Raw genomic sequence first — 72,089 nt, 5'->3', positions numbered from 1 at the left:
AGTCGGCATTGTGCCTTTTGTATTTAATTCCGACGCAATTTCTGTGCTTCAACGTCAATAAGAAGGTCAGAGGGATACAGTAAACCTGTAGTGAAGCATCGGAATCTATAACTAGTGTCACAGGAATGGTTCAAAACATAGTCAGAAAGAAGGGTCTGTCTTCTTGCCCTTAAGTCGGCATTGTGCCATTTGTATTTAATTCCGATGCAATTTCTGTGTTTCATCGTCAATAAGAAGGTCCAAGGGATACAGTAAACCTGAAGTGAAGCATCGGAATCTATAACTAGTGTCACAGGAATGGTTCAAAACATAGTCAGTAAGAAGAGTCAGTCTTTTTGTACTTAAGTCGGCATTGTGCCTTTTATATTTATTTCCGATGTAATTTCTGTGTTTCATCGTCAATAAAAAGGTCCAAATGATACAGTAAACCTGAAATGAAGCATCGGAATCTATAACTAGTCTCACAGGAATGGTTCAAACCATAGACAGTAAGAAGAGTCAGTATTCTTGAACTTAAGTCGGTATTGGCCTTTTGAATTTAATTCCGATGCAATTTCTGTGTTTCATCGTCAATAAGGTCAGAGGGATACAGTAAACCTGAAGTGAAGCATCGGAATCTATAATTTGTGTCACAGGAATGCTTCAAAACATAGACATTAGGAAGAGTCTGTCTTCTTGTACTTAAGTCGGCATTGTGCCTTTTGTATTTAATTCCGATGCAATTTCTGTGTTTCATCGTCAATAAGAAGGTCCAAGGGATACAGTAAACCTGATGTGAAGCATCGGAATCAGTAACTAGTGTCACAGGAATAGTTCAAAAAAAAATAAGTAAGAAGAGTCAGTCTTCTTGTACTTAAGTCGGCATTGTGCCTTTTCTATTTAACTCCGATGCAATTTCTGTGTTTCATCGTCAATAAGAAGGTTCAAGGGGTACAATAAACCTAGAGTGAACCATCGGAATCTATTTCTAGTGTAACAGGAATGGTTCATAACATACTCAGTAAGAAGAGTCAGTCTTCTTGTACTTAAGTCGGCATTGTGCCTTTTGTATTGAATTCTGATGCAATTTCTGTGTTTCATCGTCAATAAGAAGGTCCAAGGGATACAGTAAACCTGAAGTGAAGCATCGGAATCTATAACTAGTGTCAATGGAATGGTTCAAAACATAGACAGTAAGAAGAGTCAGTCTTCTTGTACTTATGTAGGCACTGTGCCATTTGTATTTAATTCCGGTGCAATTAATGTGTTTTATCGTCAATAAGAAGGTCAGAGGGACACAGTAAACCTGAAGTGAAGCATCGGAATGTATAACTAGTGTCACAGGAATGGTTCAAAACATAGTCAGTAAGAAGAGTCATTCTTCTTGTCCGTAAGGCGGCATTGTATCTTTTGTATTTAATTCCGATGCAATATCTGTGTTTCATCGTCAATAAGAAGGTCCAAGGGATACAGTAAACCTGGAGTGAAGCATCGGAATCTATAACTAGTGTCACAGGAATGGTTCAAAACAAAGACAGTAAGAAGAGACAGTCTTCTTGTACTTAAGTCGGCATTGTACCTTTTGTATTTAATTCCGATGCAATTTCTGTGTTTCATCGTCAATAAGAAGGTCCAAGGGATACAGTAAACCTGAAGTGAAGCCTCGGAATCTAAAACTACTGTCAATGGAATGGTTCAAGACATAGACAGTAAGAAGAGTCAGTCTTCTTGTCCTTAAGTCGGCATTGTGCCCTTTGTATTTAATTCCGATGCTATTTCTGTGTTTCATCGTCAATAAGAAGCTCAGAGGGATACAGTAAACCTAAAGTGAAGCTTCGGAATCTATAACTAGTGTCACAGGAATGGTCCGAAACATAGTCAGTAAGAAGAGTCAGTCTTCTTGACCTTAAGGCGGCATTGTACCTTTTGTATTTAATTCCGATGCAATTTCTGTGTTTCATCGTCAATAAGAAGGTCCAAGGGATACAGTAAACCTGGAGTGAAGCATCGGAATCTATAACTAGTGTCACAGGAATGGTTGAAAACATAGACAGCAAGAAGATACAGTCTTCTTGTACTTAAGTCAGCATTGTACCTTTTGTATTTAATTCCGATGCAATTTCTGTGTTTCATCGTCAATAAGAAGGTCCAAGGGTTACAGTAAACCTGAAGTGAAGCATCGGAATCTATAACTAGTGTCACAGGAATGGTTCAAAACATAGTCAGTAAGAAGAGTCGGTCTTCATGTACTTAAGTCGGCATTGTGCCTTTTCTATTTAATTCCGATGCAATTTCTGTGTTTCATCGTCAATAAGAAGGTCAGAGGGATACAGTAAACCTGAAGTCTAGCATCGGAATCTTTAACTAGTGTCACAGTAATGGTTCAAAGCATAGTCAGTAACAAGAGTCAGTCTTTTTGTACTTAAGTCGGCATTGTGCCTTTTCTATTTAATTCCGATGTAATATCTACGTTTCATCGTCAATAAGAAGGTCCAAATGATACAGTAAACCTGAAGTGAAGCCTCGGAATCTATAACTACTGTCAATGGAATGGTTCAAGACATAGACAGTAAGAAGAGTCAGTCTTCTTGTCCTTAAGTCGGCATTGTGCCTTTTGTATTTAATTCCGATGCTATTTCTGTGTTTCATCGTCAATAAGAAGCTCAGAGGGATACAGTAAACCTAAAGTGAAGCTTCGGAATCTATAACTAGTGTCACAGGAACGGTTCAAAACATAGTCAGTAAGAAGAGTCAGTCCTCTTGTCCTTAAGTCGGCATTGTGCCTTTTGTATTTAATTCCGATGCTATTTCTGTGTTTCATCGTCAATAAGAAGGTCTAAGGGATACAGTAAACCTGGAGTGAAGCATCGGAATCAATAACTAGTGTCACAGGAATGGTTCAAATCATAGACAGTAAGAAGATACAGTCTTCTTGTACTTAAGTCGGCATTGTGCCTTTTGTATTTAATTCCGATGCAATTTCTGTGCTTCATCGTCAATAAGAAGGTCAGTGGGATACAGTAAACCTGAAGTGAAGCATCGGAATCTATAACTAGTGTCACAGGAATGGTTCAAAGCATAGTCAGAAAGAGGGGTCAGTCTTCTTGTACTTAAGTCAGCATTGTACCTTTTGTATTCAATTCCGGTGCAATTTCTGTGTTTCATCGTCAATAAGAAGGTCAGAGGGATAAAGTAAACCTAAAGTGAAGCATCGGAATCTATAACTAGTGTCACAGGAATGGTTCAAACATAGTCAGTAAGAAGAGTCAGTCATCCTCTCCTTAAGTCGGGATTGTGCCTTTTGTATTTAATTCCAATGCAATTTCTGTGTTTCATCGTCAATAAGAAGGTCCAAGGGATACAGTAAACCTGGAGTGTTGCATCGGAATGTATAACTAGTGTCACAGGAATGGTTCAAAACATAGAAAGTAAGAAGAGTCAGTCTTCATGTACCTAAGTCGGCATTGTGCCTTTTGTATATAATTCCGATGCAATATCTGTGCTTCATCGTCAATAACATGGTCTAAGGGATACAGTAAACCTGAACTGAAGCATCGGAATCTATAACTAGTGTCACAGGAATGGTTCAAATCATAGTCAGTAAGAAGAGTCAGTCTTCAAGTACATAACTCGGCATTGTGTCTTTTGTATTTAATCCGATGCAATTTCTGTGTTTCACCGTCAATAAGAAGGTCCAAGGGATACAGTAAACCTGAAGTGAAGCATCGGAATCTATAACTAGTGTCAATGGAATGGTTCAAAACATAGACAGTAAGAAGAGTCAATCTTCTTGTACTTAAGTAGGCATTGTGCCTTTTGTATTTAATTCCGATGCAATTTCTTTCTTTCATCGTCAATAAGAAGGGCAGAGGGATACAGTAAACCTAAAGTGAAGCATCGGAATCTATAACTAGTGTCACAGGAATGGTTCTAAACACACTCAGTAAGACGAGTCAGTCTTCTTGTCCTTAAGTCGGCATTGTGCCTTTTGTATTTAATTCCGATTGCAATTTCTGTGTTTCATAGTGATTAAGAAGGTCAGAGGGATATAGTAACCCTGAAGTGAAGCATCGGAATCAAAAACTAGTGTCACAGAAATGGTTCAAAACATAGTCAGTAAGAAGATCCAGTCTTCTTGTACATAAGTCGGCATTGTGCCTTTTCTTTTTAATACCGATGTAATTTCTGTGTTTCATCGTCAATAAGAAGGTCCAAATGATACAGTAAACCTGAAGTGAAGCATCGGAATCTATAACTAGTGTCAATGGAATGGTTCAAAACATAGTCAGTAAGAAGAGTCAGTCTTCTTGTACTTAAGTCAGCATTGTGCCTTTTGTATTCAATTCCGGTGCAATTTCTGTTTTTCATCGTCAATAAGAAGGTCAGAGGGATACAGTAAACCTAAAGTGAAGCATTGGAATCTATAACTAGTGTCACAGGAATGGTTCAAACATAGTCAGTAAGAAGAGTCAGTCATCCTCTCCTTAAGTCGGGATTGTGCCTTTTGTATTTAATTCCGATGTAATTTCTGTGTTTAATCGTCAATAAGAAGGTCAGAGGGATATAGTAAACCTGAAGTGAAGCATCGGAATGTATAACTAGTGTCACAGGAATAGTTCAAAGCATAGTCAGAAAGAGGGGTCAGTCTTCTTGTCCGTAAGTCGGCTTTGTGCCTTTTGTATCTAATTCCGATGCAATTACTGTGTTTCATCGTCAATAAGAAGGTCCAAGGGATACAGTAAACCTGGTGTGTAGCATCGGAATCTGTAACTAGTGTCTCAGGAATCGTTCAAACATAGTCAGTAAGAAGAGACAGTCTTCATGTACTTACGTCGCCATTGTGCCTTTTGTACTTAAATCCGATGCAATTTCTGTGTTTCATCGTCAATAAGAAGGTCCAAGGGATACAGTAAACCTGAAGTGAAGCATCGGAATCTATAACTAGTGTCACAGGAATGGTTCAAAACATAGTCTGTAAGAAGAGTGAGCCTTCTTGTACTTAAGTCGGTATTGTGCCTTTTCTATTTAATTCCGATGCAATTTCAGTGTTTCATCGTCAATAAGAAGGTCCAAGGGATACAGTAAACCTGCAGTGAAGTATCGGAATCTATAAATAGTGTCAATGGAGTGGTTCAAAGCATACACGGTAAGAAGAGTCAGTCTTCTTGTACTTAAGTCGTCATTGTGCCTTTTGTATTTAATTCCGGTGCAATTTCTGTGTTTCACCGTCAATAAGAATGTCAGAGGGATACAATAAACCTGAAGTGAAGCATCGGAATCTATAACTAGTGTCACAGGAATGGTTCAAAACATAGTCAGTAAGAAGAGCCAGTCTTCTTGTCCTTAAGTCGGCCTTGTGCTTTTTGTATTTAATTTTGATGCAATTTCTGTGATTCATCGTCAATAAAAAGGTCCATGGGTTACAGTAAACCTGGAGTGAAGCATCGGATTCTATAACTAGTGTCACAGGAATGGTTCAAAGCATAGACAGTACTTAAGTCGGCATTGTGCCTTTTGTATTTAATTCCGATGCAATTTCTATGTTTCATCGTCAATAAGAAGGTCCAAGGGAAACAGTAAACCTGAAGTGAAGCATCGGAATCTATAACTAGTATCGCAGGAATGGTTCAAAACATAGTCAGTAGGAAGAGTCAGTCTTCATGTACTTAAGTTGGCATTGTGCCTTTGGTATTTAATTCCGATGGAATTTCTGTGTTTCATCGTCAATAAGAAGGTCCAAGGGATACAGTAAACCTGAAGTGAAGCATCGGAATCAATAACTAGTGTCACAGGAATGGTTGAAAAATAATCAGTAAGAAGAGTCAGTCTTCTTGTACTTAAGTCGGCACATTTGCCTAACCTATTTAATTCCGATGCAATTTCAGCGTTTCATCGTCAATAGGAAGGTCCAAGGGATACAGTAAACCTGGAGTGAAGCATCGGAATATATAACTAGTGTCAAAGGAATGGTTCAAAACATAGGCAGTAAGAAGAGTCAGTCTTCTTGTACTTAAGTCGGCATTGTGCCTTTTCGGTTTAATTCCGATGCAATTTTTGGCTCATCGTTAACAAGAAGGTCAGAGGGATACAGTAAACCTGAAATGAAGCATCGGAATCTATAACTAGTGTCACAGGAATGGTTCAAAACATAGACAGTAAGAAGATACAGTCTTCTTGTACTTAAGTCGGCACTGTGTCTTTTGTATTTAATTCCGATGCAATTTCTGTGTTTCATCGTCAATAAGAAGGTCCAAGGGATACAGTAAACCTGAAGTGAAGCATCGGAATCTATAACCAGTGTCACAGGAATGGTTTAAAGCATAGTCAGTAAGAGAGTCAGTCTTCTTGTACTTAAGTCGGCATTGTGCCTTTTGTATTTAATTCCGATGCAATTTCTGTGTTTCATCGTTAATAAGAAGGTCAGAGGGATACAGTCAACCTGAAGTGAAGAATCAAAATCTATAACTAGTGTCGCAGGAATGGTTCAAAGCATAGACAGTAAGAAGAGTTAGTCTTCTTGTACTTGAGTCGGCATTGTGCTTTTTGTATTAAATTCCGATGAAATTTCTGTGTTTCATCGTCAATAAGAAGGTCAAAGGGATACAGTAAACCAGAAGTCAAGCATCGGAATCTATAACTAGTGCCTTAGGAATGGTTAAAACATGGACAGTAAGAAGAGTCAGTATTCTTGTACTTAAGTCGGCATTGTAACTTTTCTATTTAATTCCGATGCAATTTCTGTGTTTCTTCGTCAATATGAAGGTCAGAGGGATACAGAAAACCTGAAGTGAAGCATCGGAGCCTATAACTATTGTCACAGGAATGGTTCAAAACATAGTCAGTAAGAAGAGTAAGTCTTTTTGTACTTAAGTCGGAATTGTGCCTTTTGTATTTAATTCTGATGTAATATCTGTGATTCATCGTCAATAAGAAGGTCCAAATGATACAGTAAACCTGAAGCGAAGCATCGGAATCTATAACTAGTGTCAATGGAATGGTTCAAAACATAGGCAGTAAGAAGAGTCAGTCTTCTTGTACTTAAGTCGGCATTGTGACTTTTGGGTTTTATTCCGATGCAATTTTTGGCTCATCGTTAATAAGAAGGTCAGAGGGATACAGTAAACATGAAATGAAGCATCGGAATCTATAACTAGTGTCACAGGAATGGTTCAAAACATAGACAGTAAGAAGATACAGTCTTCTTGTACTTAAGTCGGCACTGTGTCTTTTGTATTTAATTCCGATGCAATTTCTGTGTTTCTTCGTCAATAAGAAGGTCCAAGGGATACAGTAAACCTGAAGTGAAGCATCGGAATCTATAACCAGTGTCACAGGAATGGTTTAAAGCATAGTCAGTAAGAGAGTCAGTCTTCTTGTACTTAAGTCGGCATTGTGAATTTTGTATTTAATTCCGATGCAATTTGTGTGTTTCATCGTCAATAAGAAGGTCAGAGGGATACAGTCAACCTGAAGTGCAGCATCGGAATCTATAACTAGTGTCGCAGGAATGGTTCAAAGCATAGACAGTAAAAAGAGTTAGTCTTCTTGTACTTGAGTCGGCATTGTGCTTTTTGTATTAAATTCCGATGAAATTTCTGTGTTTCATCGTCAATAAGAAGGTCCAAGGGATACAGTAAACCTGGAGTGAAGCATCGTATTCTATAACTAGTGTCACAGGAATTGTTCAAAGCATAGACAGTACTTAAGTCGGCATTGTGCCTTTTGTATTTAATTCCGATGCAATTTCTGTGTTTCATCGTCAATAAGAAGGTCCAAGGGAAACAGTAAACCTGAAGTGAAGCTTCGGAATCTATAACTAGTGTCACAGGAATGGTTCAAACATGGTCAGAAAGAAGAGTCGGTCTTCATGTACCTATGTCGGCATTGTGCCTTTTGTATTTAATTCCGATGCAATTTCTGTGTTTCATCGTCAATATGAAGGTCCAAGGGATACAGTAAACCTGAAGTGAAGCATCAGAATCTATAACTAGTATCACAGGAATGGTTCAAAACATAGTCAGCAAGAAGAGTCAGTCTTCATGTACTTAAGTTGGCATTGTACCTTTTGTATTTAATTCCGATGGAGTTTCTGTGTTTCATCGTCAATAAGAAGGTCCAAAGGATACAGTAAACCTGAGGTGAAGCATCGGAATCAATAACTAGTGTCACAGGAATGGTTGAAAAATAGTCAGTCAGAAGAGTCAGTCTTCTTGTACATAAGTCGGCATATTTGCCTAATCTATTTAAATCCGATGCAATTTCAGTGTTTCATCGTCAATAGGAAGGTCCAAGGGATACAGTAAACCTGGAGGTAAGCATCGGAATCTATAACTAGTGTCAATGGAATGGTTCAAAACATAGGCAGTAAGAAGAGTCAGTCTTCTTGTACTTAAGTCGGCATTGTGCCTTTTGGGTTTATTTCCGGAGCAATTATTGGCTCATCGTTAATAAGAAGGTCAGAGGGATACAGTAAACCTGAAGTGAAGCATCGGAATCTATAACTTGTGTCACAGGAATGGTTCAAAACATAGAGAGTAAGAAGATACAGTCTTCTTGTACTTAAGTCGGCATTGTGTCTTTTGTATTTAACTCCGATGCAATTTCTGTGTTTCATCGACAATTAGAAGGTCCAAGGGATACAATAAACCTGAAGTGAAGCATCAGAATCTATAACCAGTGTCACATGAATGGTTCAAAGCATAGTCAGTAAGAGAGTCAGTCTTCTTGTACTTAAGTCGGCATTGTGCCTTTTGTATTTAATTCCGATGCAATTTCTGTGTTAAATCGTCAATAAGAAGGTCCGAGGGATACAGTCAACCTGAAGTGAAGCATCGGAATCTATAACTAGTGTCACAGGAATGGTTCAAAGCATAGACAGTAAGAAGAGTTAGTCTACTTGTACTTGAGTCGTCATTGTGCTTTTTGTATTAAATTCCGATGAAATTTCTGTGTTTCATCGTCAATAAGAAGGTCCAAGGGATACAGTAAACCTGAAGTCAAGCATCGGAATCTGTAACTAGTGTCAAAGGAATGGTTCAAAACATGGACAGTAAGAAGAGTCAGTATTCTTGTACTTAAGTCGGCATTGTAATTTTTCTATTTAATTCCGATGCAATTTCTGTGTTTGATCGTCAATAAGAAGGTCAGAGGGATACAGTAAACATGAAGTGAAGCATCGGAGTCTATAACTAGTGTCACAGGAATGGTTCAAAACATAGTCAGTAAGAAGAGTCAGTCTTTTTGTACTTAAGTGCCTTTTGTATTTAATTCCGATGTAATTTCTGTGTTTCATCGTCAATAAGATGGTCCAAATGATACAGTAAACCTGAAGTGAAGCATCGGAATCTATAACTAGTGTCACAGGAATGGTTCAAAACATAGTCAGTAAGAAGAGCCAGACTTCTTGTACTTAAGTCGGCATTGTGCCTTTTGTATTTAATTCCGATGCAATTTCTGTGTTTCATTGCCAATAAGAAGGTCCAAGGGATACAGTAAACCTGAAGTGAAGCATCGGAATTCATAACAAGTGTCACAGGAATGGTTCAATACATAGTCAGTAAGATGAGTCAGTCTCCAGCATTGTGCCTTTTGTGTTTAATTCCGATGCAATTTCTGTGTTTCATCGTCAAAATAAGGTCCAAGGGAAACAGTAAACCTGAAGTGAAGCATCGGAATCAGTAACTAGTGTCACAGGAATGGTTCAAACATAGTCAGTAAGAAGAGTCGGTCTTCATGTACCTAAGTCGGCATTGTGCCTTTTGTATTTACTTCCGATGCAATTTCTGTGTTTCATCGTCAATAAGGAGGTCCAAGGGATACAGTAAACCTGTCGTGAAGCATCGGAATCAATAACTAGTGTCACAGGAATGCTTCAAAGCATAGACAGTAACAAGATACAGTCTTCTTGTACTTAAGTCGGCATTGTGCATTTTTTATTTTTTTCCGATGCAATTTCTGTGTTTCATTGACAATAAGAAGGTCCAAGGGATACAGTAAACCTGAAGTGAAGCATCGGAATTCATAACATGTGTCACAGGAATGGTTCAAAACATAGTCAGTAAGAAGAGTCAGCCTTCTTGACCTTAAGTCGGCATTGTGCATTTTGTATCTAATTCCGATGCAATTTCTGTGTTTCATCGTCAATAAAAAGGTCCAAGGGAAACAGTAAACCTGAAGTGAAGCATCGGAATCTATAACTAGTGTCACAGGAATGGTTCAAACATAGTCAGTAAGAAGAGTCGGTCTTCATGTACCTAAGTCGGCATTGTGCCTTTTGTATTTAATTCCGATGCAATTTCTGTGTTTCATCGTCAATAAGGAGGTCCAAGGGACACACTAAACCTGAAGTGAAGCATCGGAATCAATAACTAGTGTCACAGGAATGGTTCAAAGCATAGACAGTAACAAGATACAGTCTTCTTGTACTTAAGTCGGCATTGTGCCTTTTTTATTTTTTTCCGATGCAATTTCTGTGTTTCATCTTCAATAAGAAGGTCCAAGGGATACAGTAAACCTGGAGTGAAGCATCGGTATCTATAACTAGTGTCACAGGAATGGTTCAAAACATAGACAGTAAGAAGATACCGTCCTTTTGTACTTAAGTCGGCATTGTGCCTTTTGTATTTAATTCCGATGCAATTTCTCAGTTTCATCGTCAATAAGATGATCAGAGGGATACAGTAACCCTCAAGTGAAGCATCGGAATCTATAACTAGTGTCACAGAAATGGTTCAAAACATAGTGAGTAAGAAGAGTCAGTCTTCTTGTACTTAAGTCGGCATTGTGCCTTTTGTATTTAATTCCGATGCAATTTCTGTGTTTCATCGTTTATAAGAAGGTCAGAGGGATACAGTCAACCTGAAGTGAAGCATCGGAATCTATAACTAGTGTCATAGGAATGGTTCAAAGCATAGACTGTAAGAAGAGTCAGACTTCTTGTACTTGAGTCGGCATTGTGCTTTTTGTATTAAATTCCGATGCAATTTCTGTGTTTCATCGTCAATAAGAAGGTCCAAGGGATACAGTAAACCTGAAGTCAAGCATCGGAATCTACAACTAGTGTCACAGGAATGGTTCAAAACATAGACAGTAAGAACAGTCAGTATTCTTGTACTTAAGACGGCATTGTGCGTTTTGTATCTAATTCCGGTGCAATTTCTGTGTTTCATCGTCAATAAGAAGGTCAGAGGGATACAGTAAACCTGAAGTGAAGCATCGGAATCTAAAACTAGTGTCACAGGAATGGTTCAAAAACATAGTCAGTAAGAAGACTCAGTCTTCTTGTCCTTAAGTCGGCATTGTGCTTTTGTATTTAATTCCGATGCAATTTCTGTGTTTCATCGTCAATACGAAGGTCCAAGGGATACAGCAAAACTGGAGTGAAGCATCGGAATCTTTAACTAGTGTCACAGGAATGGTTCAAAACATAGACGGTAAGAAGATACAGTCTTCTTGTACTTAAGTCGGCATTGTGGATTTTGTATTTTCTTCCGATGCAATTTCTGTGTTTCATCGTCAATAAGAAGTTCAGATGGATACAGTAAACCTGAAGTGAAGCATCGGATTCTATAACTAGTGTCACAGGTATGGTTCAAAACATAGTCAGTACAAAGAGTCAGTCTTCTTGTCCTTAAGTCGGCCTTGTGCCTTTTGTATTTAATTCCGATGCAATTTCTGTGTTTCATCGTCAATACGAAGGTCCAAGAGATACAGTTAAACTGGAGTGAAGCATCGGAATCTATAACTAGTGTCACAGGAATGGTTTAAAACATAGTCAGTAAGAAGAGTCAGCCTTCTTGACCTTAAGTCAGCCTTGTGCCTTTTGTATTTAATTCCGATGCAATATCTGTGTTTCATCGTCAATAAGAAGGTCCAAGGGATACATTAAACCTGGAGTGTAGCATCGGAATCTATAACTAGTGTCACAGGGATGGTTTAAAACATAGACAGTAGGAAGTGTCTGTCTATTTGTACTTAAGACGGCATTGTGACGTTTGTATTTAATTCCGATGCAATTTCTGTGTTTCATCGTCAATAAGATGGTCCAAGGGATACAATAAACCTGAATAGAAGCATCGGAATCTGTTACTACTGTCACTGGAATGGTTCAAAACATAGACCGTAAGAAGAGTCAGTCTTCTTTTACATAAGTCGGCATTGTGCCTTTTGTATTTAATTCCGGGGCAATTTCTTTGTTTCATCGTCAATAAGAAGGTCAGATGGATACAGTAAACCTGAAGTGAAGCATCGGAGTCTATAACTTGTGTCACAGGAATGGTTCAAAGCATAGTCAGTAAGAAGAGTCAGTCTTTTGTCCTTAAGTCGGCATTGTGCCTTTTGTATTTAATTCCTCTACAATTTCTGTGTTTCATCGTCAATAAGAAGGTCCAAGGGATACAGTAAACTTGGAGTGAAGCATCGGAATCTATAACTAGTGTCACAGGAATTGTTCAAATCATAGACGGTAAGAAGATATAGTCTTCTTGCACATAAGTTGGCAGTGTGCCTTTTGTATTCAATTCCGATGCAATTTCTGTGTTTCATCGTCAATAAGAAGGTACAAGGGATACAGTAAACCTGAAGTGAATTATCGGAATCTATAACTAGTGTCACAGGAATGGTTCAAAACATAGACTGTAAGAAGATTCAGTCTTCTTGTACCTATGGCTTCATTGTGCCTCTTGTATTTAATTCCGATGCAATTTCTGTTATTCATCGTCAATAAGAAGGTCAGAGGGATACAGTAACCCTGAAGTGAAGCATCGGAATCTATAACTAGTGTCACAGAAATGGTTCAAAACATAGTCAGTAAGAAGAGTCACTCTTCTTGTACTTATGGCGGCATTGTGCCTTTTGTATTTAATTCCGATGCCATTTCTGTTTTTCATCGTCACTAAGAAAGTCAGAGAGATACAGTAAACCTGAAGTCAAGCATCGGAATCTATAACTAGTGTCACAGGAATGGTTCAAAGAATAGACAGTAAGATGAGTCAGTCTTCTTGTACATGAGTCGGCATTGTGCTTTTTGTATTAAATTCCGATGCAATTTCTGTGTTTCATCGTCAATAAGAAGGTCAGAGGGATACAGTAAACCTGAAGTGAAGCATCGGAATGTATAACTAGTGTCACAGGAATGGTTCAATACATAGTCAGTAAGAAGAGTCAGTCTCTTTGTACTTAAGTCGGCATTGTGCCTTTTGTATTTAATTCTGATGTAATTTCTGTGTTTCATCGTCAATAAGAAGGTCCAAGGGATACAGTAAACCTGAAGTGAAGCATCGGAATCTATAACTAGTGTCACAGGAATGGTTCAAAACAAAGTCAGTAAGAAGAGTCAGTCTTCTTGTACTTAAGTCGCATTGTGCCTTTTCTATTTAATTCCATTGCAACTTCAGTGTTTCATCGTCAATAAGAAGGTCCAAGGGATACAGTAAACCTGGAGTGAAGCATCGGAATCTATAACTTGTGTGAATGGAATGGTTCAAAACATAGACAGTAAGAAGAGTCAGTCTTCTTGTACTTAAGTCGGCATTGTGGATTTTGTATTTTTTTCCGATGCAATTTCTGTGCTTCATCGTCAATAAGAAGGTCAGAGGGATACAGTAAACCTGGAGTGAAGCATCGGAATCTATAACTAGTGTCACAGGAATGGTTCAAATCATAGTCAGTAAGAAGAGTCAGCCTTCTTGAACTTAAGTCGGCCTTGTGCCTTTTGTATTTAATTCCGATGCAATTTCTGTGTTTCATCGTCAATAAGAAGGTCCAAGGGATACATTAAACCTGGAGTGTAGCATCGGAATCTATAACTAGTGTCACAGGATTGGTTTAAAACATAGACAGTAGGAAGTGTCTGTCATCTTGTACTTAAGACGGCATTGTGACATTTGTATTTAATTCCGATGCAATTTGTGTGTTTCATCGTCAATAAGATGGTCCAAGGGATACAGTAAACCTGAATAGAAGCATCGGAATCTGTAACTACTGTCACTGGAATGGTTCAAAACATAGACCGTAAGAAGAGTAAGTCTTCTTTTACTTAAGTCGACATTGTGCCTTTTGTATTTAATTCCGATGTAATTTCTGTGTTTCATCGTCAATAAGAAGGTCAGAGGGATACAGTAAACTTGAAGTGAAGCATCTGAATCTATAACTAGTGTCACAGGAATGGTTCAAAACATAGTCAGTAAGAAGAGTCAGTCTCTTTGTACTTAAGTCGGCATTGTGGCTTTTGTATTTAATTCCGATGTAATTTCTGTGTTTCATCGTCAATAAGAAGGTCCAAGGGATACAGTAAACCTGGAGTGAAGCATCGGTATCTATAACTAGTGTCACAGCAATGGTTCAACACATAGACAGTAAGAAGATACCGTCCTTTTGTACTGAAGTCGGCATTGTGCCTTTTGTATTTAATTCCGATGCAATTTCTCAGTTTCATCGTCAATAAGATGATCAGAGGGATACAGTAACCCTGAAGTGAAGCATCGGAATCTATAACTAGTGTCACAGAAATGGTTCAAAACATAGTCAGTAAGAAGAGTCAGTCTTCTTGTACTTAAGTCGGCATTGTGCCTTTTGTATTTAATTCCGATGCAATTTCTGTGTTTCATCGTTAATAAGAAGGTCAGAGGGATACAGTCAACCTGAAGTGAAGCATCGGAATCTATAACTAGTGTCACAGGAATGGTTCAAAGCATAGACAGTAAGCAGAGTCAGTATTCTTGTACTTAAGTCGGCATTGTGCCTTTTGTATCTAATTCCGGTGCAATTTCTGTGTTTCATCGTCAATAAGAAGGTCAGAGGGATACAGTAAACTTGAAGTGAAGCATCGGAATCTATAACTAGTGTCACAGCAATGGTTCAAAAACATAGTCAGTAAGAAGACTCAGTCTTCTTGTCCTTAAGTCGGCATTGTGCTTTTGTATTTAATTCCGAAGCAATTTCTGTGTTTCATCGTCAATACGAAGGTCCAAGGGATACAGTAAAACTGGAGTGAAGCATCGGAATCTTTAACTAGTGTCACAGGAATGGTTCAAAACATAGACAGTAAGAAGATACAGTCTTCTTGTACCTAAGTCGGCATTGTGGATTTTGTATTTTTTTCCGATGCAATTTCTGTGCTTCATCGTCAATAAGAAGGTCAGAGGGATACAGTAAACCTGAAGTGAAGCATCGGAATCTATAACTAGTGTCACAGGAATGGTTCAAAACATATTCAGTAAGAAGAGTCAGTCTTCTTGTCCTTAAGTCGGCATTGTTCCATTTGTATTTAATTCCGATGCAATTTCTGTGTTTCATCGTCAATAAGAAGGTCCAAGGGATACAGTAAACCTGGAGTGTAGCATCGGAATCTATAACTAGTGTCACAGGAATGGTTCAAAGCTTAGACAGTAGGAAGAGTCAGTCTTCTTGTACTTAAGTCGGCCTTGTGCCTTTTGTATTTAATTCCGATGCAATTTCTGTGATTAATCGTCAATAAGAAGGTCCAAGGGATACGGTAAACCTGGAGTGAAGAATCGGATTCTCTAACTAGTGTCACAGGAATGGTTCAAAGCATAGACAGTACTTAAGTCGGCATTGGGTCTTTTGTATTTAATTCCGATGCAATTTCTGTGTTTCATCGTCAATAAGAAGGTCCAAGGGAAACAGTAAACCTGAAGTGAAGCATCGGAATCTATAACTAGTGTCACAGGAATGGTTCAAATATAGTCAGAAAGAAGAGTCGGTCTTCATGTACCTATGTCGGCATTGTGCCTTTTGTATTTAATTCCGATGCGATTTCTGTGTTTCATCGTCAATAAGAAGGTCCAAGGGATACAGCAAACCTGGAGTGAAGCATCGGAATCAATAACTAGTGTCACAGGAATGGTTCAAAACATAGACAGTAAGAAGATACAGTCTTCTTGTACTTAAGTCGGCATTGGGCCTTTTGTATTTAATTCCGGTGCAATTTCTGTGTTTCATCGTCAATAATAAGGTCAGAGGGATACAGTAAACCTGAAGTGAAGCATCGGAATGTATAACTAGTGTCACAGGAATGGTTCAAAACATAGTCAGAAAGAAGGGTCTGTCTTCTTGCCCTTAAGTCGGCATTGTGCCTTTTGTATTTAATTCCGATGCAATTTCTGTGTTTCATCGTCAATAAGAAGGTCCAAGGGATACAGTAAACCTGAAGTGAAGCATCGGAATCTATAACTAGTGTCACAGGAATGGTTCAAAACATAGTCAGTAAGAAGAGTCAGTCTTTTTGTACTTAAGTCGGCATTGTGCCTTTTATATTTGTTTCCGATCTAATTTCTGTGTTTCATCGTCAATAAGAAGGTCCAAATGATACAGTAAACCTGAAATGAAGCATCGGAATCTATAACTAGTCTCACAGGAATGGTTCAAACCATAGACAGTAAGAAGAGTCAGTATTCTTGAACTTAAGTCGGTATTGTGCCTTTTGAATTTAATTCCGATGCAGTTTCTGTGTTTCATCGTCAATAAGGTCAGAGGGATACAGTAAACCTGAAGTGAAGCATTGGAATCTATAATTTGTGTCACAGGAATGCTTCAAACCATAGACAGTAGGAAGAGTCAGTCTTCTTGTACTTAAGTCGGCATTGTGCCTTTTGTATTTAATTCCGATGCAATTTCTGTGTTTCATCGTCAATAAGAAGGTCAGAGGGATACAGTAAACCTGAAGTGAAGCATCGGAATCCAAAATTAGTGTCACAGGAATGGTTCAAAACATAGACAGTAGGAAGAGTCAGTCTTCTTGTACTTATGTCGGCATTGAGCCTTTTGTATTTAATTCCGATGCAATTTCGGTGTTTCATCGTCAATAAGAAGGTCCAAGGGATACAGTAAACCTGAAGTGAAGCATCGGAATCAGAAACTAGTGTCACAGGAATAGTTCAAAACATAGTCAGTAAGAAGAGTCAGTCTTCTTGTACTCAAGTCGGCATCGTGCCTTTTCTATTTAACTCCGATGCAATTTCTGTGTTTCATCGTCAATAAGAAGGTTCAAGGGGTACAATAAACCTGGAGTGAACCATCGGAATCTATTTCTAGTGTAAAAGGAATGGTTCATAACATACTTAGTAAGAAGAGTCAGTCTTCTTGTACTTAAGTCGGCATTGTGCCTTTTGTATTGAATTCTGATGCAGTTTCTGTGTTTCATCGTCAATAAGAAGGTCCAAGGGATACAGTAAACCTGAAGTGAAGCATCGGAATCTATAACTAGTGTCAATGGAATGGTTCAAAACATAGACAGTAAGAAGAGTCAGTCTTCTTGTACTTATGTAGGCATTGTGCCTTTTTTATTTAATTCCGGTGCAATTAATGTGTTTTATCGTCAATAAGAAGGTCAGAGGGACACAGTAAACCTGAAGTGAAGCATCGGAATGTATAACTAGTGTCACAGGAATGGTTCAAAACATAGTCAGTAAGAAGAGTCAGTCTTCTTGTCCTTAAGGCGGCATCGTATCTTTTGTGTTTAATTCCGATGCAAAATCTGTGTTTCATCGTCAATAAGAAGGTCCAAGGGATACAGTAAACCTGGAGTGAAGCATCGGAATCTATAACTAGTGTCACAGGAATGGTTCAAAACAAAGACAGTAAGAAGATACAGTCTTCTTGTACTTAAGTCTGCATTGTACCTTTTGTATTTAATTCCGATGCAATTTCTGTGTTTCATCGTCAATAAGAAGGTCCAAGGGATACAGTAAACCTGAAGTGAAGCATCGGAATCTATAACTAGTGTCAATGGAATGGTTCAAAATATAGACAGTAAGAAGAGTCAGTCTTCTTGTACTTAAGTAGGCATTGTGCCTTTTGTATTTAATTCCGGTGCAATTTCTGTGTTTCATCGTCAATAATAAGGTCAGAGGGATACAGTAAACCTAAAGTGAAGCATCGGAATGTATAACTAGTGTCAGAGGAATGGTCCAAAACATAGTCAGTAAGAAGAGTCAGTCTTCTTGTCCTTAAGGCGGCATTGTACCTTTTGTATTTAATTCCGATGCAATTTCTGTGGTTCATCGTCAATAAGAAGGTCCAAGGGATACAGTAAACCTGGAGTGAAGCATCGGAATCTATAAGTAGTGTCACAGGAATGGTTGAAAACATAGACAGCAAGAAGATACAGTCTTCTTGTACTTAAGTCGGCATTGTACATTTTGTATTTAATTCCGATGCAATTTCTGTGTTTCATCGTCAATAAGAAGGTCCAAGGGTTACAGTAAACATGAAGTGAAGCATCGGAATCTATAACTAGTGTCACAGGAATGGTTCAAAACATAGTCAGTAAGAAGAGTCAGTCTTCTTGTCCTTAAGTCGGCATTGTTCCATTTGTATTTAATTCCGATGCAATTCCTGTGTTTCATCGTCAATAAGAAGGTCCAAGGGATACATTAAACCTGGAGTGTAGCATCGGAATCTATAACTAGTGTCACAGGAATGGTTCAAAATTTAGACAGTAAGAAGAGTCAGTCTTCTTGTACTTAAGTCGGCCTTGTGCCTTTTGTATTTAATTCCGATGCAATTTCTGTGATTCATCGTCAATAAGAAGGTCCAAGGGATACGGTAAACCTGGAGTGAAGCATCGGATTCTATAACTAGTGTCACAGGAATGGTTCAAAGCATAGACAGTACTTAAGTCGGCATTGGGCCTTTTGTATTTAATTCCGATGCAATTTCTGTGTTTCATCGTCAATAAGAAGGTCCAAGGGAAACAGTAAACCTGAAGTGAAGCATCGGAATCTATAACTAGTGTCACAGGAATGGTTCAAACATAGTCAGAAAGAAGAGTCGGTCTTCATGTACCTATGTCGGCATTGTGCCTTTTGTATTTAATTCCGATGCAATTTCTGTGTTTCATCGTCACTAAGAAGGTCCAAGGGATACAGTAAACCTGGAGTGAAGCATCGGAATCAATAGCTAGTGTCACAGGAATGGTTCAAAACATAGACAGTAAGAAGATACAGTCTTCTTGTACTTAAGTCGGCATTGTGCCTTTTGTATTTAATTCCGACGCAATTTCTATGCTTCAACGTCAATAAGAAGGTCAGAGGGATACAGTAAACCTGAAATGAAGCATCGGAAACTATAACTAGTGTCACAGGAATGGTTCAAAACATAGTCAGAAAGTAGGGTCTGTCTTCTTGCCCTTAAGTCGGCATTGTGCCTTTTGTATTTAATTCCGATGCAATTTCTGTGTTTCATCGTCACTAAGAAGGTCCAAGGGATACAGTAAACCTGGAGTGAAGCATCGGAATCAATAGCTAGTGTCACAGGAATGGTTCAAAACATAGACAGTAAGAAGATACAGTCTTCTTGTACTTAAGTCGGCATTGTGCCTTTTATATTTATTTCCGATGTAATTTCTGTGCTTCATCGTCAATAAGAAGGTCCAAATGATACAGTAAACCTGAAATGAAGCATCAGAAACTATAACTAGTCTCACAGGAATGGTTCAAACCATAGACAGTAAGAAGAGTCAGTATTCTTGAACTTAAGTCGGTATTGTGCCTTTTGAATTTAATTCCGATGCAATTTCTGTGTTTTATCGTCAATAAGAAAGTCCAAGGGATACAGTAAACCTGGAGGGACGCATCGGAATCAATAGCTAGTGACACAGGAATGGTTCAAAACATAGACAGTAAGAAGATACAGTCTTCTTGTACTTAAATCGGTATTGTGCCTTTTGTATTTAATTCCGATGCAATTTCTGTGTTTCATCGTCAATAAGAAGGTCCAAGGGATACAGTAAACCTGAAGTGAAGCATCGGAATCTATAATTTGTGTCACAGGAATGCTTCAAACCATAGACAGTAGGAAGAGTCAGTCTTCTTGTACTTAAGTCGGCATTGTGCCTTTTGTATTTAATTCCGATGCAATTTCTGTGTTTCATCGTCAATAAGAAGGTCAGAGGGATACAGTAAACCTGAAGTGAAGCATCGGAATCCAAAATTAGTGTCACAGGAATGGTTCAAAACATAGACAGTAGGAAGAGTCAGACTTCTTGTACTTATGTCGGCATTGAGCCTTTTGTATTTAATTCCGATGCAATTTCGGTGTTTCATCGTCAATAAGAAGGTCCAAGGGATACAGTAAACCTGAAGTGAAGCATCGGAATCAGTAACTAGTGTCACAGGAATAGTTCAAAACATAGTCAGTAAGAAGAGTCAGTCTTCTTGTACTTAAGTCGGCATTGTGCCATTTCTATTTAACTCCGATGCAATTTCTGTGTTTCATCGTCAATAAGAAGGTTCAAGGGGTACAATAAACCTGGAGTGAACCATCGGAATCTATTTCTAGTGTAACAGGAATGGTTCATAACATACTCAGTAAGAAGAGTCAGTCTTCTGGTACTCAAGTCGGCATTGTGCCTTTTGTATTGAATTCTGATGCAATTTCTGTGTTTCATCGTCAATAAGAAGGTCCAAGGGATACAGTAAACCTGAAGTGAAGCATCGGAATCTATAACTAGTGTCAATGGAATGGTTCAAAACATAGACAGTAAGAAGAGTCAGTCTTCTTGTACTTATGTAGGCATTGTGCCTTTTGTATTTAATTCCGGTGCAATTAATGTGTTTTATCGTCAATAAGAAGGTCAGAGGGACACAGTAAACCTGAAGTGAAGCATCGGAATGAATAACTAGTGTCTCAGGAATGGTTGAAACATAGTCAGTAAGAAGAGTCAGTCTTCTTGTCCTTAAGGCGGTATTGTATCTTTTGTATTTAATGCCGATGCAAAATCTGTGTTTCATCGTCAATAAGAAGGTCCAAGGGATACAGTAAACCTGGAGTGAAGCATCGGAATCTATAACTAGTGTCACAGGAATGGTTCAAAACAAAGACAGTAAGAAGATACAGTCTTCTTGTACTTAAGTCGGCATTGTACCTTTTGTATTTAATTCCGATGCAATTTCTGTGTTTCATCGTCAATAAGAAGGTCCAAGGGATACAGTAAACATGAAGTGAAGCATCGGAATCTATAACTAGTGTCAATGGAATGGTTCAAAACATAGACAGTAAGAAGAGTCAGTCTTCATGTACTTCAGTAGGCATTGTGCCTTTTGTATTTAATTCCGGTGCAATTTCTGTGTTTCATCGTCAATAATAAGGTCAGAGGGATACAGTAAACCTGAAGTGAAGCATCGGAATGTATAACACTCTAAGCGCCAAGCCCGTAAAATTTACGGGCCTGGGATCGCGCGAAAATCACCAAGCCCGTAAAATTTACGGGCCGCTACATTTAATTTCATTCAAAACACTGCAACGTTATTTCTACGGGTTTGGCCAGCGCTATACGTTTTTCAGATGTTTATTAACAAAATGCGTCCATAGATGTCACGGCAGCGCTGTAATTCATGTTAAAACTTATCTTTGCGTTCTCAGTCTGTATATCATTCAGTTGTTTGTCATCATGTTTCGGCGCGGTTTATCAGACGCAGAAATTGCGGATTTGATCAATCATAGCGACACTCTGGATAATGTAGAGAGTGATTCAGACGATTCTGAATGCAATGGTGTGTTTGAAGGTACGTATTTCCGAATTTTCCACGTAATTGTGCAGTACGCACATATCTGTTGAACATGTGTAAACGATGTATGTAGTTACACATAATGTGATATTCTTTTTAGAAGACGAGATTGATGACAGTTTGTCTTCAGATGAAGACGAGAATGATGTTGAAGGTGTTGCTTCAAATCCAGCAGCTGTGCCGTATCCGAAAGACAGTGAGTGGACTGCAGTTGACACCTACCGACCTCTGCCTGTCAACACGACACCCAGGCAGATACTAGTGGATATTGATGAGTCGAGTTCTGTACTGGATTGCAGTAAAGTGTTCCTTACTGACAGTGACGTAAATGAACTCAAGAGACAGACAAATTTGTATGCATCACAGACAATACAGAAGAAAAGAAGAGGAAATAATCTGAAGCCCCATTCAGTTTTGAGTTCGTGGAAGCCAGTGACTATAAGTGAGATGAGGCGTTTCTTGGGTATTATTTTCCACATGTGTGTTTCGAAAAAGCCAAAAATTGCGGACCATTGGAGCACTAATCCTGTTCTTAGTTGTAACTTTTGTCCCCATGTCATGAGCCGTTTGCGTTTCACTCAGATACTGTCATGCTTGCATCTTGTTGACAATTCAAATCAGAAAAAACCAGGCGAAGATGGATTTCATCCACTTTACAAAGTTTTGCCATATTATAATAATTTGAAGGAGCGATGTATCCAGGCATATCGTCCCTCAGAAAAAGTGACAATTGATGAAGGAATTTGCCCATTTCGAGGTCGTGTGAGTTTCCGTGTTTACATGCAAAATAAGCCTCATAAGTATGGACTGAAAGTATATGCTGTTGCTGAAGCCAGTAGTGGCTATGTTGTAAATTTTGAAGTTTATGCTGGTAAGCATATTGTTGACAATTCTTCGTCTGCGGTTATTTTGCGATTGTTGTCTGACAGCAGCTTGCTGAACAAAGGCCACACTGTGTATTTAGATCGATTTTATTCCAGTCCAGAGCTATTTCAGCAACTGGCAGAGAAAGGCACTGGAGCTGTTGGTACTGTGAACAAATCCAGGAAAGGATTGCCTAAAGATTTAGTATCTGTTAAGCTGAAAAAGGGCGAAATGTCTTTTCGGCGTAAAGATAATGTATTGGCAATGAAGTGGAAAGATAAGAGAGATGTGTATACATTGTCTACAAGGCATCAAGCAACATTTGGTACGCATACTAAGAGAAATGGGTCTGTAGTATTGAAACCACTTCAGGTACTTGATTACAACCTCAATAAAATTGGAGTGGATATTGGAGACCAACGCCTGCAGTACAATCCGTTCCAGCACAGAACTGTGAAATGGTGGCGAAAATTATATTTCCATTTGCTGCTTATGGGAGTATCAAATGCATTTTGGCTGTACAATGCAGTGCACAGGAAGAAAATTACAATAACAGACTTTATAACAGTGCTTGCAGTTCAGCTTGTTGAAGACGACACACTTGAATTCATTCCAAGAAATGAAGGAACTGTAGGTCGGCTAACAAAGAGACATTTTTTGCAGCACATACCTGCAACTACTAAGAAGTATGCTGCTCGTGTGTGTCACGTGTGCAGTTCCAGGAGCAAGAAACAGAGTGGCAAGGCTTCTCGCAAAGAGACACGATACGAATGTGAACAGTGTGGCGTTGCACTCTGCCTGGAACCTTGCTTTAAAATTTTCCACACTAAAAAACAATATGATTCTGTGTGAAATTTATATGTAATACTGTATACTATCAGAAACATGTAATGTAGTGCCACAATTTTGGTTAAAAATAAATCACAATTGTATTCCCTTATTCGTATGACTTTTTCTAAATTCTTAAAACATCTAAGTGATTTCTATAACTGTACCTTAAAGCTGTGCATTGTAAAGTAGTTTCTTTCACTCAGAATTAAAGTAGAAATGTGCAGCTTCAAGATGGTACCAAATTTGCCACAATCCAAACAGTAGATTTGATGCAGTAATTTTTTTAATATTGGTAAAATTGCCCGGTTTCTAGGGACGGGTGCATAAAATAGGCCTGGTACAGAGAGTGATAACTAGTGTCACAGGAATGGTCCAAAACATAGTCAGTAAGAAGAGTCAGTCTTCTTGTACTTAAGTCGGCATTGTACCTTTTGTATTTAATTCCGATGCAATTTCTGTGTTTCATCGTCAATAAGAAGGTCCAAGGGTTACAGTAAACCTGAAGTGAAGCATCGGAATCTATAACTAGTGTCACAGGAATGGTTCAAAACATAGTTAGTAAGAAGAGTCGGTCTTCATGTACTTAAGTCGGCATTGTGCCTTTTCTATTTAATTCCGATGCAATTTCTGTGTTTCTTCGTCTCTAAGAAGGTCAGAGGGATACAGTAAACCTGAAGTCTAGCATCGGAATCTTTAACTAGTGTCACAGTAATGGTTCAAAGCATAGTCAGTAACAAGAGTCAGTCTTTTTGTACTTAAGTCGGCATTGTGCCTTTTCAATTTAATTCCGATGTAATATCTGCGTTTCATCGTCAATAAGAAGGTCCAAATGATACAGTAAACCTGAAGTGAAGCCTCGGAATCTATAACTACTGTCAATGGAATGGTTCAAAACATAGACAGTAAGAGGAGTCAGTCTTCTTGTACTTAAGTCGGCATTGTGCCTTTCGTATTTAATTCCGGTGCAATTTCTGTGTTTCATCGTCAATAAGAAGCTCAGAGGGATACAGTAAACCTAAAGTGAAGCATCGGAATCTATAACTAGTGTCACAGGAACGGTTCAAAACATAGTCAGTAAGAAGAGTCAGTCTTCTTGTCCTTAAGTCGACATTGTGCCTTTTGTATTTAATTCCGATGCTATTTCTGTGTTTCATCGTCAATAAGAAGGTCCAAGGGATACAGTAAACCTGGAGTGAAGCATCGGAATCAATAACTAGTGGCACAGGAATGGTTCAAATCATAGACAGTAAGAAGATACAGTCTTCTTGTACTTAAGTCGGCATTGTGCCTTTTGTATTTAATTCCGATGCAATTTCTGTGCTTCTTCGTCAATAAGAAGGTCAGTGGGATACAGTAAACCTGAAGTGAAGCATCGGAATCTATAACTAGTGTCACAGGAATGGTTCAAAGCATAGTCAGAAAGAAGGGTCAGTCTTCTTGTACTTAAGTCTGCATTGTGCCTTTTGTATTCAATTCCGGTTCAATTTCTGTGTTTCATCGTCAATAAGAAGGTCAGAGGGATACAGTAAACCTGAAGTGAAGCATCGGAATCTATAACTAGTGTCACAGGAATGGTTCAAACATAGTCAGTAAGAAGAGTCAGTCATCCTTTCCTTAAGTCGGCATTGTGCCTTTTGTATTTAATTCCGACGCAATTTCTATGCTTCAACGTCAATAAGAAGGTCAGAGGGATACAGTTAACCTGAAGTGAAGCTTCGGAAACTATAACTAGTGTCACAGGAACGGTTCAAAACATAGTCAGAAAGAAGGGTCTGTCTTCTTGCCCTTGAGTCGGCATTGTGCCTTTTCTATTTAATTCCGATGCAATTTCTGTGTTTCATCGTCAATAAGAAGGACCAAGGGATACAGTAAACCTGAAGTGAAGCATCGGAATCTATAACTAGTGTCACAGGAATGGTTCAAAACATATTCAGTAAGAAGAGTCAGTCTTTTTGTACTTAAGTCGGCATTGTGCCTTTTATATTTATTTCCGATGTAATTTGTTTGCTTCATCGTCAATAAGAAGGTCCAAATGATACAGTAAACCTGAAATGAAGCATCAGAAACTATAACTAGTCTCACAGGAATGGTTCAAACCATAGACAGTAAGAAGAGTCAGTATTCTTGAACTTAAGTCGGTATTGTGCCTTTTGAATTTAATTCCGATGCAATTTCTGTGTTTTATCGTCAATAAGAAGGTCCAAGGGATACAGTAAACCTGGAGGGAAGCATCGGAATCAATAGCTAGTGTCACAGGAATGGTTCAAAACATAGACAGTAAGAAGATACAGTCTTCTTGTACTTAAGTCGGTATTGTGCATTTTGTATTTAATTCCGATGCAATTTCTGTGTTTCATCGTCAATAAGAAGGTCCAAGGGATACAGTAAACCTGAAGTGAAGCATCGGAATCTATAATTTGTGTCACAGGAATGCTTCAAACCATAGACAGTAGGAAGAGTCAGTCTTCTTGTACTTAAGTCGGCATTGTGCCTTTTGTATTTAATTCCGATGCAATTTCTGTGTTTCATCGTCAATAAGGAGGTCAGAGGGATACAGTAAACCTGAAGTGAAGCATCGGAATCCAAAATTAGTGTCACAGGAATGGTTCAAATTATAGACAGTAGGAAGAGTCAGTCTTCTTGTACTTATGTCGGCATTGAGCCTTTTGTATTTAATTCCGATGCAATTTCGGTGTTTCATCGTCAATAAGAAGGTCCAAGGGATACAGTAAATCTGAAGCGAAGCATCGGAATCAGTAACTAGTGTCACAGGAATGGTTCAAACATAGTCAGTAAGAAGAGTCAGTCATCCTTTCCTTAAGTCGGCATTGTGCCTTTTGTATTTAATTCCGACGCAATTTCTATGCTTCAACGTCAATAAGAAGGTCAGAGGGATACAGTAAACCTGAAGTGAAGCATCGGAAACTATAACTAGTGTCACAGGAATGGTTCAAAACATAGTCAGAAAGAAGGGTCTGTCTTCTTGCCCTTAAGTCGGCATTGTGCCTTTTCTATTTAATTCCGATGCAATTTCTGTGTTTCATCGTCAATAAGAAGGTCCAAGGGATACAGTAAACCTGAAGTGAAGCATCGGAATCTATAACTAGTGTCACAGGAATGGTTCAAAACATATTCAGTAAGAAGAGTTAGTCTTTTTGTACTTAAGTCGGCATTGTGCCTTTTCTATTTAACTCCGATGCAATTTCTATGTTTCATCGTCAATAAGAAGGTTCAAGGGGTACAATAAACCTGGAGTGAACCATCGGAATCTATTTCTAGTGTAACAGGAATGGTTCATAACATACTCAGTAAGAAGAGTCAGTCTTCTTGTACTTAAGTCGGCATTGTGCCTTTTGTATTGAATTCTGATGCAATTTCTGTGTTTCATCGTCAATAAGAAGGTCCAAGGGATACAGTAAACCTGAAGTGAAGCATCCGAATCTATAACTAGTGTCAATGGAATGGTTCAAAACATAGACAGTAAGAAGAGTCAGTCTTCTTGTACTAATGTAGGCATTGTGCCTTTTGTATTTAATTCCGGTGCAATTAATGTGTTTTATCGTCAATAAGAAGGTCAGAGGGACACAGTAAACCTGAAGTGAAGCATCGGAATGTATAACTAGTGTCTCAGGAATGGTACAAAACATAGTCAGTAAGAAGAGTCAGTCTTCTTGTCCTTAAGGCGGCATTGTAACTTTTGTATTTAATTCCGATGCAAAATCTGTGTTTCATCGTCAATAAGAAGGTCCAAGGGATACAGTAAACCTGGAGTGAAGCATCGGAATCTATAACTAGTGTCACAGGAATGGTTCAAAACAAAGACAGTAAGAAGATACAGTCTTCTTGTACTTAAGTCGGCATTGTACCTTTTGTATTTAATTCCGATGCAATTTCTGTGTTTCATCGTCAATAAGAAGGTCCAAGGGATACAGTAAACCTGAAGTGAAGCATCGGAATCTATAACTAGTGTCAATGGAATGGTTCAAAACATAGACAGTAAGAAGAGTCAGTCTTCTTGTACTTAAGTAGGCATTGTGCCTTTTGTATTTAATTCCGGTGCAAATTCTGTTTTTCATCGTCAATAATAAGGTCAGAGGGATACAGTAAACCTGAAGTGAAGCATCGGAATGTATAACTAGTGTCACAGGAATGGTCCAAAACATAGTCAGTAAGAAGAGTCAGTCTTCTTGTCCTTAAGGCGGCATTGTACCTTTTGTATTTAATTCCGATGCAATTTCTGTGTTTCATCGTCAATAAGAAGGTCCAAGGGATACAGTAAACCTGGAGTGAAGCATCGGAATCTATAACTAGTGTCACAGGAATGGTTGAAAATATACACAGCAAGAAGATACAGTCTTCTTGTACTTAAGTCGGTATTGTGCCTTTTCTATTTAATTCCGATGCAATTTCAGTGTTTCATCGTCAATAAGAAGGTCCAAGGGATACAGTAAACCTGCTGTGAAGTATCGCAATCTATAAATAGTGTCAATGGAGTGGTTCAAAGCATAGACGGTAAGAAGAGTCAGTCCTCTTGTACTTAAGTCGTCATTGTGCCTTTTGTATTTAATTCCGGTGCAATTTCTGTGTTTCACCGTCAATAAGAATGTCAGAGGGATACAATAAACCTGAAGTGATGCATCGGAATCTATAACTAGTGTCACAGGAATGGTTCAAAACATAGTCAGTAAGAAGAGTCAGTCTTCTTGTCCTTAAGTCGGCCTTGTGCTTTTTGTATTTAATTCCGATGCAATTTCTGTGATTCATCGTCAATAAAAAGGTCCAAGGGATACAGTAAACCTGAAGTGAATCATCGGAATTCATAACAAGTGTCACAGGAATGGTTCAAAACATAGTCAGTAAGATGAGCCAGCCTTCACCATTGTGCCTTTTGTATTTAATTCCAATGCAATTTCTGTGTTTCATAGTCAAAATAAGGTCCAAGGGAAACAGTAAACCTGAAGTGAATCATCGGAATCTGTAACTAGTGTCACATTAATGGTTCAAACATAGTCAGTAAGAAGAGTCGGTCTTCATGTACCTAAGTCGGCATTGTGCCTTTTGTATTTAATTCCGATGCAATTTCTGTGTTTCATCGTCAATAAGGAGGTGCAAGGGATACAGTAAACCTGTCGTGAAGCATCGGAATCAATAACTAGTGTCACAGGAATGGTTCAAAGCATAGACAGTAACAAGATACAGTCTTCTTGTACTTAAGTCGGCATTGTGCTTTTTTATTTTTTTCCGATGCAATTTCTGTGTTTCATTGACAATAAGAAGGTCCATGGGATACAGTAAACCTGAAGTGAAGCATCGGAATTCATAACATGTGTCACAGGAATGGTTCAAAACATAGTCAGTAAGAAGAGTCAGCTTCTTGAACTTAAGTCGGCATTGTGCCTTTTGTATCTAATTCCGATGCAATTTCTGTGTTTCGTCGTCAATAAAAAGGTCCAAGGGAAACAGTAAACCTGAAGTGAAGCATCGGAATCTATAACTAGTGTCACAGGAATGGTTCAAACATAGTCAGTAAGAAGAGTCGGTCTTCATGTACCTAAGTCGGCATTGTGCCTTTTGTATTTAATTCCGATGCAATTTCTGTGTTTCATCGTCAATAAGGAGGTCCAAGGGACACAGTAAACCTGAAGTGAAGCATCGGAATCAATAACTAGTGTCACAGGAATGGTTCAAAGCATAGGCAGTAACAAGATACAGTCTTCTTGTACTTAAGTCGGCATTGTGCATTTTTTATTTTTTTCCGATGCAATTTCTGTGTTTAATCGTCAATAAGAAGGTCAGAGGGATACAGTAAACCTGAAGTGAAGCATCGGAATCTATAACTAGTGTCACAGGAATGGTTCAAAACATAGTTAGTAAGAAGAGTCAGTCTTCTTGTCCTTAGGTCGGCATTGTGCCTTTCGTATTTAATTCCGATGCAATTTCTGTGTTTCATCTTCAATAAGGAGGTCCAAGGGATACAGTAAACCTGGAGTGAAGCAACGGTATCTATAACTAGTGTCACAGGAATGGTTCAAAACATAGACAGTAAGAAGATACCGTCCTTTTGTACTTAAGTCGGCATTGTGCCTTTTGTATTTAATTCCGATGCAATTTCTCAGTTTCATCGTCAATAAGATGATCAGAGGGATACAGTAACCCTCAAGTGAAGCATCGGAATCTATAACTAGTGTCACAGAAATGGTTCAAAACATAGTCAGTAAGAAGAGTCAGTCTTCTTGTACTTAAGTCGGCATTGTGCCTTTTGTATTTAATTCCGATGCAATTTCTGTGTTTCAACGTTAATAAGAAGGTCAGAGGGATACAGTCAACCTGAAGTGAAGCATCGGAATCTATAACTAGTGTCATAGGAATGGTTCAAAGCATAGACAGAAAGAAGAGTCAGACTTCTTGTACTTGAGTCGGCATTGTGCTTTTTGTATTAAATTCCGATGCAATTTCTGTGTTTCATCGTCAATAAGAAGGTCCAAGGATACAGTAAACCTGAAGTCAAGCATCGGAATCTACAACTAGTGTCACAGGAATGGTTCAAAACATAGACAGTAAGAAGAGTCAGTATTCTTGTACTTAAGTCGGCATTGTGCCTTTACTATCTAATTCCGGTGCCATTTCTGTGTTTCATCGTCAATAAGAAGGTCAGAGGGATACAGTAAACCTGAAGTGCAGCATCGGAATCTATAACTAGTGTCACAGGAATGGTTCAAAAACATAGTCAGTAAGAAGACTTAGTCTTCTTGTCCTTAAGTCGGCATTGTGCTTTTGTATTTAATTCCGATGCAATTTCTGTGTTTCATCGTCAATACGAAGGTGCAAGGGATACAGTAAAACTGGAGTGAAGCATCGGAATCTTTAACTAGTATCACAGGAATGGTTCAAAACACAGACAGTAAGAAGATACAGTCTTCTTGTACTTCAGTCGGCATTGTGGATTTTGTATTTTCTTCCGATGCAATTTCTGTGTTTCATCGTCAATAAGAAGTTCAGAGGGATACAGTAAACCTGAAGTGAAGCATCGGATTCTATAACTAGTGTCACAGGTATGGTTCAAAACATAGTCAGTACGAAGAGTCAGTCTTCTTGTCCTTAAGTCGGCCTTGTGCCTTTTGTATTTAATTCCGACGCAATTTCTGTGTTTCATCGTCAATACGAAGGTCCAAGGGATACAGTAAACCTGGAGTGAAGCATCGGAATCTATAACTAGTGTCACAGGAATGGTTCAAAACATAGTCAGTAAGAAGAGTCAGCCTTCTTGACCTTAAGTCGGCCTTGTGCCTTTTGTATTTAATTCCGATGCAATTTCTGTGTTTCATCGTCAATAAGAAGGTCCAAGGGATACATTAAACCTGGAGTGTAGCATCGGAATCTATAACTAGTGTCACAGGAATGGTTTAAAACATAGACAGTAGGAAGTGTCTGTCTTCTTGTACTTAAGACGGCATTGTGATATTTGTATTTAATTCCGATGCAATTTCTGTGTTTCATCGTCAATAAGATGGTCCAAGGGATACAGTAAACCTGAATAGAAGCATCGGAATCTGTAACTACTGTCACTGGAATGGTTCAAAACATAGACCGTAAGAAGAGTCAGTCTTCTTTTACTTAAGTCGACATTGTGCCTTTTGTATTTAATTCCGATGCAATTTCTGTGTTTCATCGTCAATAAGAAGGTCAGAGGGATACAGTAAACTTGAAGTGAAGCATCGGAATCTATAACTAGTGTCACAGGAATGGTTCAAATCATAGTCAGTAAGAAGAGTCGGTCTTCATGTACTTAAGTCGGCATTGTGCCTTTTGTATTTAATTCCGGGGCAATTTCTTTGTTTCATCGTCAATAAGAAGGTCAGATGGATACAGTAAACCTGAAGTGAAGCATCGGAGCCTATAACTAGTGTCACTGGAATGGTTCAAAGCATAGTCAGTAAGAAGATTCAGTCTTTTGTCCTTAAGTCGGCATTGTGCCTTTTGTATTTAATTCCTCTACAATTTCTGTGTTTCATCGTCAATAAGAAGGACCAAGGTATACAGTAAACCTGGAGTGAAGCGTCGGAATCTATAACTAGTGTCACAGGAATGGTACAAAACATAGACTGTAAGAAGAGTCAGTCTTCTTGTACCTATGTCTTCATTGTGCCTCTTGTATTTAATTCTGATGCAATTTCTGTTATTCATCGTCAATAAGAAGGTCAGAGGGATACAGTAACCCTGAAGTGAAGCATCGGAATCTATAACTAGTCTCACGGAAATGGTTCAAAACATAGTCAGTAAGAAGAGTCACTCTTCTTGTACTTATGGCGGCATTGTGCCTTTTGTAATTAATTCCGATGCAATTTCTGTGTTTCATCGTCAATAAGAAGGTCAGAGGGATACAGTAAACCTGAAGTGAAGCATCGGAATCTATAACTAGTGTCACAGGAATGGTTCAAAACATAGTCAGTAAGAAGAGTCAGTCTGTTTGTACTTAAGTCGGCATTGTGCCTTTTGTATTTAATTCCGATGTAATTTTTGTGTTTCATCGTCAATAAGAAGGTCCAAGGGATACAGTAAACCTGAAGTGAAGCAACGGAATCTATAACTAGTGTCACAGGAATGGTTCAAAACAAAGTCAGTAAGAAGAGTCAGTCTTCTTGTACTTAAGTCGCATTGTGCCTTTTCTATTTAACTCCATTGCAACTTCAGTGTTTCATCGTCAATAAGAAGGTCCAAGGGATACAGTAAACCTGGAGTGAAGCATCGGAATCTATAACTTGTGTGAATGGAAATGTTCAAAACATAGACAGTAAGAAGAGTCAGTCTTCTTGTACTTAAGTCGGCATTGTGGATTTTGTATTTTTTTCCGATGCAATTTCTGTGCTTCATCGTCAATAAGAAGGTCAGAGGGATACAGTAAACCTGGAGTGAAGCATCGGAATCTATAACTAGTGTCACAGGAATGGTTCAAAACATAGTCAGTAAGAAGAGTCAGCGTTCTTGACCTTAAGTCGGCCTTGTGCCTTTTGTATTTAATTCCGATGCAATTTCTGTGTTTCATCGTCAGTAAGAAGGTCCAAGGGATACATTAAACCTGGAGTGTAGCATCGGAATCTATAACTAGTGTCACAGGAATGGTTTAAAACATAGACAGTAGGAAGTGTCTGTCTTCTTGTACTTAAGACGGCATTGTGACATTTGTATTTAATTCCGATGCAATTTCTGTGTTTCATCGTCAATAAGATGGTCCAAGGGATACAGTAAACCTGAATAGAAGCATCGGAATCTGTAACTACTGTCACTGGAATAGTTCAAAACATAGACCGTAAGAAGTGTCAGTCTTCTTTTACTTAAGTCGACATTGTGCCTTTTGTATTTAATTCCGATGCAATTACTGTGTTTCATCGTCAATAGGAAGGTCCAAGGGATACAGTAAACCTGGAGGTAAGCATCGGAATCTATAACTAGTGTCAATGGAATGGTTCAAAACATAGGCAGTAAGAAGAGTCAGTCTTCTTGTACTTAAGTCGGCATTGTGCCTTTTGGGTTTAATTCCGGTGCAATTTTTGGCTCATCGTTAATAAGAATGTCAGAGGGATACAGTAAACCTGAAGTGAAGCATCGGAATCTATAACCAGTATCACAGGAATGGTTCAAAGCATATTCAGTAAGAGAGTCAGTCTTCTTGTACTTAAGTCGGCATTGTGCCTTTTGTATTTAATTCCGATGCAATTTCTGTGTTAAATCGTCAATAAGAAGGTCCGAGGGATACAGTCAACCTGAAGTGAAGCATCGGAATCTATAACTAGTGTCACAGGAATGGTTCAAAGCATAGACAGTAAGAAGAGTTAGTCTTCTTGTACTAGAGTCGTCATTGTGCTTTTTGTATTAAATTCCGATGAAATTTCTGTGTTTCATCGTCAATAAGAAGGTCCAAGGGATACAGTAAACCTGAAGTCAAGCATCGGAATCTATAACTAGTGTCAAAGGAATGGTTCAAAACATGGACAGTAAGAAGAGTCAGTATTCTTGTACTTAAGTCGGCATTGTAATTTTTCTATTTAATTCCGATGCAATTTCTGTGTTTGATCGTCAATATGAAGGTCAGAGGGATACAGTAAACCTGATGTGAAGCATCGGAGTCTATAACTAGTGTCACAGGAATAGTTCAAAACATAGTCAGTAAGAAGAGTCAGTCTTTTTGTACTTAAGTGCCTTTTGTATTTAATTCCGATGTAATTTCTGTGTTTCATCGTCAATAAGATTGTCCAAATGATACAGTAAACCTGAAGTGAAGCATCGGATCTATAACAAGTGTCACAGGAATGGAACAAAACATAGACATTAAGAAGAGTCTATCTTCTTGTACTTAAGTCGGTATTGTGACTTTTGTATTTATTTCCGATGCAATTTCTGTGTTTCATCGTCTGTAAGGTCAGAGGGATACAGTAAACCTGAAGTGAAGCATCAGATTCTCTAACTAGTGTCACAGGAATGGTTCAAAACATAGTCAGTAGGAAGAGTCGGTCGTCTTGTACTTAAGACGACATTGTGGCTTTTGTATTTCTTCCGATGCAATTTCTGTGTTTCATCGTCTATAAGAAGGTCAGAGGGATACAGTAAACCTGAAGTGAAGCATCGGAATCTATAACTAGTGTCACAGGAATGGTTCAAAACATAGTCAGTAAGAAGAGCCAGACTTCTTGTACTTAAGTCGGCATTGTGCCTTTTGTATTTAATTCCGATGCAATTTCTGTGTTTCATTGACAATAAGAAGGTCCAAGGGATACAGTAAACCTGAAGTGAAGCATCGGAATTCATAACAAGTGTCACAGGAATGGTTCAAAACATAGTCAGTAAGATGAGTCAGCCTTCAGCATTGTGCCTTTTGTATTTAATTCCGATGCAATTTCTGTGTTTCATCGTCAAAATAAGGTCCAAGGGAAACAGTAAACCTGAAGTGAAGCATCGGAATCTGTAACTAGTGTCACAGGAATGGTTCAAACATAGTCAGTAAGAAGAGTCGGTCTTCATGTACCTAAGTCGGCATTGTGCCTTTTGTATTTAATTCCGATGCAGTTTCTGTGTTTCATCGTCAATAAGGAGGTCCAAGGGATACAGTAAACCTATCGTGAAGCATCGGAATCAATAACTAGTGTTACAGGAATGGTTCAAAGCATAGACAGTAACAAGATACAGTCTTCTTGTACTTAAGTCGGCATTGTGCCTTTTTTATTTTTTTCCGATGCAATTTCTGTGTTTCATCGTCAATAAGAAGGTCCAAGGGATACATTAAACCTGGAGTGTAGCATCGGAATCTATAACTAGTGTCACAGGAATGGTTTAAAACATAGACAGTAGGAAGTGTCTGTCTTCTTGTACTTAAGACGGCATTGTGACATTTGTATTTAATTCCGATGCAATTTCTGTGTTTCATCGTCAATAAGATGGTCCAAGGGATACAGTAAACCTGAATAGAAGCATCGGAATCTGTAACTACTGTCACTGGAATGGTTCAAAACATAGACCGGAAGAAGAGTCAGTCTTCTTTTACTTAAGTCGACATTGTGCCTTTTGTATTTAATTCCGATGCAATTTCTGTGTTTCATCGTCAATAAGAAGGTCAGAGGGATACAGTAAACTTGAAGTGAAGCATCGGAATCTATAACTAGTGTCACAGGAATGGTTCAAAACATAGTCAGTAAGAAGAGTCGGTCTTCATGTACTTAAGTCGGCATTGTGCCTTTTGTATTTAATTCCGGGGCAATTTCTTTGTTTCATCGTCAATAAGAAGGTCAGATGGATACAGTAAACCTGAAGTGAAGCATCGGAGCCTATAACTAGTGTCACTGGAATGGTTCAAAGCATAGTCAGTAAGAAGATTCAGTCTTTTGTCCTTAAGTCGGCATTGTGCCTTTTGTATTTAATTCCTCTACAATTTCTGTGTTTCATCGTCAATAAGAAGGACCAAGGTATACAGTAAACCTGGAGTGAAGCATCGGAATCTATAACTAGTGTCACAGGAATGGTACAAAACATAGACTGTAAGAAGCGTCATTCTTCTTGTACCTATGTCTTCATTGTGCCTCTTGTATTTAATTCCGATGCAATTTCTGTTATTCATCGTCAATAAGAAGGTCAGAGGGATACAGTAACCCTGAAGTGAAGCATCGGAATCTATAACTAGTCTCACGGAAATGGTTCAAAACATAGTCAGTAAGAAGAGTCACTCTTCTTGTACTTATGGCGGCATTGTGCCTTTTGTATTTAATTCCGATGCAATTTCTGTGTTTCATCGTCAATAAGAAGGTCAGAGGGATACAGTAAACCTGAAGTGAAGCATCGGAATCTATAACTAGTGTCACAGGAATGGTTCAAGACATAGTCAGTAAGAAGAGTCAGTCTGTTTGTACTTAAGTCGGCATTGTGCCTTTTGTATTTAATTCCGATGTAATTTCTGTGTTTCATCGTCAATAAGAAGGTCCAAGGGATACAGTAAACCTGAAGTGAAGCATCGGAATCTATAACTAGTGTCACAGGAATGGTTCAAAACAAAGTCAGTAAGAAGAGTCAGTCTTCTTGTACTTAAGTCGCATTGTCCCTTTTCTATTTAACTCCATTGCAACTTCAGTGTTTCATCGTCAATAAGAAGGTCCAAGGGATACAGTAAACCTGGAGTGAAGCATCGGAATCTATAACTTGTGTGAATGGAATGGTTCAAAACATAGACAGTAAGAAGAGTCAGTCTTCTTGTACTTAAGTCGGCATTGTGGATTTTGTATTTTTTTCCGATGCAATTTCTGTGCTTCATCGTCAATAAGAAGGTCAGAGGGATACAGTAAACCTGGAGTGAAGCATCGGAATCTATAACTAGTGTCACAGGAATGGTTCAAAACATAGTCAGTAAGAAGAGTCAGCGTTCTTGACCTTAAGTCGGCCTTGTGCCTTTTGTATTTAATTCCGATGCAATTTCTGTGTTTCATCGTCAGTAAGAAGGTCCAAGGGATACATTAAACCTGGAGTGTAGCATCGGAATCTATAACTAGTGTCACAGGAATGGTTTAAAACATAGACAGTAGGGAGTGTCTGTCTTCTTGTACTTAAGACGGCATTGTGACATTTGTATTTAATTCCGATGCAATTTCTGTGTTTCATCGTCAATAAGATGGTCAAAGGGATACAGTAAACCTGAATAGAAGCATCGGAATCTGTAACTACTGTCACTGGAATGGTTCAAAACATAGACCGTAAGAAGAGTCAGTCTTCTTTTACTTAAGTCGACATTGTGCCTTTTGTATTTAATTCCGATGCAATTACTGTGTTTCATCGTCAATAGGAAGGTCCAAGGGATACAGTAAACCTGGAGGTAAGCATCGGAATCTATAACTAGTGTCAATGGAATGGTTCAAAACATAGGCAGTAAGAAGAGTCAGTCTTCTTGTACTTAAGTCGGCATTGTGCCTTTTGGGTTTAATTCCGGTGCAATTTTTGGCTCATCGTTAATAAGAATGTCAGAGGGATACAGTAAACCTGAAGTGAAGCATCGGAATCTATAACCAGTATCACAGGAATGGTTCAAAGCATATTCAGTAAGAGAGTCAGTCTTCTTGTACTTAAGTCGGCATTGTGCCTTTTGTATTTAATTCCGATGCAATTTCTGTGTTAAATCGTCAATAAGAAGGTCCGAGGGATACAGTCAACCTGAAGTGAAGCATCGGAATCTATAACTAGTGTCACAGGAATGGTTCAAAGCATAGACAGTAAGAAGAGTTAGTCTTCTTGTACTTGAGTCGTCATTGTGCTTTTTGTATTAAATTCCGATGAAATTTCTGTGTTTCATCGTCAATAAGAAGGTCCAAGGGATACAGTAAACCTGAAGTCAAGCATCGGAATCTATAACTAGTGTCAAAGGAATGGTTCAAAACATGGACAGTAAGAAGAGTCAGTATTCTTGTACTTAAGTCGGCATTGTAATTTTTCTATTTAATTCCGATGCAATTTCTGTGTTTGATCGTCAATATGAAGGTCAGAGGGATACAGTAAACCTGAAGTGAAGCATCGGAGTCTATAACTAGTGTCACAGGAATAGTTCAAAACATAGTCAGTAAGAAGAGTCAGTCTTTTTGTACTTAAGTGCCTTTTGTATTTAATTCCGAAGTAATTTCTGTGTTTCATCGTCAATAAGATTGTCCAAATGATACAGTAAACCTGAAGTGAAGCATCGGAATCTATAACAAGTGTCACAGGAATGGAACAAAACATAGACATTAAGAAGAGTCTATCTTCTTGTACTTAAGTCGGTATTGTGACTTTTGTATTTATTTCCGATGCAATTTCTGTGTTTCATCGTCTGTAAGGCCAGAGGGATACAGTAAACCTGAAGTGAATCATCGGATTCTATAACTAGTGTCACAGGTATGGTTCAAAACATAGTCAGTACGAAGAGTCAGTCTTCTTGTCGTTAAGTCGGCCTTGTGCCTTTTGTATTTAATTCCGACGCAATTTCTGTGTTTCATCGTCAATACGAAGGTCCAAGGGATACAGTAAACCTGGAGTGAAGCATCGGAATCTATAACTAGTGTCACAGGAATGGTTCAAAACATAGTCAGTAAGAAGAGTCAGCCTTCTTGACCTTAAGTCGGCCTTGTGCCTTTTGTATTTAATTCCGATGCAATTTCTGTGTTTCATCGTCAATAAGAAGGTCCAAGGGATACATTAAACCTGGAGTGTAGCATCGGAATCTATAACTAGTGTCACAGGAATGGTTTAAAACATAGACAGTAGGAAGTGTCTGTCTTCTTGTACTTAAGACGGCATTGTGACATTTGTATTTAATTCCGATGCAATTTCTGTGTTTCATCGTCAATAAGATGGTCCAAGGGATACAGTAAACCTGAATAGAAGCATCGGAATCCGTAACTACTGTCACTGGAATGGTTGAAAACATAGACCGTAAGAAGAGTCAGTCTTCTTTTACTTAAGTCGAGATTGTGCCTTTTGTATTTAATTCCGATGCAATTTCTGTGTTTCATCGTCAATAAGAAGGTCAGAGGGATACAGTGAACTTGAAGTGAAGCATCGGAATCTATAACTAGTGTCACAGGAATGGTTCAAAACATAGTCATTAAGAAGAGTCGGTCTTCATGTACTTAAGTCGGCATTGTGCCTTTTGTATTTAATTCCGGGGCAATTTCTTTGTTTCATCGTCAATAAGAAGGTCAGATGGATACAGTAAACCTGAAGTGAAGCATCGGAGCCTATAACTAGTGTCACTGGAATGGTTCAAAGCATAGTCAGTAAGAAGATTCAGTCTTTTGTCCTTAAGTCGGCATTGTGCCTTTTGTATTTAATTCCTCTTCAATTTCTGTGTTTCATCGTCAATAAGAAGGACCAAGGTATACAGTAAACCTGGAGTGAAGCATCGGAATCTATAACTAGTGTCACAGGAATGGTACAAAACATAGACTGTAAGAAGAGTCAGTCTTCTTGTACCTATGTCTTCATTGTGCCTCTTGTATTTAATTCCGATGCAATTTCTGTTATTCATCGTCAATAAGAAGGTCAGAGGGATACAGTAACCCTGAAGTGAAGCATCGGAATCTATAACTAGTCTCACGGAAATGGTTCAAAACATAGTCAGTAAGAAGAGTCACTCTTCTTGTACTTATGGCGGCATTGTGCCTTTTGTATTTAATTCCGATGCAATTTCTCAGTTTCATCGTCAATAAGATGATCAGAGGGATACAGTAACCCTCAAGTGAAGCATCGGAATCTATAACTAGTGTCACAGGAATGGTTCAAAACATAGTCAGTAAGAAGGGTCAGTCTTCTTGTACTTAAGTCGCCATTGTGCCTTTTGTATTTAATTCCGATGCAATTTCTGTGTTTCATCGTTAATAAGAAGGTCAGAGGGATACAGTCAACCTGAAGTGAAGCATCGGAATCTATAACTAGTGTCATAGGAATGGTTCAAAGCATAGACAGTAAGAAGAGTCAGACTTCTTGTACTTGAGTCGGCATTGTGCTTTTTGTATTAAATTCCGATGCAATTTCTGTGTTTCATCGTCCATAAGAAGGTCCAAGGATACAGTAAACCTGAAGTCAAGCATCGGAATCTACAACTAGTGTCACAGGAATGGTTCAAAACATAGACAGTAAGAAGAGTCAGTATTCTTGTACTTAAGTCGGCATTGTGCCTTTTGTATCTAATTCCGGTGCAATTTCTGTGTTTCATCGTCAATAAGAAGGTCAGAGGGATACAGTAAACCTGAAGTGAAGCATCGGAATCTATAACTAGTGTCACAGGAATGGTTCAAAAACATAGTCAGTAAGAAGACTCAGTCTTCTTGTCATTAAGTCGGCATTGTGCTTTTGTATTTCATTCCGATGCAATTTCTGTGTTTCATCGTCAATACGAAGGTCCAAGGGATACAGTAAAACTGGAGTGAAGCATCGGAATCTTTAACTAGTGTCACAGGAATGGTTCAAAACATAGACAGTAAGAAGATACAGTCTTCTTGTACTTAAGTCGGCATTGTGGATTTTGTATTTTCTTCCGATGCAATTTCTGTGTTTCATCGTCAATAAGAAGTTCAGAGGTATACAGTAAACCTGAAGTGAAGCATCGGATTCTATAACTAGTGTCACAGGTATGGTTCAAAACACAGTCAGTACGAAGAGTCAGTCTTCTTGTCCTTAAGTCGGCCTTGTGCCTTTTGTATTTAATTCCGATGCAATTTCTGTGTTTCATCGTCAATACGAAGGTCCAAGGGATACAGTAAACCTGGAGTGAAGCATCGGAATCTATAACTAGTGTCACAGGAATGGTTCAAAACATAGTCAGTAAGAAGAGTCAACCTTCTTGACCTTAAGTCGGCCTTGTGCCTTTTGTATTTAATTCCGATGCAATTTCTGTGTTTCATCGTCAATAAGAAGGTTCAAGGAATACATTAAACCTGGAGTGTAGCATCGGAATCTATAACTAGTGTCACAGGAATGGTTTAAAACATAGACAGTAGGAAGTGTCTGTCTTCTTGTACTTAAGACGGCATTGTGACATTTGTATTTAATTCCGATGCAATTTCTGTGTTTCATCATCAATAAGATGGTCCAAGGGATACAGTAAACCTGAATAGAAGCATCGGAATCTGTAACTACTGTCACTGGAATGGTTCAAAACATAGACCGTAAGAAGAGTCAGTCTTCTTTTACTTAAGTCGACATTGTGCCTTTTGTATTTAATTCCGATGCAATTTCTGTGTTTCATCGTCAATAAGAAGGTCAGAGGGATACAGTAAACTTGAAGTGAAGCATCGGAATCTATAACTAGTGTCACAGGAATGGTTCAAAACATAGTCAGTAAGAAGAGTCGGTCTTCATGTACTTAAGTCGGCATTGTGCCTTTTGTATTTAATTCCGGGGCAATTTCTTTGTTTCATCGTCAATAAGAAGGTCAGATGGATACAGTAAACCTGAAGTGAAGCATCGGAGTCTATAACTAGTGTCACAGGAATGGTTCAAAGCATAGTCAGTAAGAAGAGTCAGTCTTTTGTCCTTAAGTCGGCATTGTGCCTTTTGTATTTAATTCCTCTACAATTTCTGTGTTTCATCGTCAATAAGAAGGTCCAAGGGATACAGTAAACCTGGAGTGAAGCATCGGAATCTATAACTAGTGTCACAGGAATTGTTCAAATCATAGACGGTAAGAAGATACAGTCTCCTTGTACATAAGTTGGCAGTGTGCCTTTTGTATTCAATTCCGATGCAATTTCTGTGTTTCATCGTCAATAAGAAGGTACAAGGGATAAAGTAAACCTGAAGTGAATCATCGGAATCTATAACTAGTGTCACAGGAATGGTTCAAAACATAGACTGTAAGAAGAGTCAGTCTTCTTGTACCTATGTCTTCATTGTGCCTCTTGTATTTCATTCCGATGCAATTTCTGTTATTCATCGTCAATAAGAAGGTCAGAGGGATACAGTAACCCTGAAGTGAAGCATCGGAATCTATAACTAGTGTCACAGAAATGGTTGAAAACATAGTCAGTAAGAAGAGTCACTCTTCTTGTACTTATGGCGGCATTGTGCCTTTTGTATTTAATTCCGATGCCATTTCTGTTTTTCATCGTCAATAAGAAAGTCAGAGAGATACAGTAAACCTGAAGTCAAGCATCGGAATCTATAACTAGTGTCACAGGAATGGTTGAAAGCATAGACAGTAAGAAGAGTCAGTCTTCTTGTACATGAGTCGGCATTGTGCTTTTTGTATTAAATTCCGATGCAAATTCTGTGTTTCATCGTCAATAAGAAGGTCAGAGGGATACAGTAAACCTGAAGTGAAGCATCGGAATCTATAACTAGTGTCACAGGAATGGTTCAAAACATAGTCAGTAAGAAGAGTCAGTCTCTTTGCACTTAAGTCGGCATTGTGCCTTTTGTATTTAATTCCGATGTAATTTCTGTGTTTCATCGTCAATAAGAATGTCCAAGGGATACAGTAAACCTGAAGTGAAGCATCGGAATCTATAACTAGTGTCACAGGAATGGTTCAAAACAAAGTCAGTAAGAAGAGTCAGTCTTCTTGTACTTAAGTCGCATTGTGCCTTTTCTATTTAATTCCATTGCAACTTCAGTGTTTCATCGTCAATAAGAAGGTCCAAGGGATACAGTAAACCTGGAGTGAAGCATCGGAATCTATAACTTGTGTCAATGGAATGGTTCAAAACATAGACAGTAAGAAGACTCAGTCTTCTTGTACTTAAGTCGGCATTGTGCCTGTTGTATTTAATTCCGGTGCAATATCTGTGTTTCATCGTCAATAAGAAGGTCAGAGGGATACAGTAAACCTGAAGTGAAGCATCGGAATCTATAACTAGTGTCACAGGAATGGTTCAAAAACATAGTCAGTAAGAAGACTCAGTCTTCTTGTCCTTAAGTCGGCTTTGTGCTTTTGTATTTAATTCCGATGCAATTTCTGTGTTTCATCGTCAATACGAAGGTCCAAGGGATACAGTAAAACTGGAGTGAAGCATCGGAATCTTTAACTAGTGTCACAGGAATGGTTCAAAACATAGACAGTAGGAAGATACAGTCTTCTTGTACTTAAGTCGGCATTGTGGATTTTGTATTTTCTTCCGATGCAATTTCTGTGTTTCATCGTCAATAAGAAGTTCAGAGGGATACAGTAAACCCGAAGTGAAGCATCGGATTCTATAACTAGTGTGACAGGTATGGTTCAAAACATAGTCAGTACGAAGAGTCAGTCTTCTTGTCCTTAAGTCGGCCTTGTGCCTTTTGTATTTAATTCCGATGCAATTTCTGTGTTTCATCGTCAATACGAAGGTCCAAGGGATACAGTAAACCTGGAGTGAAGCATCGGAATCTATAACTAGTGTCACAGGAATGGTTCAAATCATAGTCAGTGAGAAGAGTCAGCCTTCTTGACCTTAAGTCGGCCTTGTGCCTTTTGTATTTAATTCCGATGCAATTTCTGTGTTTCATCGTCAATAAGAAGGTCCAAGGGATACATTAAACCTGGAGTGTAGCATCGGAATCTATAACTAGTGTCACAGGAATGGTTTAAAACATAGACAGTAGGAAGTGTCTGTATTCTTAAACTTAAGACGGCATTGTGCCATTTGTATTTAATTCCGATGCAATCTCTGTGTTTCATCGTCAATAAGATGGTCCAAGGGATACAGTAAACCTGAATAGAAGCATCGGAATCTGTAACTACTGTCACTGGAATGGTTCAAAACATAGACCGTAAGAAGAGTCAGTCTTCTTTTACTTAAGTCGACATTGTGCCTTTTGTATTTAATTCCGATGCAATTTCTGTGTTTCATCGTCAATAAGAAGGTCAGAGGGATACAGTAAACTTGAAGTGAAGCATAGGAATCTATAACTAGTGTCACAGGAATGGTTCAAAGCATAGTCAGTAAGAAGACTCAGTCTTTTGTCCTTAAGTCGGCATTGTGCCTTATGTATTTAATTCCTCTACAATTTCTGTGTTTCATCGTCAATAAGAAGGTCCAAGGGATATAGTAAACCTGGAGTGAAGCATCGGAATCTATAACTAGTGTCACAGGAATTGTTCAAATCATAGATGGTAAGAAGATATAGTCTTCTTGTACATAAGTTGGCAGTGTGCCTTTTGTATTCAATTCCGAAGCAATTTCTGTGTTTCATCGTCATTAAGAAGGTACAAGGGATACAGTAAAACTGAAGTGAATCATCGGAATATATAACTAGTGTCACAGGAATGGTTCAAAACATAGACTGTAAGAAGAGTCAGTCTTCTTGTACCTATGTCTTCATTGTGCCTCTTGTATTTAATTCCGATGCAATTTCTATTATTCATCGTCAATAAGAAGGTCAGAGGGATACAGTAACCCTGAAGTGAAGCATCGGAATCTATAACTAGTGTCACAGAAATGGTTCAAAACATAGTCAGTAAGAAGAGTCACTCTTCTTGTACTAATGGCGGCATTGTGCCTTTTGTATTTAATTCCGATGCCATTTCTGTTTTTCATCGTCAATAAGAAAGTCAGAGAGATACAGTAAACCTGAAGTCAAGCATCGGAATCTATAACTAGTGTCACAGGAATGGTTCAAAGCATAGACAGTAAGAAGAGTCAGTCTTCTTGTATATGAGTCGGCATTGTGCTTTTTGTATTAAATTCCGATGCAATTTCTGTGTTTCATCGTCAATAAGAAGGTCAGAGGGATACAGTAAACCTGAAGTAAAGCATCGGAATCTATAACTAGTGTCACAGGAATGGTTCAAAACATAGTCAGTAAGAAGAGTCAGTCTCTTTGTACTTAAGTCGGCATTGTGCCATTTGTATTTAATTCCGATGTAATTTCTGTGTTTCATCGTCAATAAGAAGGTCCAAGGGATACAGTAAACCTGAAATGAAGCATCGCAATCTACAACTAGTGTCACAGGAATGGTTCAAAACAAAGTCAGTAAGAAGAGTCAGTCTTCTTGTACTTAAGTCGCATTGTGCCTTTTCTATTTAATTCCATTGCAACTTCAGTGTTTCATCGTCAATAAGAAGGTCCAAGGGATACAGTAAACCTGGAGTGAAGCATCGGAATCTATAACTTGTGTGAATGGAATGGTTCAAAACATAGCCAGTAAGAAGAGTCAGTCTTCTTGTACTTAAGTCGGCATTGTGCCTTTTGTATTTAATTCCGGTGCAATTTCTGTGTTTCGTCGTCAATAAGAAGGTCAGAGGGATACAGTAAACCTGAAGTGAAACATCGGAATCTACTACTAGTTTCACAGGAATGGTTCAAAACATAGTCAGTAAGAAGAGTCAGTCTTTTTGTACTTAAGTCGACATTGTGCCTTTTGTATTTAATTCCGATGTAATTTCTGTGTTTCATCGTCTATAAGAAGGTCCAAATGATACAGTAAACCTGAAGTGAAGCATCGGAATCTATAACTAGTGTCGCAGGAATGGATCAAAACATAGACAGTAAGATTAGTCTATCTTCTTGTACTTAAGTCGGTATTGTGCCTTTTGTATTTAATTCCGAAGCAATTTCTGTGTTTCATCGTCAATAAGGTCAGAGGGATACAGTAAACCTGAAGTAAAGCATCAGATTCTATAACTAGTGTCACAGGAATGGTTCAAAACATAGGCAGTAGGAAGAGTCAGTCCTCTTGTACTTAAGTCGCCATTTTGCCTTTTTGTATTTAATTCCGATGCAATATCAGTGCTTCATCGTCAATAAGAATGTCCAAGGGATACAGTAAACCTCGAGTGAAGCATCGGAATCTATAACTAGTGTCAATGGAATGGTTCAAAACTGAAACAGTAAGAAGAGTCACTCTTCTTGTACTTAAGTCGGCATTGTGCCTTTTGTATCTAATTCCGCTGCAATTTCTGTGTTTCATCGTCAATAAGAAGGTCAGAGGGATACAGTAAACCTGAAGTGAAGAATCGGAATCTATAACTAGTGTCACAGGAATGGTTCAAAACATAGCCAGTAAGAAGAGTCAGTCTTCTTGTCCTTAAGTCGGCATTGTGCTTTTGTATTTAATTCCGATGCAATTTCTGTGTTTCATCGTCAATACGAAGGTCCAAGGGATACAGAAAAGCTGGAGTGAAGCATCGGAATCTTTAACTAGTGTCACAGGAATGTTTCAAAGCATAGACAGTAAAAAGATACAGTCTTCTTGTACTTAAGTCGGCATTGTGCCTTTTCTATTTTTTTCCGATGCAATTTCTGTGTTTCATCGTCAATAAGAAGGTCAGAGGAATACAGTAAACCTGAAGTGAAGCATCGGAATCTATAACTAGTGTCACAGGAATGGTTCAAAACATAGTCAGTAAGAGGAGTCAGTCTTCTTGTCCTTAAGTCGGCATTGTTCCTTTTGTATTTAATTCCGATGCAATTTCTGTGTTTGATCGTCAATAAAACACAGAAATTGCATCGGAATTAAATACAAAAGGAACAATGCCGACTTAAGGACAAGAAGACTGACTCCCTGTGTTTCATCGTCAATAACCCCCCCTTGAACCATGGACCTTGCCGTTGGTGGGGAGGCTTGCGTGCCTCAGCGATACAGTTAGCCGTACCGTAGGTGCAACCACAACGGAGGGGTATCTGTTGAGAGGCCAGACAAACGTGTGGTTCCTGAAGAGGGGCAGCAGCCTTTTCAGTAGTTGCAAGGGCAACAGTCTGGATGATTGACTGATCTGGCCTTGTAACAATAACCAAAACGGCCTTGCTGTGCTGGTACTGTGAACGGCTGTAAGCAAGGGGAAACTACAGCCTTAATTTTTCCCGAGGGCATGCAGCTTTACTGTATGATTACATGATGATGGCGTCCTCTTGGGTAAAATATTCCGGAGGTAAAATAGTCCCCCATTCGGATCTCCGGGCGGGGACTACTCAAGAGGATGTCGTTATCAGGAGAAAGAAAACTGGCGTTCTACGGATCGGAGCGTGGAATGTCAGATCCCTTAATCGGGCAGGTAGGTTAGAAAATTTAAAAAGGGAAATGGATAGGTTGAAGTTAGATATAGTGGGAATTAGTGAAGTTCGGTGGCAGGAGGAACAAGACTTCTGGTCAGGTGACTACAGGGTTATAAACACAAAATCAAATAGGGGTAATGCAGGAGTAGGTTTAATAATGAATAGGAAAATAGGAATGCGGGTAAGCTACTACAAACAGCATAGCGAACGCATTATTGTGGCCAAGATAGATACGAAGCCCACACCTACTACAGTAGTACAAGTTTATATGCCAACTAGCTCTGCAGATGACGAAGAAATTGAATAAATGTATGATGAAATAAAAGAAATTATTCAGATTATGAAGGGAGACGAAAATTTAATAGTCATGGGTGACTGGAATTCGAGTGTAGGAAGAGGGAGAGAAGGAAACATAGTAGGTGAATATGGATTGGGGGACAGAAATGAAAGAGGAAGCCGCCTGGTAGAATTTTGCACAGAGCACAACATAATCATAACTAACACTTGGTTTAAGAATCATGAAAGAAGGTTGTATACATGGAAGAACCCTGGAGATACTAAAAGGTATCATATAGATTATATAATGGTAAGACAGAGATTTAGGAACCAGGTTTTAAATTGTAAGACATTTCCAGGGGCAGATGTGGACTCTGACCACAATCTATTGGTTATGACCTGTAGATTAAAACTGAAGAAACCGCAAAAAGGTGGGAATTTAAGGAGATGGGACCTGGATAAACTAAAAGAACCAGAGGTTGTACAGAGATTCAGGGAGAGCATAAGGGAGCAATTGACAGGAATGGGGGAAATAAATACAGTAGAAGAAGAATGGGTAGCTTTGAGGGATGAAGTAGTGAAGGCAGCAGAGGATCAAGTAGGTAGAAAGACGAGGGCTAGTAGAAATCCTTGGATAACAGAAGAAATATTGAATTTAATTGATGAAAGGAGAAAATATAAAAATGCAGTAAGTGAAACAGGCAAAAAGGAATACAAACGTCTCAAAAATGAGATCGACAGGAAGTGCAAAATGGCTAAGCAGGGATGGCTAGAGGACAAATGTAAGGATGTAGAGGCCTATCTCACTAGGGGTAAGATAGGTACCGCCTACAGGAAAATTAAAGAGACCTTTGGAGATAAGAGAACGACTTGTATGAATATCAAGAGCTCAGATGGAAACCCAGTTCTAAGCAAAGAAGGGAAAGCAGAAAGGTGGAAGGAGTATATAGAGGGTTTATACAAGGGCGATGTACTTGAGGACAATATTATGGAAATGGAAGAGGATGTAGATGAAGATGAAATGGGAGATACGATACTGTGTGAAGAGTTTGACAGAGCACTGAAAGACCTGAGTCGAAACAAGGCCCCCAGAGTAGACAATATTCCATTGGAACTAATGACGTCCGTGGGAGAGCCAGTCCTGACAAAACTCTACCATCTGGTGAGCATGATGTATGAAACAGGCGAAATACCCTCAGACTTCAAGAAGAGTATAATAATTCCAATCCCAAAGAAAGCAGGTGTTGACAGATGTGAAAATTACCGAACTATCAGCTTAATAAGTCACAGCGGCAAAATATTAACACGAATTCTTTACAGACGAATGGAAAAACTAGTAGAAGCCAACCTCGGGGAAGATCAGTTTGGATTCCGTAGAAACACTGGAACACGTGAGGCAATACTGACCTTACGACTTATCTTAGAAGAAAGATTAAGGAAAGGCAAACCTACGTTTCTAGCATTTGTAGACTTAGAGAAAGCTTTTGACAATGTTGACTGGAATACTCTCTTTCAAATTCTAAAGGTGGCATGGGTAAAATACAGGGAGCGAAAGACTATTTACAATTTGTACAGAAACCAGATGGCAGTTATAAGAGTCGAGGGACATGAAAGGGAAGCAGTGGTTGGGAAGGGAGTAAGACAGGGTTGTAGCCTCTCCCCGATGTTGTTCAATCTGTATATTGAGCAAGCAGTAAAGGAAACAAAAGAAGAATTCGGAGTAGGTATTAAAATTCATGGAGAACAAATAAAAACTTTGAGGTTCGCCGATGACATTGTAATTCTGTCAGAGCCAGCAAAGGACATGGAAGAGCAGTTGAATGGAATGGACAGTGTCTTGAAAGGAGGATATAAGATGAACATCAACAAAAGCAAAACAAGGATAATGGAATGTAGTCTAATTAAGTCGGGTGATGCTGAGGGAATTAGATTAGGAAATGAGGCACTTAAAGTAGTAAAGGAGTTTTGCTATTTGGGGAGCAAAATAACTGATGATGGTCGAAGTAGAGAGGATATAAAATGTAGGCAGGCAATGGCAAGGAAAGCGTTTCTGAAGAAGAGAAATTTGTTAACATCCAGTATTGATGTAAGTGTCAGGAAGTCATTTCTGAAAGTATTCGTATGGAGTGTAGCCATGTATGGAAGTGAAACATGGACGATAAATAGTTTGGACAAGAAGAGAATAGAAGCTTTCGAAATGTGGTGCTACAGAAGAATGCTGAAGATTAGATGGGTAGATCACATAACTAATGAGGAAGTATTGAATAGGATTGGGGAGAAGAGAAGTTTGTGGCACAACTTGACCAGAAGAAGGGTTCGGTTGGTAGGACATGTTCTGAGGCATCAAGGGATCACCAATTTAGTATTGGAGAGCAGCGTGGAGGGTAAAAATCGTAGAGGGAGACCAAGAGATGAATCCACTAAGCAGATTCAGAAGGATGTAGGTTGCAGTAGGTACTGGGAGATGAAAAAGCTTGCACAGGATAGAGTAGCATGGAGAGCTGCATCAAACCAGTCTCAGGACTGAAGACCACAACAACAACAACATCGTCAATTAGAAGGTCCAAGGGATACAGTAAGCCAGGAGTATAGCATCGGAATCTATAACTAGTGTCACAGGAATGGTTCAAAACATAGTCAGTAAGAAGAGTCAGTCTTCATGTACTTAAGTCGGCATTGTGCATTTTGTATTTAATTCCAAAGCAATTTCTGTGTTTCATCGTCAATAAGAAGGTTAAAGGGATACTGTAAACCTGAAGTGAAGCATCGGAATCTATAACTAGTGTCACAGGAATGGTTCAAAACAGAGTCAGTACGAAGAGTCAGTCTTCTTGTCCTTAAGTCGGCCTTGTGCCTTTTGTATTTATTTCCGATGCAATTTCTGTGTTTCATCGTCAATACGAAGGTCCAAGGGATACAGTAAACCTGGAGTGAAGCATCGGAATCAATAACTAGTGTCACAGGAATGGTTCAAAACATACACAGTAGGGAGTGTCTGTCTTCTTATACTTAAGTCGGCATTGTGCCATTTGTATTTAATTCCGATGCAATTTCTGTGTTTCATCGTCAATAAGAAGGTCCAAGGGATACAGTAAACCTGAAGTGAAGCAACGGAATCTATAACTACTGTCACTGGAATGGTTCAAACCATAGACAGTAAGAAGAGTCAGTCTTCTTGTACTTAAGTCCACATTGGGCCTTTTGTATATAATTCCGATGCAATTTCTGTGTTTCATCGTCAATAAGAAGGTCAGAGGGATACAGTAAACCTGAAGTAAAGCATCGGAATCTATAACTAGTGTCACAGGAATGGTTCAAAACATAGTCAGTAAGAAGAGTCAGTCTTCTTGTCCTTAAGTCGGCATTGTGCCTTTTGTATTTAATTCCAATGCAATATCTGTGTTTCATCGTCAATAATAAGGTCCAAGGGATACAGTAAACCTGGAGTGAAGCATCGGAATCTATAACTAGTGTCACAGGAATTGTTCAAATCATAGACGGTAAGAAGATACAGTCTTCTTGTACTTAAGTTGTCAGTGTGCCTTTAGTATTTAATTCCGATTCAATTTCTGTGTTTCATCCTCAATAAGAAGGTCCAAGGGATACAGTAAACCTGAAGGGAAGCATCGGAATCTATAACTAGTGTCACAGGAATGGTTCAAAACATAGACAGTAAGAAGAGTCAGTCTTCTTGTACCTATGGCGGCATTGTGCCCCTTGTATTTAATTCCGATGCAATTTCTGTGTTTCATCGTCAATAAGAAGGTCAGAGGGATACAGTAACCCTGAAGTGAAGCATCGGAATCTATAACAAGTGTCACAGAAATGGTTCAAAACATAGTCAGTAAGAAGAGTCAGTCTTTTTGTACTTAAGTCGGCATTGTGTCTTTTGTATTTAATTCCGATGCCATTTCTGTGTTTCATCGTCAATAAGAAAGTCAGAGCGATACAGTAAACCTGAAGTCAAGCATCGGAATCTATAGCTAGTGTCACAGGAATGGTTCAAAGCATAGACAGTAAGAAGAGTCAGTCTTCTTGTACTTGAGTCGGCATTGTGCTTTTTGTATTAAATTCCGATGCAATTTCTGTGTTTCATCGTCAATAAGAAGGTCAGAGGGATACAGTAAACCTGAAGTGAAGCATCGGAATCTATAACTAGTGTCACAGGAATGGTTCAAAACATAGTCAGTAAGAAGAGTCAGTCTTTTTGTACTTAAGTCGGCATTGTGCCTTTTGTATTTAATTCCGATGTAATTTCGGTGTTTCATCGTCAATAAGAAGGTCCAAGGGATACAGTAAACCTGAAGTGAAGCATCGGAATCTATAACTAGAGTCACAGGAATGGTTCAAAACATAGTCAGTAAGAAGAGTCAGTCTTCATGTACTTAAGAAGCATTGTGCCTTTTCTATTTAATTCCAGTGCAACTTCAGTATTTTATCGTCAATAAGAAGGTCCAAAGGATACGGTAAACCTGAAGTGAAGCATCGGAATCTATAACTAGTGTCACAGGAATGGTTCAAAACATAGACAGTAGGAAGGGTCTGTCTTCTTGTACTTAAGTCGGCATTGTGCCATTTGTATTTATTTCCGATGCAATTTCTGTGTTTCATCGTCAATAAGGTCAGAGGGATACAGTAAACCTGAAGTGAAGCATCGGAATCTATAACTAGTGTCACAGGAATGGTTCAAAACATAGACAGTTGGAAGAGTCAGTCTTTTTGAACTTAAGTCGGCATTTTGCCATTTGTATTTACTTCCGGTGCAATTTCTGTGCTTCATCGTCAATAAGAAGGTCAGAGGGATACAGTAAACCTGAAGTGAAGCATCGGAATCTATAACTAGTGTCACAGGAATGGTTCAAATCATAGACAGTAGAAAGAGTCAGTCTTCTTGTACTTAAGTTGGCATTTTGCCTTTTGTATTTAATTCCGGTGCAATTTCAGTGTTTCATCGTCAATAAGAAGGTCCAAGTGAAGCATCGGAATCTATAACTAGTGTCAGTGGAATGGTTCAAAACATAGATAGTAAGAAGAGTCAGTCTTCTTGTACTTAAGTCGGCATTGTGCCTTTTGTATTTAATTCCGGTGCAATTTCTGTGTTTCATCGTCAATAAGAAGGTCAGAGGGATACAGTAAACCTGAAGTGAAGCATCGGAATCTATAACTAGTGTCACAGGAATGGTTCAAAACATAGACAGTAAGAAGAGTCAGTCTTCTTGTACCTAAGTCGGCATTGTGCCCCTTGTATTTAATTCCGATGCAATTTCTGTGTTTCATCGTCAATAAGAAGGTCAGAGGGATACAGTAACCCTGAAGTGAAGCATCGGAATCTATAACAAGTGTCACAGAAATGGTTCAAAACATAGTCAGTAAGAAGAGTCAGTCTTTTTGTACTTAAGTCGTCATTGTGTCTTTTGTATTTAATTCCGATGCCATTTCTGTGTTTCATCGTCAATAAGAAAGTCAGAGCGATACAGTAAACCTGAAGTCAAGCATCGGAATCTATAGCTAGTGTCACAGGAATGGTTCAAAGCATAGACAGTAAGAAGAGTCAGTCTTCTTGTACTTGAGTCGGCATTGTGCTTTTTGTATTAAATTCCGATGCAATTTCTGTGTTTCATCGTCAATAAGAAGGTCAGAGGGATACAGTAAACCTGAAGTGAAGCATCGGAATCTATAACTAGTGTCACAGGAATGGTTCAAAGCATAGTCAGTAAGAAGAGTCAGTCTTTTTGTACTTAGGTCGGCATTGTGGCTTTTGTATTTAATTCCGATGTAATTTCGGTGTTTCATCGTCAATAAGAAGGTCCAAGGGATACAGTAAACCTGAAGTCGAGCATCGGAATCTATAACTAGAGTCACAGGAATGGTTCCAAACATAGTCAGTAAGAAGAGTCATCTTCATGTACTTAAGTCGCATTGTGCCTTTTCTATTTAATTCCAGTGCAACTTCAGTATTTTATCGTCAATAAGAAGGTCCAAGGGATACAGTAAACCTGGAGTGAAGCATCGGAATCTATAACTAGTGTCACAGGAATGGTTCAAAACATAGACAGTAGGAAGGGTCTGTCGTCTTGTACTTAAGTCGGCATTGTGCCATTTGTAGTTATTTCCGATGCAATTTCTGTGTTTCATCGTCAATAAGGTCAGAGGGATACAGTAAACCTGAAGTGAAGCATCGGAATCTATAACTAGTGTCACAGGGATGGTTGAAAACATAGTCAGTAAGTAGAGTCAGTCTTCTTGTCCTTGAGTCGGCATTGTGTCTTTTGTATTTAATTCCTATGCAATTTCTGTGTTTCATCGTCAATAAGATGGTCCAAGGGATACAGTAAAACTATAGTCAAGCATCGGAATCTATAACTAGTGTCTCAGGTATGGTTCAAAACATAGACAGTAAGAGGAGTCAGTCTTCTTGTACTTAAGTCGGCATTGTGCCATTTCTATTTAATTCCGATGCAATTTCTGTGTTTCATTCTCAATGAGAATGTTAGAGGGATAAAGTAAACCTGAAGTGAAGCATCGGAATCTATAACTAGTGTCACAGGAATGGTTCATAACATAGTCAGTACGAAGAGTCAGTCTTCTTGTCCTTAAGTCGGCCTTGTGCCTTTTGTATTTAATTCCGATGCAATTTCTGTGTTTCATCATCAATACGAAGGTCAAAGGGATACAGTAAACCTGGAGTGACGCATCGGAATCTATAACTAGTGTCACAGGAATGGTTCAAAACATAGATAGTAGGAAGGGTCTGTCTTTTTGTACTTAAGTCAGCATTGTGCCATTTGTATTTAATTCCGATGCAATTTCTGTGTTTCATCGTCAATAAGAACAAGCGATACAGTAAACCTGAAGTGAAGCATCGGAATCTATAACTACTGTCACAGGAATGGTTCAAAACATAGACAGCAAGGAGAGTCAGTCTTCTTGTACTTAAGTTGGCATTGTGCCTTTTGTATTTAATACCAATGCAATTTCTGTGTTTCACCGTCAATAAGAATGTCAGAGGGATACAGTCAACCTGAAGTGAAGCATGGGAATCTATAACTAGTGTCACAGGAATGGTTCAAAGCATAGACAGTACGAAAAGTCAGTCTTCTTGTACTTGAGTCGTCATTGTGCTTTTTGTATTAAATTCCGATGCAATTTCTGTGTTTCATCGTCAATAAGAAGGTCCAAGGGATACAGTAAACCTGAAGACAAGCATCGGAATCTATAACTAGTGTCACAGGAATGGTTCAAAACATAGACAGTAAGTAGTCAGTGTTCTTGTACTTAAGTCGGAATTGTAATTTTTCTATTTAATTCCGATGCAATTTCTGTGTTTCATCGTCAATAAGAAGGTCAGAGGGATACAGTAAACCTGAAGTGAAACATCGGAATCTATAACTAGAGTCACAGGAATGGTTCAAAACATAGTCAGTAAGAAGAGTCAGACTTCTTGTACTTAAGTCGGCATTGTGCCTATTGTATTTAATTCCGATGCAATTTCTGTCTTTCATCGTCAATAAGAAGGTCAGAGGAATACAGTAAACCTGATGTGAAGCATCGGAATCTATAACCGGTGTCACAGGAATGGTTCAAAATATAGACTGTAAGATGAGTCAGTCTTCTTGTACTTAAGTCGGCATTGTGCCTTTTGTATTTAATTTGGATTCAATTTCTGTGTTTCATCGTCAATAGGAAGGTCAGAGGGTTACAGTAAATCTGAAGTGAAGTTTCGGAATCTATAACTAGTGTCACAGGAATGGTTCAAAACATAAACAGTAAGAAGAGTCAGTCTTCTTGTACTTAAGTCGGCATTGTGCCTTTTCTATTTAATTCCAATGCAATTTCTGTGTTTCCTCGTCAATAAGAAGGTCAGAGGGGTACAGAAAACCTGAAGTGAAGCAACGGAATCCATAACTAGTGTCACAGGAATGGTTCAAAACATAGACAGTAAGAAGATTCAGCCTTCTTGTACTTAAGTCGGCATTGTGCTTTTTGTATTTAATTCCGATGCAATTTCTGTGTTTCATTGTCAATAAGAAGATAAGAGGGATACAGTAAACCTGAAGTGAAGCATCGGAATCTATAACTAGTGTCACAGTAATGGTTCAAAACATAGACAGTAAGAAGGGTCAGGCTTCTTGTACTTAAGTCGGCATTGTGCCTTTTGTATTTAATTCCGATTCAATTTCTGTGTTCCATCGTCACTAAGAGGGTGAGAGGGATACAGTAATCCTTAAGTTAAGCATCGGAATCTATAACTAGTGTCACAGTACTGGTTCAAAGCATAGTCAGTAAGAAGAGTCAGTCTTCTTGTACTTAAGTCGGCATTGTGCCTTTTCTATTTAATTCTGATGCAATTTCTGTGTTTCATCGTCAATAAGAACGTCCAAGGGATACAGTAAACCTGTAGTGAAGTAACGGTATTTATAACTAGTGTCTCAGGAATGGTTCAAAACATAGTCAGTAAGAAGAGTCAGTCTTCTTGTACTTAAGTCGGCATTGTGCCTTTTCTATTTAATTCCGATGCAATTTCTGTGTTTCATCGTCTATATGAAGGTCCAAGGGATACAGTAAACCTGGAGTGAAGCATCGGAATCTATAACTAGTGTCACAGGAATGGTTCAAAACATAGACAGTAAGAAAAGCCAGTCGTCTTGCACTTAAGTCGGCATTGTGGGATACAGTAGACCTGAATTGAAGCTACGGAATCTATAACTAGTGTCACAGGAATGGTTCAAGGCATACACAGTAAGAAGAGTCAGTCTTCTTGTACTTAAGTCGGCATTGTGCCTTTTGTATTTAATTCCGATGCAATTTCTGTGTTCCATCGTCAATAAGAAGGTCAGAGGGATACAGTAAACCTGAAGTGAAGCATCGGAATCTATAACTAGTGTCACAGGAATGGTTCAAAACATAGTCAGTAAGAAGAGTCAGTCTTCTTGTACTTAAGTCGAGATTGTGCCTATTGTATTTAATTCCGATGCAATTTCTGTGTTTCATCGTCAATAAGAAGGTCAGAGGAATACAGTAAACCTGATGTGAAGCATCGGAATCTATAACTGGTGTCACAGGAATGGTTCAAAGCATAGTCAGTAGGAAGAGTCGGTCTTCTTGTACTTAAGTCGGCATTGTACCTTTTGTATTTATTTACGATGCAATTTCTGTGTTTCATCGTCAATAAGAAGGTCCAAGGGATAAAGGAAACCTGGAGTGAAGCATCGGAATTTATAACTAGTGTCACAGGAATGGTTTTAAACGTAGACAGTAAGATGAGTCAGTCTTCTTGTACTTAAGTCGGCATTGTGCCTTTTGTATTTAATTCCGATGCAATTTCTGTGTCTCATCGTCAATAAGAAGGTCCAAGGGATACAGTGGACCTGAAGTGAAGCATCGGAATCTATAACTAGTGTCACAGGAATGGTTCAAAACATAGACAGTAGAAAGAGTCGGTCTTCTTGTACTTATGTCGGCATTGTGCCTTTTGTATTTAATTCCAATTCAATTTCTGTGTTTCATCGACAATAAGAAGGTCAGAGGGATACAGTAAACCTGAAGTGAAGCATCGGAATCTATAACTAGTGTCACAGGAATGGTTCAAAACATAGTCAATAAGAAGAGACAACCTCTTGTCCTTAAGTCGGCATTGTGCCTTTTGTATTTAATTCCGATGCAATTTCTGTCTTTCATCGTCAATAAGAAGGTCCAAGGGATACAGTAAATGTGGAGTGAAGCATCGGATTCTATAACTAGTGTCACAGTAATGGTTCAAAATATAGACAGTAAGAAGAGTCAGTCTTCTTGTACTTAAGTCGGCATTGTGCCTTTTTGTATTTAATTCGGATGCAATTTCTGTGTTTCATCGTCAGTAAGAAGGTCCCAGGTACACAGTATACCTGAAGTGAAGCATCGGAAGCTATAACTAGTGTCACTGGAATCGTTCAAAATATAGACAGTAAGATGAGTCAGTCTTCTTGTACTTAGGTCGGCATTGTGCCTTTTGTATTTAATTCGGATTCAAATTCTGTGTTTCATCGTCAATAGGAAGGTCAGAGGGATACAGTAAACCTGAAGTGAAGCATCGGAATCTATAACTAGTGTCACAGTAATGGTTCAAAGCATAGTCAGTAAGAAGAGTCAGTCTTCTTGTAGTTAACTCGGCATTGTGCCTTTTGTATTTAATTCCGATGCAATTTCTGTGTTTTATCGTCAATATAGAGGTCCAAGGGATACAGTAAACCTGGAGTGAAGCATCGGAGTCTATAACTAGTGTCACAGGAATGGTTCATAACATGGAATGTAAGAAGAGTAAGTCTTCTTGTACTTAATTCGGCATTGTGCCATTTGTATTTAATTCCGGTGCAATTTCTGTGTTTCATCGTCAATAAGAAGGTACAAGGGATACAGTAGCTCTGAATTGAAACTACGGAATCTATAATTAGTGTCACAGGAATGGTTCAAGGCATAGACAGTAAGGAGAGTCAGTCTTCTTGTACTTAAGTCGGCATTCTGCCTATTGTATTTAATTCCGATGCAATTTCTGTGTTTCATCGTCAATAAGAAGGTCAGAGGAATACAGTAAACCTGATGTGAAGCTTCGGAATCTATAACTGGTGTCACAGGAATGGTTCAAAGCATAGTCAGTAAGAAGAGTCGGTCTTCTTGTACTTAAGTCGGCATTGTGCCTTTTGTATTTAATTCCGATGCAATTTCTGTGTTTCATCGTCAATAAGAAGGTTAAGGGATACAGTAAACCTCGAGTGAAGCATCGAAATCTATAACTAGTGTCACAGGAATGGTTTTAAACATAGACAGTAACATGAGTCAGTCTTCTTGTACTTAAGTCGGCATTGTGCCTTTTGTATTTAATTCCGATGCAATTTCTGTGTTTCATCGTCAATAAGAAGGTCCAAGGGATACAGAAGACCTGAAGTGAAGCATCGGAATCTATAACTAGTGTCACAGGAATGGTTCAAAACATAGACAGTAAGAAGAGTCAGTCTTCTTGTACTTAAGTCGGCATTGTGCTTTTGTATTTAATTCCGATGCAATTTCTGTGTTCATCGTCAATAAGAAGGTCAGAGGGATACAGTAATCCTGAAGTGAAGCATCGGAATCTATAACTAGTGGCACAGGAATGGTTCAAAACATAGTCAATAAGAAGAGACAACCTCTTGTCCTTAAGTCGGCATTGTGCCTTTTGTATTTAATTCGGATTCAATTTCTGTGTTTCATCGTCAATAGGAAGGTCAGAGGGATACAGTAAACCTCAAGTGAAGTATCGGAATCTATAACTAGTGTCACAGGAATGGTTCAAAACATAGACAGTAAGAAGAGTCAGTCTTCTTGTACTTAAGATGGCATTGTGCATTTTCTATTTAATTCCGATGCAATTTCTGTGTTTCATCGTCAATAAGAAGGTCCAAGGGATACAGTAAACCTGAAGTGAAGCATCGAAATCTATAACTAGTGTCACAGGAATGGCTCAAAGCATAGTCAGTAAGAAGAGTCAGTCTTCTTGTACTTAAGTCGGCATTGTTCCTTTTGTATTTAATTCGATGCAATTTCTGTGTTTCATCGTCAGTAAGAAGGTCCAAGGGATACAGTAGACCTGAATTGAAGCATCGGAGTCTATAACTAGTGTCACAGGAATGGTTCATAACATAGACAGTAAGAAGGGTCAGTCTTCTTGTACTTAAGTCGGCATTGTGCCTTTTGTATTTAATTCCGATGCAATTTCTGTGTTTCATTGTCAATAAGATGGTCAGAGGGATACAGTAAACATGAAGTGAAGCATCGGAATCTATAACTAGTGTCACAGGAATGGTTCAATGCATAAACAGTAGGAAGAGTCAGTCTTCTTGTACTTAAGTCGGCATTGTGCCTTTTCTATTTAATTCCGATGCAACATCTGTGTTTCATCGTCAATAAGAAGGTCCGCGGGATACAGTAAACCTGAATTGAAGCATCGGAATCTATAACTAGTGTCACAGGAATGGTTCAAAACATAGACAGTAAGAAAAGTCAGTCTTCTTGTACTTAATCTGGCATTGTGCCTTTTGTATTTAATTCCGATGCAATTTCTGTGTTTCATCGTCAATAAGAAGGTCCAAGACTTACAGTAAACTTGAAGTGAAGCATCGGTATTTATAAGTAGTGTCTCAGGAATGGTTCAAAACATAGTCAGTAAGAAGAGTCAGTCTTCTTGTACTTAAGTCGGCATTGTGCCTTTTGTATTTAGTTCCGATGCAATTTCTGTGTTTCATCGTCAATAAGAAGGTCCAAGGGATACAGTAAACCTGAAGTGAAGCATCGGGATCTATAACTAGTGTCACAGGAATGGTTCAAAACATAGACAGTAAGAAAGGCCTGTCGTCTGGTACATAAGTCGGTATTGTGCATTTTCTATTTAATTCCGATGCAATTTCTGTGTTTCATCGTCAATAAGAAGGTCACCGGGATACAGTAAACCTGTAGTGAAGCATCCGAATCTATAACTAGTGTCACAGGAATGGTTGTAAACATGTTCAGTAAAAAGAGTCAGTCTTCTTGTACTTAAGTCGGCATTGTGCCTTTTGTATTTACTTCCAATGCAATTTCTGTGTTTCATCGTCAATAAGAAGGTCAGACGGATACAGTAAACCTGAAGTGAAGCATCGGAATCTATAACTAGTGTCACAGGAATGGTTCAAAACATAGTCAGTAAGAAGAGTCAGTCTTCTTTTCCTCATGTCGGCATTGTGCCCTTTGTATTTAATTCCGATGCAATTTCTGTGTTTCATTGTCAATAAGAAGGTCCAAGGGATACATTAAACCTGAAGTGAAGCATCGGAATCTAAAACTAGTGTCACAGTTATGGTTCAATACATAGACTGTAAGATGAGTCGGTCTTCTTGTACTTAAGTCGGCATTGTGCCTCTTGTATTTAATTCCGATGCAATTTCTGTGTTTCATCATCATTAAGAACATCAGAGGGATACAGCAAACCTGAAGTGAAGCATCGGATTCTATAACTAGTGTCACAGGAATGGTTCAAAACATAGCCAGTAAGAAGAGTCAGTCTTTTTGTACTTAAGTCGGTATTGTGCCTTTTGCATTTAATTCCGATGCAATTTCTGTGTTTCATCGTCAATAAGAAGGTCCAAGGGATACAGTAAACCTGAAGTGAAGCATCGGAATCCATTACTATTGTCACAGGAATGGTTCAAATCATAGACAGTAAGAAGAGTCAGTCTTCTTGTACTTAAGTCGGCATTGTGCCTTTTGTATTTAATCCCGATGCAATTTCTATGTCTCATCGTCAATAAGAAGGTCCAAGGGATACAGTAAATGTGGAGTGAAGCATCGGATTCTATAACTAGTGTCACAGTAATGGTTCAAACATAGACAGTAAGAAGAGTCAGTCTTCTTGTACTTAAGTCGGCATTGTGCCTTTTTGTATTTAATTCCGATGCAATATCTTTGTTTCATCGTCAGTAAGAAGGTCCCAGGTACACAGTAAACCTGAAGTGAAGCATCGGAATCTATAACTAGTGTCACTGGAATCGTTCAAAATATTGACAGAAAAATGAGTCAGTCTTCTTGTACTTAAGTCGGCATTGTGCCTTTTTTGTTCGATTCTGATTCAATTTCTGTGTTTTATCGTCAATAGGAATGTCAGAGGGATACAGTAAACCTGAAGTGAAGCATCGGAATCTATAACTAGGGTCACAGGAATGGTTCAAAACATAGTCAGTACGAAGCATCAGGCTTCTTGTACTTAATTCGGCATTGTGCCTTTTGTATTTAATTCCAGTGCAATTTCTGTGTTTCATCGTCAATACGAAGGTCCAATGGATACAGTAGACCTGAATTTAAGCTACGGAATCTATAACTAGGGTCACAGGAATGGTTCAAAACGTAGACTGTAAGAAGAGTCAGTCTTTTTGTACTTTAGTCGGCATTGTGCCTTTTGTATTTAATTCCGATGCAATTTCTGTGTTTCATCGTCAATAAGACGGTCCAAGGGATACAGTAGACCTGAATTGAAGCATCGGAGTCTATAACTAGTGTCACAGGAATGGTTCAAATCATAGACAGTAAGCAGGGACAGTCTTCTTTTACTTAAGTCTGCATTGTGCCTTTTGTATTTAATTCCGATTCAATTTCTGTGTTTCATCGTCACTAAGAGGGTGAGAGGGATACAGTAATCCTGAAGTTGAGCATCGGAATCTATAACTAGTGTCACAGTAATGGTTCAAAGCATAGTCAGTAAGAAGAGTCAGTGTTCTTGTAGTTAAGTCGGCATTGTGCATTTTGTATTTAATTCCGATGCAATTTCTGTGTTTTATCTTCAATATAGAGGTCCAAGGGATACAGTAAACCTGGAGTGAAGCATCGGAGTCTATAACTAGTGTCACAGGAATGGTTCATATCATGGAATGTAAGAAGAGTCAGTCTTCTTGTACTTAATTCGGCATTGTGCCTTTTGTATTTAATTCCGGTGCAATTTCTGTGTTTCATCGTCAATAAGATGGTCCAAGGGATACAGTAGACCTGAATTGAAACTACGGAATCTATAACTAGTGTCACAGGAATGGTTCAAGGCATAGAGAGTAAGGAGAGTCAGTCTTCTTGTACTTAAGTCGGCATTGTGCCTATTGTATTTAATTCCGATGCAATTTCTGTGTTTCATCTTCAATAAGAAGGTCAGAGGAATACAGTAAACCTGATGTGAAGCATCGGAATCTATAACTGGTGTCACAGGAATGGTTCAAAGCATAGTCAGTAAGAAGAGTCGGTCTTCTTGTACTTAAGTCGGCATTGTGCCGTTTGTATTTAATTCGGATTCAATTTCTGTGTTTCATCGTCAATAGGAAGGTCAGTGGAATACAGTAAACCTCAAGTGAAGTATCGGAAACTATAACTAGTGTCACAGGAATGGTTCAAAACATAGACAGTTAGAAGAGTCAGTCTTCTTGTACTTAAGATGGCATTGTGCATTTTCTATTTAATTCCGATGCAATTTCTGTGTTTCATCGTCAATAAGAAGGTCCAAGGGATACAGTAAACCGGAAGTGAAGCATCGGAAACTATAACTAGTGTCACAGGAATGGTTCAAATCATAGTCAGTAAGAAGAGTCAGTCTTCTTGTACTTACGTCGGCATTGTTCCTTTTGTATTTAATTCCGATGCAATTTCTGTGTTTCATCGTCAGTAAGAAGGTCCAAGGGATACAGTAGACCTGAATTGAAGCATCGGAGTCTATAACTAGTGTCACAGGAATGGTTCATAACATAGACAGTAAGAAGGGTCAGTCTTCTTGTACTTAAGTCGGCAATGTGCCTTTTGTATATAATTCCGATTCAATTTCTGTGTTTCATCGTCACTAAGAGGGTCAGAGGGATACAGTAATCTTGAAGTTAAGCATCAGAATCTATAACTACTGTCACAGTAATGGTTCATAGCATAGTCAGTAAGAAGAGTCAGTCTTCTTGTAGTTAAGTCGGCATTGTGCCTTTTGTATTCAATTCCGATGCAATTTCTGTGTTTCATCGTCAATAAGGAGGTCCAAGGGATACAGTAAACCTGGAGTGAAGCATCGGAGTCTGTAACTAGTGTCACAGGAATGGTTCATAACATGGACAGTAAGAAGAGTCAGTCTTCCTGTACTTAATTAGGGGTTGTGCCTTTTGTATTTAATTCCGGTGCAATTTCTGTGTTTCATCGTCAATAAGAAGGTCCAAGGGATACAGTAGACCTGAATTGAAGCTACGGAATCTATAACTAGTGTCACAGGAATGGTTCAAGGCATAGACAGTAAGAAGAGTCAGTCTTCTTGTACTTAAGTCGGCATTCTGCCTTTTGTATTTAATTCCGATGCAATTTCTGTGTTTCATCGTCAATAAGAAGGTCAAAGGGATACAGTAAACATGAAGTGAAGCATCGGAATCTATAACTAGTGTCACAGGAATCGTTCAAAGCATAAACAGTAAGAAGAGTCAGTCTTCTTGTACTTAAGTCGGCATTGTGCCTTTTCTATTTAATTCCGATGCAATATCTGTGTTTCATCGTCAATAAGAAGGTCCGAGGGATACAGTAAACCTGAAGTGAAGCATCGGAATCTATAACTAGTGTCACAGGAATGGTTCAAAACATAGTCAGTAAGAAGAGTCAGTCTTCTTGTACTTAAGTCGGCATTGTTCCTTTTGTATTTTATTCCGATGCACTTCCTGTGTTTCATCGTCAGTAAGAAGGTCCAAGGTATACAGTAGACCTGAATTGAAGCATCGGAGTCTATAACTAGTGTCACAGGAATGGTTCAAATCATAGACAGTAAGCAGGGTCAGTCTTCTTATACTTAAGTCAGCATTGTGCATTTTGTATTTAATTCCGATTTAATTTCTGTGTTTCATCGTCACTAAGAGGGTGAGAGGCATACAGTAATCCTTAAGTTAAGCATCGGAATCTATAACTAGTGTCACAGTAATGGTTCAAAGCATAGTCAGTAAGAAGAGTCAGTCTTCTTGTAGTTAACTCGGCATTGTGCCTTTTGTATTTAATTCCGATGCAATTTCTGTGTTTTATCGTCAATATAGAGGTCCAAGGGATACAGTAAACCTGGAGTTAAGCATCGGAGTCTATAACTAGTGTCACAGGAATGGTTCATAACATGGAATGTAAGAAGAGTCAGTCTTCTTGTACTTAATTCGGCATTGTGCCATTTGTATTTAATTCCGGTGCAATTTCTGTGTTTCATCGTCAATAAGAAGGTACAAGGGATACAGTAGGCCTGAATTGAAACTACGGAATCTATAATTAGTGTCACAGGAATGGTTCAAGGCATAGACAGTAAGGAGAGTCAGTCTTCTTGTACTTAAGGCGGCATTGTGCCTATTGTATTTAATTCCGATGCAATTTCTGTGTTTCATCGTCAATAAGAAGGTCAGAGGAATACAGTAAACCTGATGTGAAGCTTCGTAATCTATATCTGGTGTCACAGGAATGGTTCAAAGCATAGTCCGTAAGAAGAGTCGGTCTTCTTGTACTTAAGTCGGCATTGTGCCTTTTGTATTTAATTCCGATGCAATTTCTGTGTTTCATCGTCAATAAGAAGGTTAAGGGATACAGTAAACCTGGAGTGAAGCATCGGAATCTATAACTAGTGTCACAGGAATGGTTTTAAACATAGACAGTAACATGAGTCAGTCTTCTTGTACTTAAGTCGGCATTGTGCCTTTTGTATTTAATTCCGATGCAATTTCTGTGTTTCATCGTCAATAAGAAGGTCCAAGGGATACAGTAGACCTGAAGTGAAGCATCGGAATCTATAACTAGTGTCACAGGAATGGTTCAAAACATAGACAGTAAGAAGAGTCAGTCTTCTTGTACTTAAGTCGGCATTGTGCTTTTTGTATTTAATTCCGAAGCAATTTCTGAGTTTCATCGTCAATAAGAAGGACAGAGGGTTACAGTAATCCTGAAGTGAAGCATCGGAATCTATAACTAGTGTCACAGGAATGGTTCAAAACATAGTCAATAAGAAGAGACAACCTCTTGTCGTTAAGACGGCATTGTGCCTTTTGTATTTAATTCGGATTCAATTTCTGTGTTTCATCGTCAATAGGAAGCTCAGAGGGATACAGTAAACCTCAAGTGAAGTATCGGAATCTATAACTAGTGTCACAGGAATGGTTCAAAACATAGGCAGTAAGAAGAGTCAGTCTTCTTGTACTTAAGATGGCATTGTGCATTTTCAATTTAATTCCGATGCAATTTCTGTGTTTCATCGTCAATAAGAAGGTCCAAGGGATACAGTAAAGCTGAAGTGAAGCATCGAAATCTATAACTAGTGTCACAGGAATGGTTCAAAACATAGTCAGTAAGAAGAGTCAGTCTTCTTGTACTTAAGTCGGCATTGTTTCTTTTGTATTTAATTCGATGCAATTTCTGTGTTTCATCGTCAGTAAGAAGGTCCAAGGGATACAGTAGACCTGAATTGAAGCATCGGAGTCTATAACTAGTGTCACAGGAATGGTTCATAACATAGACAGTAAGAAGGGTCAGTCTTCTTGTACTTAAGTCGGCATTGTGCCTTTTGTATTTAATTCCGATGCAATTTCTGTGTTTCATCGTGAATAAGATGGTCAGAGGGATACAGTAAACATGAAGTGAAGCATCGGAATCTATAACTAGTGTCACAGGAATGGTTCAAAGCATAAACAGTAAGAAGAGTCAGTCTTCTTGTACTTAAGTCGGCATTGTGCCTTTTCTATTTAATTCCGATGCAACATCTGTGTTTCATCGTCAATAAGAAGGTCCGAGGGATACAGTAAACCTGAATTGAAGCATCGGAATCTATAACTAGTGTCACAGGATTGGTTCAAACATAGTCTGTAAGAAGCGTCAGTCTTCTTGTACTTAAGTCGGCATTGTGCCTTTTCTAATTAATTCTGATGCAATATCTGTGTTTGTTCGTCAATAAGAAGGTCCAAGGGATACAGTAAACCTGGAGTGAAGCACCGGAATCTATAACTAGTGTCACAGGATTGGTTCAAAACGTAGACTGTAAGAAGAGTCAGTCTTCTTGTAATTTAGTCGGCATTGTGCCTTTTGTATTTAATTCCGATGCAATTTCTGTGTTTCATCGTCAATAAGACGGTCCAAGGGATACAGTAAACCTGGAGTGAAGCATCGGAATCTATAACTAGTGTCACAGGAATGGTTCAATACATAGACAGTAAGAATAGTCAGTCTTCTTGTACTTAATTCGGCATTGTGCCTTTTGTATTTAATTCCGATGCAATTTCTGTGTTTCATCGTCAATAAGAAGGTCCTAGACTTACAGTAAACCTGAAGTGAAGCATCGGTATTTATAAGTAGTGTCTCAGGAATGGTTCAAATCATAGTCAGTAAGAAGAGTCAGTCTTCTTGTACTTAAGTCGGCATTGTGCCTTTTGTATTTAGTTCCGATGCAATTTCTGTGTTTCATCGTCAATAAGAAGGTCCAAGGGATACAGTAAACCTGAAGTGAAGCATCGGAATCTATAACTAGTGTCACAGGAATGGTTCAAAACATAGACAGTAAGAAAAGCCAGTCGTCTGGTACATAAGTCGGTATTGTGCATTTTCTATTTAATTCCGATGCAATTTCTGTGTTTCATCGTCAATAAGAAGGTCACAGGGATACAGTAAACCTGAAGTGAAGCATCCGAATCTATAACTAGTGTCACAGGAATGGTTGTAAACATGTTCAGTAAAAAGAGTCAGTCTTCTTGTACTTAAGTCAGCATTGTGCCTTTTGTATTTAATTCCGATGCAATTTCTGTGTTTCATCGTCAATAGGAAGGTCAGACGGATACAGTAAACCTGAAGTGAAGCATCGTAATCAATTACTAGTGTCAGAGGAATGGTTCAAAACATAGTCAGTAAGAAGAGTCAGTCTTCTTTTCCTTATGTCGGCATTGTGCCCTTTGTATTTAATTCCGATGCAATTTCTGTGTTTGATCGTTAATAAGAAGGTCAGAAGGTTACAGTAAACCTGAAGTGAAGCATTGGAATCTATTACTAGTGTCACAGGATTGGTTCAAAACATAGACAGTAAGAAGAGACAGTCTTCTTGTACTTAAGTCGGCACTGTGCCTTTTGTATTTAATTCCTATGCAATTTCTGTGTTTCATCGTCAATAAGAAGATCAGAGGGATACAGTAAACCTGAAGTGAAGCATCGGAATCCATTACTACTGTCACAGGAATGGCTCAAAACATTGACAGTAGGAAGATTCAGTCTTTTTGTACTTAAGTCGGCATTGTGCTTTCTGTATTTTATTCCGATGCAATTTCTGTGTTTCATCGTCAATAAGAAGATCCAAGGGATACAGTAAACCTGAAGTGAAACATCGTAATCTATAACTAGTGTCACAGGAATGGTTCAAAACATAGACAGTAAGAAGGGTCAGTCTTCTTGTACTTAAGTCGGCATTGTGCCTTTTGAATTTAATTCCGATTCAATTTCTGTGTTTCATCGTCACTACGAGGGTCAGAGGGATACAGTAATCTTTAAGTTAAGCATCAGAATCTATAACTAGTGTCACAGGAATGGTTCAAAACGTAGACTGTAAGAAGAGTCAGTCTTCATGTAATTTAGTCGGCATTGTGCCTTTTGTATTCAATTCCGATGCAATTTCTGTGTTTCATCGTCAATAAGGAAGTCCAAGGGATACAGTAAACCTGGAGTGAAGCATCGGAGTCTGTAACTAGTGTCACAGGAATGGATCATAACATGGACACTAAGAAGAGTCAGTCTTCCTGTACTTAATTCGGGATTGTGCCTTTTGTATTTAATTCCGGTGCAATTTCTATGTTTCATCGTCAATATGAAGGTCCAAGGGATACAGTAGACCTGAATTGAAGCTACGGAATCTATAACTAGTGTCACAGGAATGGTTCAAGGCATAGACAGTAAGAAGAGTCAGTCTTCTTGTACTTAAGTCGGCATTCTGCCTTTTGTATTTAATTCCGATGCAATTTCTGTGTTTCATCGTCAAAAAGAAGGTCAGAGGGATACAGTAAACATGAAGTGAAGCATCGGAATCTATAACTAGTGTCACAGGAATCGTTCAAAGCATAAACAGTAAGAAGAGTTAGTCTTCTTGTACTTAAGTCGGCATTGTGCCTTTTCTATTTAATTCCGATGCAATATCTGTGTTTCATCGTCAATAAGAAGGTCCGAGGAATACAGTAAACCTGAATTGAAGCATCGGAATCAATAACTAGTGTCACAGGAATGGTTCAAACATAGTCAGTAAGAAAAGCCAGTCGTCTGGTACATAAGTCGGTATTGTGCCTTTTCTATTTAATTCCGATGCAATTTCTGTGTTTCATCGTCAATAAGAAGGTCACAGGGATACAGTAAACCTGAAGTGAAGCATCCGAATCTGTAACTAGTGTCACAGGAATGGTTCAAAACATAGACAGTAAGAAGAGTCAGTCTACTTGTACTTAAGTCGGTATTGTGATTTTGTATTTAATTCCGATGCAATTTCTGTGTTTCATCTTCAATAAGAAGGTCCAAGGGATACAGTAAACCTGAAGTGAAGCATCGGAATCTATAACTAGTGTCACAGGAATGGTTCAAAATATAGACAGTAAGAAAAGCCAGTCGTCTGGTACATAAGTCGGTATTGTGCCTTCTCTATTTAATTCCGATGCAATTTCTGTTTTTCATCGTCAATAAGAAGGTCACAGGGATACAGTAAACCTGAAGTGAACCATCCGAATCTATAACTAGTGTCACAGGAATGGTTCAAAACATAGACAGTAAGAAGAGTCAGTCTACTTGTACTTAAGTCGGTATTGTGATTTTGTATTTAATTCCGATGCAATTTCTGTGTTTCATCTTCAATAAGAAGGTCCAAGGGATACAGTAAACCTGAAGTGAAGCATGGGAATCTATAACTAGTGTCACAGGAATGGTTCAAAACATAGTCAGTAATAAGAGTCAGTCTTCTTGTACATAAGTCGGCATTGTTCCTTTTGTATTTAATTCCGATGCAATTTCTGTGTTTCATCGTCAATAAGAAGGTCCAAGACTTACAGTAAACCTGAAGTGAAGCATCGGTACTTATAAGTAGTGTCTCAGGAATGGTTCAAAACATAGTCAGTAAGAAGAGTCAGTCTTCTTGTACTTAAGTCGGCATTGTGCCTTTTGTATTTAGTTCCGATGCAATTTCTGTGTTTCATCGTCAATACGAAGGTCCAAGGGATACAGTAAACCTGAAGTGAAGCATCCGAATCTATAACTAGTGTCACAGGAATGGTTGTAAACATGTTCAGTAAAAAGAGTCAGTCTTCTTGTACTTAAGTCGGCATTGTGCCTTTTGTATTTAATTCCGATGCAATTTCGGTGTTTCATCGTCAATAAGAAGGTCAGACGGATACAGTAAACGTGAAGTGTAGCATCGGAATCTATAACTAGTGTCACAGGAATGGTTCAAAACATAGTCAGTAAGAAGAGTCAGTCTTCTTTTCCTTAAGTCGGCATTGTGCCCTTTGTATTTAATTCCGATGCAATTTCTGTGTTTCATTGTCAATAAGAAGGTCCAAGGGATACAGTAAACCTGAAGTGAAGCATCGGAATCTATAACTAGAGTCACAGTTATGGTTCAAAACATTGACTGTAAGATGAGTCAGACTTCTTGTACTTAAGTCGGCATTGTGCCTCTTGTATTTAATTCCGATGCAATTTCTGTGTTTCATCATCATTTAGAACATCAGAGGGATACAGCAAACCTGAAGTAAAGCATCGGATTCTATAACTAGTGTCACAGGAATGGTTCAAAACATAGCCAGTAAGAAGAGTCAGTCTTTTTGTACTTAAGTCGGTATTGTGCCTTTTGCATTTAATTCCGATGCAATTTCTGTGTTTCATCGTCAATAAGAAGGTCCAAGGGATACAGTAAACCTGAAGTGAAGCATCGGAATCCATAACTATTGTCACAGGAATGGTTCAAATCATAGACAGTAAGAAGAGTCGGTCTTCTTGTACTTAAGTCGGCATTGTGCCTTTTGTATTTAATTCCGATACAATTTCTGTGTTTCATCGTCTATAAGAAGGTCCAAGGGATACAGTAAACCTGAAGTCAAGCATCGGAATCTATTACTAGTGTCACAGGATTGGTTCAAAGCATAGGCAGTAAGAAGAGTCAGCCTTCTTGTACTTAAGTCGGCATTGTGCCTTTTGTATTTAATTCCGATGCAATTTCTGTGTTTGATCGTTAATAAGAAGGTCAGAAGGTTACAGTAAACCTGAAGTGAAGCATCGGAATCTATTACTAGTGTCACAGGATTGGTTCAAAACATAGACAGTAAGAAGAGTCAGTCTTCTTGTACTTAAGTCGGCACTGTGCCTTTTGTATTTAATTCCTATGCAATTTCTGTGTTTCATCGTCAATAAGAAGATCAGAGGGATACAGTAAACCTGAAGTGAAGCATCGGAATCTATTACTAGTGTCACAGGAATGGCTCAAAACATTGACAGTAGCAAGAGTCAGTCTTTTTGTACTTAAGTCGGCATTGTGCCTTCTGTATTTTATTCCGATGCAATTTCTGTGTTTCATCGTCAATAAGAAGATCCAAGGAATACAGTAAACCTGAAGTGAAACATCGGAATCTATAACTAGTGTCACAGGAATGGTTCAAAACATAGATAGTAGGAAGAGTCAGTCTTCTTGTACTTAAGTCGGTATTGTGATTTTGTATTTAATTCCGATGCAATTTCTGTGTTTCATCTTCAATAAGAAGGTCCAAGGGATACAGTAAACCTGAAATGAAACATCGGAATCTATAACTAGTGTCACAGGAATGGTTCAAAACATAGTCATTAAGAAGAGTCAGTCTTCTTGTACTTAAGTCGGCATTGTTCCTTTTGTATTTAATTCCGATGCAATTTCTGTGTTTCATCGTCAGTAAGAAGGTCCACGGGATACAGTAGACCTGAATTGAAGCATCGGAATCTATAACTAGTGTCACCGGAATGGTTCAAAACATAGACAGTAAGAAGAGTCAGTCTTCTTGTACTTAAGTCGGCATTGTGAATTTTATATTTAATTCCGATGCAATTTCGGTGTGTCATCGTCAATAAGAAGGTCCAAGGGATACAGTAAACCTGGAGTGAAGCATCGGAGTCAATAACTAGTGTCCCAGGAATGGTTCATAACATTGACAGTAAGAAGAGTTAGTCTTCTTGTACTTAATTCGGCATTGTGCCTTTTGTATTTATCTCCGATGAAATTTCTGTGTTTCATCGTCAATAAGAAGGTCAGAGGGATACAATAACCTGAAGTGAAGCATCGGAATCTATAACTAGTGTCACAGGAATGGTTCAAAACATAGTCAATAAGAACAGTCAGTCTTCCTGTACTTAATTCTGCATTGTGCTTTTTGTATTTAATTCCGATGCAATTTCTGTGTTTCATCGTCAATAAGAAGGTCCAAGGGATACAGTAAACCTGAAGTGAAGCATCGGTATTTATAACTAGTGTCACAGGAATGGTTCAAACATATTCAGTAAGAAGAATCAGTCTTCTTGTACTTATGTCGGCATTGTGCCATTTGTATTTAATTCCGATGCAATTTCTGTGTTTCATCGTCAATAAGAAGGTCCAAGGGACACTGTAAACCTAGAGTGAAGCATCGGAATCTATAACTAGTGTCACACGAATGGTTCAAAACATAGACAGTAGGAAGAGCCAGTCTTCTTGTACTTAAGTCGGCATTGTGCCATTTGTATTTAATTCCTTAGCATTTTCTGTGTTTCATCGTAAATAAGAAGGTCCAAGGGACGCAGTAAACCTGGAGTGAAGCATCGGAATCTGTAACTAGTGTCACAGGAATGGTTCAAAACATACACAGTAGGAAGAGTCAGTCTTCTTGTACGTAAGCCGGCATTTTGCCTTTTGTATTTAATTCCGATGCAATTTCTGTGTTTCATCGTCAATAAGAAGGTCCAGGGGATACAGTAGACCTGAAATGAAGCTTCGGAATCTATAACTAGTGTCACAGGAATGGTTCAAGAAATAGACAGTGAGAAGAGTCAGTCTTCTTGTACTTAAGTCGGCATTGTGCCTTTTGTATTTAATTCGGATTCGATTTCTGTGTTTCATCGTCAATAGGAAGGTCAGAGGGATACAGTAAACCTGAAGTGAAGCATCGGAATCTATAACTAGTGTCACAGGAATGGTTCAAAACATAGTCAGTAAGAAGAGTCAGTATTCTTGTACTTAAGTCGGTATTGTGCCTTTTGTGTTTAATTCCGATGAAATTTCTGTGTTTCATCGTCAATCAGAAGCTCAGAGGGATACAGTAAACCTGAAGTGAAGCATCGGAATCTATAACTAGTGTGACAGGAATGGTTCAAAACATAGTCAGTAAGAAGAGTCGGTCTTCTTGTACTTAAGTCGGCATTGTGCCATTTGTATTTAATTCCGATGCAATTTCGGTGTTTCATCGTCAATAAGAAGGTCCAAGGGACACTGTAAACCTAGAGTGAAGCATCGGAATCTATAACTAGTGTCACAGGAATGGTTCAAAACATAGACAGTAGGAAGAGTCAGTCTTCTTGTACGTAAGTCGGCATTGTGCCTTTTGTATGTAATTCCGATGCAATTTCTGTGTTTCATCGTCAATAAGAAGATCCTAGGGATACAGTAAACCTGGAGTGAAGCATCGGAGTCTATAACTAGTGTCACAGGAATGGTTCATAACATGGACAGTAAGAAGAGTCAGTCTTCTTGTACTTAATTCGGCATTGTGCTTTTGTATTTAATTCCGGTGCAAGCTCTGTGTTTCATCGTCAATAAGAAGTTCCAAGGGATACAGTAGACCTGAATTGAAGCTACGGAATCTATAACTAGTGTCACAGGAATGGTTCAAATCATAGACAGTGAGAAGAGTCAGTCTTCTTGTATTAAAGTCGGCATTGTGCCATTTGTATTTAATTCCAATGCAATTTCTGTGTTTCATCGTCAATAAGAAGGTCCAAAGGATACAGTAAACCTGGAGTGAAGCATCGGAGTCTATAACTAGTGTCACAGGAATGGTTCATAACATTGACAGTAAGAAGAGTCAGTCTTCTTGTACTTAAGTCGGCATTGTGCCTTCTGTATTTTATTCCGAT

The 72,089-nt window shown here is 38.6% G+C and overlaps 1 protein-coding gene across 1 annotated transcript; it reads left to right on the top strand.

Moving 5' to 3' along the window:
* Nucleotides 1–21,388: 21,388 nt before the first annotated feature.
* Nucleotides 21,389–23,222, top strand: LOC126471381 (piggyBac transposable element-derived protein 4-like). Its single transcript, XM_050099504.1, has 2 exons — nt 21,389–21,503; nt 21,607–23,222. The coding sequence occupies exons 1-2, from the start codon at nt 21,389–21,391 to the stop codon at nt 23,220–23,222; spliced, it is 1,731 nt and encodes a 576-aa protein (XP_049955461.1).
* The last annotated feature ends 48,867 nt before the right edge of the window (nt 23,223–72,089 follow it).

This window comes from Schistocerca serialis, chromosome 3 (assembly GCF_023864345.2).
Source record: "Schistocerca serialis cubense isolate TAMUIC-IGC-003099 chromosome 3, iqSchSeri2.2, whole genome shotgun sequence".
In the NCBI taxonomy this organism is placed as follows: Eukaryota; Metazoa; Arthropoda; class Insecta; order Orthoptera; family Acrididae; genus Schistocerca; species Schistocerca serialis.
Note: the sequence above shows the minus strand (reverse complement) of the source record. Positions and strands in the feature narration are given on the sequence as shown.

Bases quoted from the DNA above. Each gene is read 5' to 3' on its own strand.
- LOC126471381 (XM_050099504.1), top strand. From the start codon at position 21,389: ATGTTTCGGCGCGGTTTATCAGACGCAGAAATTGCGGATTTGATCAAT. The intron at 21,504-21,606 runs GTACGTATTTCC...TATTCTTTTTAG, and splicing joins ATGCAATGGTGTGTTTGAAG to AAGACGAGATTGATGACAGT.